Here is a 72,089-nt window from a genome sequence, read left to right as displayed (position 1 = left end):
TTCTGTGGGTCGAAATCATGCAAGATGAAAAGATTTTAAGGAGTGAAAAAAATCCCACTCTTTCCTTTAACATGGGAAATATTCTGTCTTTAAGGACAATTGTAAAGGACAGTTATGATACTAGGAATTAGCATTGTGGAATATATAATATCTGCACATTGCTAGATATCTTTTTCCAAAACAACATGCAAAGCATCTTATTTCTTTTGTGTGCATATTCAGATTTCTGTTTTAATGATAAGAAACAGCTTGGTTTCCATAGTACCTAAAAGTGATGATTTTCCATTTCTTGGTTATACTTTTGAATATTCTATTGATGTGCAATATGGGAAACTATTTAGAAAATTGCAGTGAAATCGTTTTTAGCTGTGCCAATTATGCATGAATATCATAAGAAAGCATGCATAATATTGTAACACTTTAAAAAGGGTAAAATAAAAGCAAAAATAAACAAGTGGGACTACATCAAACTGAAAAAGCTTCTGCACAGCAAAGGAAACCATCAACAAAATCAAAAGGCAACCTGCCGAACAGGAGAAAATATTTGGAAATCATATATCCGATAAGGAGTTCAGAAATAAAATATATAAAGAACTCATACAACTCAATAGGAAAAAACCAATCTGATTTAAAAATGGGCAGAGGAATTGAATAGACATTTTTCCAAAGAAGACATCCAAATGGCCAACAGGTACATGAAAAGGTGTTCAACATCACTAATCATCAGGGAAATGCAAATCAAAACCACAGTGACATATCACCTCACACCTGTTAGAACGGCTATTATCAGAAAGACAAGAAATTAGTGTTGGTGAGGATGTGAAGAATAGGGAACACTTGTCCACAGTGGTAGGAATGTAAAGTGGTGCAGCCACTATGGAAAACAGTATGGAGGGTCCCCTCCAAATTAAAATAGAACTACCATATGATCTAGCAATTGCACTGCTGGATATTTATCTGAAGAAAACAAAAGTGCTAACTTGAAGAGATACCTGCACCCATATGTTCACTGCAGCATTATTACAATAGACAAGATATGGAAATGCCTAAGTATCCATCAATGGATGAATGGATAAAGAAAATGTGATGTGTATATATTCAATGGAATATTATTCAGCCATAAAAAAGGAGATCCTGCTATTTGAGACATGATGGTTCTTGAGGTTTTGAATTACACTAAGTGAAATAAGTCAGACAGAGAAAGACAAACACTGTATGATCTCACTCATATGTGGAATCTAATTTAAAAAAACTAAATTAAAAAAAATCAAACTCATAGATATAGAAAACAGATTAGTGGTTGTCAGAGGCAGGTGGGTAGTGGGATAGATGAAATGGGTGAAGGTAGTCAACAGGTACAAACTTCCAGTTATAGGATAAACAAATGCTGGGGATGTAATGTACAACATAGAGACTATAGCTAACAACATTGTATTGTATATTTGAAAGTTGCTAAGAGAATAGATCTTAAAAGTTCTCATCACACACAAAAAATTTATAACTGTGTACTGATGAATTGTTAGCCAAACTTATTGTGGTAATCATTTCACAATATATACATATATCAAATCATTATGTTGTATGCTAAAACTAATACAATGTTATATGCCAATTATATCTCAATTTAAAAAAGTGAAAATTAAAAAGCACAAAACTAATTTAAATTGTAAAAAAAGCAAGCTATGAAATAATATGTATAGGATGAATCCATTGCATTTATACATATATATAAAATTTCGAAAAGAGTTACATGTGTCTCTAAATATATAAAATAAAAAATGATTCAGAAACATACATGGAAAGGTTACAGGAACTAACATTGGGAAGGTGATGCAATTGTGTTTAAGGGATGGGTTAGTGGGTTAGTGGAGTCAGGGAGGGATAAGTTAGAGGAAAACTTGATCCTATACGTTTCTGTATCATTAGATCTTTTAAAATATGCATTGTTCATTTTGAGCTTAATTAATAATTTTTTCAAAAGATATTAGGTTAACAAATTGACTTACCACTCAGCATGTATAGTGTATTATTTCTGTGGTTTTTTGCTACTCAGAGGGAAGTTATTCAGACTCATTGAATTTTCTTGCTTGTTTCATTGTTGTTTGGTCATTTTGAGGACCTTAGCAGTTCATTGTATATTGTCATTATTCATGCAAGGCTAATCTCTTAACTTTTAGTTTCCCCCTTTATCCTCATTCTCTACTCCCATTCTCTCCCACCCAGGAATTCACACTATTGTACTTGATAAGCTATTTTAAATATGTGTGCATTAGGAGCTGGCCTGGTGGCATAGTGGTTAAGTTCGTGCCCTCTGCTTCAGAGGCCTGGGGTTCACAGTTTCAGACCCTGGGTGCGGACCTAGCACCGCTCATCAAGCCACACGGTGGTGGCATCTCACACAAAATAGAGGAAGGTTGGCACAGATGTTAGCTCAGGGTCAATCTTCCTCACACACACGCACAAAATAATAAATAAATATGTATGCATTTTTGCAAAATATGAAAAGTGGTTGTACCAACTTACATTCTTACCAGCTGTGTGTGAATGTTCCTGAGACAGCACATCACCAAGACTTTATATCTTAACACTTTGAAACTCATTTTGGGGTCTCTAGCAATCAGACAGAGATTGTCTTAAACTATCAGGGTTTGAGCTGATTAAATCAATGGACTCTTTAAGGGGTAGTCCATTCATGATTCTTCTAGTACGTAGCACTTCACTGAACCCAATTTAAACTTTGGAGTATTTTACCAGGACACATTCTCTATGAGGTGCTCTGAACTCCAAGTGTGTTCCCTTCATCCTGAGAGTTTGCCTCTCAGTCTCAATTTTGGAATCAGTAACTGTTTATAAGGGAAAATTCCATGCCCTCCTCTTGGGATCTTGTCCCCACCAATCGTCTCCAGTTGGTAGCTCACCATTGATTTCAGTGGGTAGTTGTATCCATGTGTGTGTGTTTCTCAGCTTCAGCTCACATTGAATTCCTGATCTCCCGTTTCATTCTGTGCATCATGTGAAAATCACAGTTTTCCAACTTGGCAGGGTCCTCAGAGTAAATCTCATTTAGTCCAAATCCCATCCGCTTATGTACATAACTGGATATACCCTGCAGTTGAGAAGCTTAAGTGAAAAGTATTTTGATATATTATGAATTCAGTGCTGTGCTTTAAGAAATATCTGTGGGGCTTAAGCCAAAGTATCTTTAATTGAATATTATTTTATCAGATTTTTGACAAGATTAAAATGATTGAGGTTGTAATTTTTATGCTCATTTACCTAATTCTCTTAGAGACGAGGATGTTATGCAACTTTCCCTAGGTGCCCCTGATAGTAGATGACTGAGGGGGAATCTCACCCAGGGCCAGGCTCTCAAGTCCCGGTGCCCGTATCTTTCCATAGTCCCATGGTGCCCCTCCATAGTTATGGGTATAGGTGGAATCCCGGGGGTGGAGAGAAGAATTGGTTTTCCCTCAAACATGGCAGTGAGCAGGGCCACAAGAGGAATGGTAGCCTTGTTTACATGAAACAGTATTTTCTCATCCTCAGGAAAGAATAGGCCCTTTAGGGTCATGTCTGCTTTCTGACCAAGACCAGTGCTGAGCTCGGATTCAACTACTCTGTGATCAAGGAGCTCCTCTGGACACCTACCTGTGCACCTGAGGCCAGTGGCCTCACAGGAACAAGACATTCAGGACAGGAAGCACGGTGAGATCTGAGGGTGTGTCTGTTCCATGGAGAAATGCTGCAGAGCCCAACCTCCTGAAGAAAACCCACCTCGGTCCAGTCCTTCATTCACAGCGCAGTGGCGGTCGAAGCAGCCCTGGCAGGACTCCAGGCAGAAGCCAACTGTCCCATCTGTCTGGATTATCTGAGAGACCCAGTCACCATCGAATGTGGCCACAACTTCTGTCGATCTTGCATCCAACAGTCCTGGGAAGACCGCTGGGACATGTTCCTTTGCCCCGTCTGCCGTCACCCGTGCCAACAGAGGCACTTCAGGAGCAACGCCCAGCTGGGAAGGATGATCGACGTCGCCAAGCTCCTCCACATCACCAGGAGCAAGAAGAAGAGGCAGGAAGAGAGGCGCTTGTGCGAGAAGCACAACCAGCTCCTGACCCTCTTCTGTGAGGAGGACCTGGAGGTGTTGTGTGCCCTGTGCACTCAGCCCCCTGACCACCAGGGCCACCAGGTGAGGCCCCTGGAGGAGGCCGCCTCTCATCACAGGCAGAGACTCAGCAGTTACATCGAGCCCCTGAAGAAGCAGGTGGCAGATGTTCAGAAATTAATAAGCATTCAAAGCAAAAAGCCCTTGGAACTGAGAGAGAAGGTGCAAAATCAGAGATGGAAATTAGCCTCTGAGTTTGAGCACCTGAACCGCTCTATAGCACGTGAGCAAGAGGCGGTTCTGGCAAGGCTGGCTGAGGAAGAGAGGGACATTCACCGGAAACTCAGTGCAAACATTACCGCATGTTCAGACCACATTTCCACCCTCAGAGGCCTACTGAAGGAGGTGGCAGAGAGGTGCGCGATGTCCGAGGTGAGACTGCTGACCGACATCAGGAGCATCCTCCACAGGTGCGAGCGCCTGGACCCCCCAGCTCCCTACTCGATCCAGTTAAGGAAAGAGGGGTGCAGCCTCCCTCCGCAGTATTCGGCTCTGCGGAAAATTATTCAGAAATTTAAAGAAGAAGTTACTCTGGATCCTGAAACAGCACATCCTAATCTGCTTGTCTCTGAGGACAAAAAGGCTGTGACATTTGTGAGGAAAAAGCAAAGAGTTCCTCGCAATCCAAAGAGATTTACAGTGGATCCAGTCGCCCTGGGTTCGGAAGGGTTCGACTGTGGCCGACATTACTGGGAGGTCCAGGTGGATGACAAGCCTGCGTGGGCCGTGGGGGTTTGTACAGATTCCCTTTCCAGAAAGGGAAAGCGGCCCCCTTCAGGACACAGCAGATGCTGGACAATTCAGCTGCAGAATGGTGACTATGTGGCACAAGGCGCTGTTCCTGTCCCTCTTGTGCTGAAGGAAAAGCCCAGTGGGGTTGGCATTTATCTGGACTGTGAGTTGGGTAACATTTCATTTTACAGTTTGAATGACAGGTCTCACATCCATTCTTTCACGGATACATTTTCTGAAGTGCTAAAGCCTTACTTCTGTATCGGACGTGACTCTAAACCTCTGATGGTCTGTGCAGTGAGAGATTATGAAGGATGAACAGTGACTCTGCTTCATTTTCTTCCTGTAGTTTATGTACAGTAGGTAGAATATTGTACAACTGTCAGTGAATCTAGCACCAAAAATTTTTAAAAATCACTTCTATGACTTGAGCACATGAGTAATGTTTCTGCATGTGTCAGGAGTAAGGCACTCACTGCTCCACACTATATTTTCAAGGATGTTTTTATGGGAAACACCTTCAAAGATAGAGATGGCATCTCCATCCAGACTTTCAGGACTCACGCTTCTCTCTTCTCTTTTTCCCCACACCTGGGAAAAGCTGATGAGAAAGGATGGGTGCTCCAGCCTTTGGTGCAGGTGAGAAGTTCAAACCAAACAAGACCCTAGTCGTGCCAGACCTTCCCAACAGCCCCACCCAGTAACCACCATAAACACTTCAGGCTAGTCTCCTCTCCCTGGGCCCTCAAGTCATTTTGGACCTTCTTGGGTAACCACCCTGCTTTCCCCATAAACCTCATTATATGAGCAATAAACATTTTCATATCCTTCTGGTGTGTGTGGCATCAGCCGTCCTGACACTGAACCAAATTTTGAGTGGTGATCCAGCCTGGCCTTACAACCTGGTCTTAACACTTGACATTCTGAGCAGGCTCATGGAGATGTTGACTACCATCTTCAGGGACTTTCTCCTCTTTCTTTGGCTCTGCTGACCAAGGCAAGTGTACACTTTCAGCATTTATGCTCTTACTTGCAAATCAGCCCACCTTTAATGGGGTCCCCTCCAAGAATAGTCTCTAAGACAAAGGAAGGAAGGGAGGAAGAGAGGAATGGAGGTGAGGAGGCAGGCAGGGAGGGAAGAAGGGAGGAAGGAAGAAAGGGAGTGGGGGAGGAAGGTAGGAAGGAAGGAAACTGGATTCAGGAGGAGGAAGCAAAGAACTAGAAGAGAGATCCACAATTTGACCTAATTGGAAATCCAAAATTTACTAAATTATCTATAGAACAAAAAAGATAAAACGATGAGACTCTTGGGGGCTGGCCCGGTGGCCAAGTGGTTAAGTTTGCGCACTCCGCTTCAGTGGCCCAGGGTCTCGCCGGTTCGGATCCTGGGCATGGACATAGCACCACTCATCAAGCCATGCTGAGGTGGCATCCCACATGCCACAACTAGAAGGACACACAACTAAAAATATATGACTACGTACCGGGGGCTTTGGGGCGAAAAAGGTAAAATAAAATCTTTTTTTTAAAAATGAGGTTCTCCTTTGTGCCTCCATAACCTAGATGCTGACTTAGTGGGATCCCACTAAATTCAAACATGGTACTCCCTATAATGTTAGTGATGTTACTGAAATAAAACAGACATCAAAGATGTATGCCTCATCTTAATCATCAGAACTGTCGCCTTGCCTAAATTCTCCATGGTCATAGCACACATTGTCCTAAAACGTCCAAGAGAAGGCATGATGATCTGACCCAGTGAGTAATTAATTAAAATCAAGTCATTGGCACTTACAAATTGGCTTCACAAAATGAGACCTTATGGATGACCCCACCCCTAGTTAAAATAGATAATATGACTAATCGTTAATTACAACAGGGCATTCAAGAATTGAAACCCATTATGCAAGATCTATTCAGAGTAGAGTTATTATCCCCACTGCTTCTCTGTTTAACCCAAATTTTGCCTGTTCTTTAACTTGAAAAGAATGGATGGCATCTCATAATGAATTACTACAACCTTAAGCTGTGGTCCTGCCCAATGTTGTCATAATTACTAATTCCATCCAATCAGCAATGGGTAAATATCTGTCTATTATAGATTTGGCCAATATGTTCTGTTTAGGGCTTATTTTAACAGCCCCAACAGCTTCCAGACATAATTTTCCTTCACCTCCAAAAGGATCTCATACATTCTACCCAGAAATCCTGGGTGCCTCAATGGCTTTGTCTTGGCACACCATCTTTGATGGCAAGATTTTTATTGCATCCAACTTTCTCTAGGAGTACCATTATGATTTACAATTATGACATCCTCCTCTAGAGATTCATTTGAACACTCAACTTTGGTTAATTTCCTGAAAATTACTTGGGAAACCAAGGTCATCTCTATCTTTGACACTGTCAAGAAATGGTTATTGACACTTTCAAAATCCACAACATTCCCTGACTTCAAAATATATTACAAATCTATAGTAATCAAAACAGCATGGTACTGGTACAAGAACAGACACACACATCAATAGAACAGAATTGAAAGCCCAGAAATAAAACCATGCATCTATGGACAGCTAATCTTTAACAAAGGAGCCAAGAACATACAATGGAGAAAGGAAAGCCTCTTCAATAAATGTTGCTGGGAAAACTGGACAGCCACATGCAAAAGAATGAATGTAGACCATTATCTTTCCCCATGCACAAAAGTAGACTCAAAATGGACCAAAGACTTGAAGGTGAGACCTGAAACCATAAAACTTCTGGAAGAGAATATAAGCAGTACAGCCTTTGACATCAGACTTAAAAGGATCTTCTCAAATACCGTGTCTACTCAGACAAGGGAAACGAAAGAAAAAATAAACAAGTGGGACTTCCTCAGAGTAAAGAGCTTCTGGAAGGCAAAGGAAACCAAGATCAAAATGAAAAAACAACCCACCAACTGGGAGAAACTATTTGCAAATCATATATCCAATGAGGTTAATCTCCATAATATATAAAGAACTCACACAAATTAACTACAAAAAAATAAACAACCCAATCAAAAAGTGGGTAGAAGATATGAACAGACATTTTTCCAAAGAAGATGTATAGGTGGCCAATAGGCACATGAAAAGATGCTCAACATCACTAATCATCAGGGAAAGGCAAATCAAAACTACACTTAGATATCATCTTACACCCATTAGAAAGGCTGTAATCACCAAGACAAAAAACAACAAATGTTGGAGAGGTTTCAGAGAAAAGGGAACCTTCATCCACTGCTGGTGGGAATGCAAACTGGTGCAGCCACTGTGAAAAACAGTATGGAGATTTCTCAAAAAGTTAAAAATGGAAATACCACATGACTCAACTATCCCACTACTGGGTATTTATCCAAATGACTTGACATGAACAAGTCAAAGAGACTTATGCACCCCTATGTTCACTGCAGCATTATTCACCATAGCCAAGGAGTGGAAGCAACCCAAGTGCCCATTGACTGATACTTGGATAAAGAAGATGTGCTATATATATATACAATGGAATACTACTCAGCCATAAAAAAGACAAAATCATCCCACTCACAACCACATGGATGAACCTTGGGGCATCATGTTAAGCGAAATAAGCCAGACAGAGAAAGACAAACACCATATGATTTCACTGATATGTGGAAGATAAACAAACTTATGGACAAAGAGAACAAATTAGTGGTTACCTGGGGACAAGGAGTGGAGGGCACAAGGGGTGAAGGGGCATACTTACATGGTCTATGACAAATAATAATGTACAACTGAAATCTCACTATGTTATAAGCTATTATGACCACAATAAAACACAAAATCCACAATGTGAAAACAAGCCCAACATCTTTTAGGCCTTTTTGGGTTCTGGAGGCACATCTTGTGAAAGAAGGAGAAAGAAAGAAGACAGGAAAGAAGAAGGCAGCCTGTGGAGAGTCCCATGTTTGGGGGACCTGAGGCCTCTCGACAACTAGCACCAGCTTGCCAGGCATGTGAGTGAGCCACCCTGGAAATGAATCCTTCAGTACCAGTCAGCCTTCAGATGCCAGCAGCCCCAGCCAACATCTTGACTGCAACATCACGAGAGACGCAGAGCCAGAACCAACCAGCTAAGTCACTCTCTAATTCCTGACTCACGACATGGTGGCTGGCTTTTTTTTTTAAACATGTTTTATAATTTAAAAAAATCTTTTTAAACTTTTTTTAAGATCTTATTTTTTTCCTTTTTCTCCCAAAGTCCCCCAGTACATAGTTGTGTATCTTTTAATTGTGGGTCCTTCTAGTTGTGGCATGTGGGACGCCGCCTCAGGGTGGCCTGATGAGCAGTGCCATGTCCGCGCCCAGGATTCGAACTGGCGAAACCCTGGGCCACCGAAGTGGAGCGGGCAAACTTAACCACTTGGCCACGGGGCCGGCCCCCTATCATTTTATTAGAAATAATTTCAAATGGATTATGAAGAAAATTTATTCGTTGAGTTTGATCAGTTTTCCAAAAACTCTTAATGAAGATATGTTCACCAATAAACAATAAGGCATCAGCAGAACTATCATATATTGGACAAAGAGGCTTATACAACATGCAACATAAAACAGATATAAAGGAAGACAATCTGAATATTAAAAATCATCTCAATATGAATTCTTTGCAACCAGCACAGAACTAATTAGCGATCAAATCCAAACCACACCAAGGCAAGCTTGGCTGATGGAAGCCAGGAGTCAATCACAGGGGAAACAAATAAGTTCCACAGTGCAAGAGATCTGAACAGTGTTTTGGAGCATTTCCCTGGCTGGTACAAGCAGTACTGGAAAATCTTTTGGGCAAGGGAGAAAAATAAGGACAAATGGAATGCTACATTTTTTAAACAAGCAGCCTGACCCAGAAATGATAAAGGTATTAGAAAAGTAGCAATGGGATAACTTTAAAGCATTCAATAGAAAGCAAGATGGAAGCTGCAATGACAGTTTCGGAAATCACTCACCGTCATTACTCCCCAAAAGGTCTTATTGTTTACACAAGTCAGCCCTATTCAAAGAAGGCACTGCCTAATTTCTTCTTGCTGCCTGTAGCAAAATGGGAGAGGAGATAGATAAGCTAACAAAGCTGGGACTTGCTGGTTTTGAAAATTCCTAGGCAAGTGATTCTAAGATTAAGAAATGACTTTTGGGCAAGGGTCAAAACCAGGGCACTGCCACGAGAATATGTTCTAAAAATGCAGCTGAGGGTCTGGCTCAAAAATCCTTTGTTAAATTGTCAGAAAGATCTAAGAATGTGCCTCAGAGAACTGCTAGTCAGACAATAGGACATAAAAGAAGCCTCAATTGTTGCAACAGAACCCTAACATAGAGAAGAGCTTATTTTGAAGAAATTTGTGGATGTAACTTTTGTTTAATGAGTGAAGCCCCAATAAATTTCATTTATTAGCTCAGCAACACTGGAAAACTGATCTCTTTAAATATTAGCTTGATCTGTAACATGGGCAATAACAACATTTAACTAAGAATGCAATTAAAGTATTTCTTTTTTTTTTTAAAAGTTGGCACCTGAGCTAACATCTGTTGCCAATCTTCTTTTTCTTTCTTTTTCTTTTTTTCCCTTCTTCTCCCCAAAGCTCCCCAGTACATAGTTGCACATCTTAGTTGTGAGTGCCTCTGCTTCTGCTATGTGGGATGCCGCCTCAGTGTATCCTGACGAGTGGTGCCATGTCCTCGCCCAGGATCCGAACAAGCAAAACCCCAGGCTGCTGGTGCAGAGTGCAGGAACTTAACCACTCGGCCATGGGATCAGCCCCTGAAGTGTTTCTTAAATACTCAAATATTTGATAAGAGTATAACAAACATTTTGTTCCATGATCAATAGAGAAACACTTTAAAATATACAAATTACACACAAAGAAAATTAAAGCACTCACAATTTCATTATCCAAAGGCTTTTTTATTGGGTCTCAGCATAAATTATATTATGTATAGTTTTTTAAACTGCTTTTTTAAAAGAAAATGAACACATAAATGGGTTCATTCAATCATTAATTCAATAAGCTTTTATTGAGTACTGACTATGAGCTATCGTACTACAAGCCAGGAATACAAAGATAACGTGACATTCTCTGCCACGAGGTAGCTGACAGTGTAGAGGGGAAAGAATGAGGATATCTGTAATTTTGGCCTGCCTCTATATAAATGGCAGTTCATCCAGGAGAGAGTATAAAAATTACCTTTTAATCAATAGCCCAGATACTGTACTTTAAGCAAGTGCAATGAAAAGCAAGTCTCTCTTTCTAAAGAGAGGGACTCATTCTAAAAAGTGCTTCTGAAACACTTTCCAAGTGTTACCTGGATCTGAAAATTCTTATAATTTTATTTAACCAGGCCTTGGGTTCAGCATAGATTTTTAGCTTAATTTATTTTTCTATAAATATTAGCTCTCATGTTACACATCCACTTCAAATGGATTAACCAACCAGCTGATATTTTTCGATCTACAGGTACTTAAGTTCAATCATCATCTATTTTTAAATTAGCATCCATAAAAGATTAGTATATTTCTAAATCCTTGTCTTTGAACTTATCATCATTTAATTGCTTCAAAGAATAAAACTGTGAAAGTTTTAAGCTAGCAAGCTTATTTTTAAATAATGTAATTTTGTGATACTTTCCAAGACAATTTCTTTCATTTTGGTAAGAGTTATCTAATTTCCTTGCCGCTCAAGGGAGAACTTATTTAACTCTTGAAATATATTTAAAATAAGAGTCACATAATTTTACAATATTTAAATTTTGAGTTTGAATTTTTCATTGATTTCAGAGAAATTTAACAATGGTAGCAAATACCACACAAACTCTTTTAACATAATTTAATTTTGAGATCTTTCATTTCAGAAGTTCCTTTTAATTACATTAATAGCTCTGAGGGCAACAATAGTTTATTTGTGTCTCTTTGACAGAAGATTCTTGTCCACTGTGTTCTTGATAAACAACGCAATGAATTGCTGAAGCACTGCTCCTACTTTTTAAAAGTTGGCTAAAAATCACTTTGTCTAACAACCATAAGTGGTGCTCTATCAGATGCACAAGCAAATGGCACTGGAAAAGAGAATGCATTTTCTTTCTTTTTTTTTAAAGATTTTAATTTTTTCCTTTTTCTCCCCAAAGCCCCTCGTACATAGTTGTATATTCTTCGTTGTGGGTCCTACTAGTTGTGGCATGTGGGACGCTGCCTCAGCATGGTTTGATGAGCAGTGCCATGTCTGCACCCAGGATTCGAACCAACAACACTGGGCCGCCTGCAGCGGAGCGCGCGAATTTAACCACTCGGCCACGGGGCCAGCCCCTGAGAATGCATTTTCTATTAAATCATTGTTTTAAATATTGATGATGACTTTATATTCATGGCTAATAATTCTAAAAACTAATTTGTTTCTTCATTCTTTACAAACTTTACATATGTCAGCATGAAGCTTCACTTTCTTTCAGTATTCTTTCACCAAGTTGTAACAAAAATTTCTCTTGACAACTTGTTTTTGTCATCTTTCACCATATCCATGATTTTTCAATGCAAATATCATTGCTTACTTTTCTTTGATAAGGAGGGAGATCTGGGATCGACCATCAGCATGTAGGTGTTAGGTGAAGACATGGGCCATGATAACGTTACAGAGGGATTCTCGACATATTCAAATCTGAATGGCTGTTAAAAACCACAGGTCCAGGTTCCATAAGCCTCGAATTCTTTTACACCCCTCGCCCCTCCAAAGAAGCCTGCCTCCACACCCTCCTATCCATCACCCTATCCCAAAGCGCAGTTCAGAATCACAACAGAGAAAGGAGAGCTTATTTCCAGGACTGTGCTCAGCTGCAGGGGGAACTTGAGGAGTGAGAAAATAAGCTGAGTACCATTGGTGGAAATCGAGACAGCCAGAACAGAACCCTGGAAAACACCCACATCCAAGAGGCAGACAGAGAAAGAAGAATCTGCAAAACAGACTGAGGACTAGCAAAAGAGGGACAAGAACACTTCAGAGGACTTGAAACCGAATCCTGACGAAATGACTAAGGATAGTTTCAGCTGAATGAGAGAGAAAAGTGTGAAGAAAATGAAATAAGGGTTATTCTTCCATGGAATCGGTGTGGAGAAGATGCAACCAAAAGAACAATTCTGTCCCCAGTTCTCCTAGATGATTCTATCTGGATTATGCCCCCTAAAACAAAGGAGATGAATATACTTACAGGGATTAAATGCAAAATAGAAGAGGGTTCTTGGGTTAGGAGAAAATCCATTTGTTTTGTTTTCCCAATGAGATGAACACTGATAGAGGGGCAAAAAAAACCCCAACAACTCTGCATACTGAATATTTTAAAACTGATTTATTTTTCAGGGTGATGAACAAGAAAGTAAAGACTAATCAGAAAATTCAAAGGACCTTCTCATTTGACAATGTGATGGTTTTTTGATGTGTCAACTTGGCTAAACTGTAGAGATGGAAAGAAGGGCATCAGCAATTTTGTAGCATATATACATCTTCTCCTGTCATTCAAAACCTAATCTAGGTGCTGCTCTGAAGGAATTTGGCAGATGTAATTAAAGTTCCTGATCAGCTGACTTTAAACTAGGGAGATTACCCTTGTTTAACCTAATAAGGTGAGCCCTTAAAGGGGACTGGGCTTTTTCCGGCAAAAGGCCCCCACACTGCAGATGGTTCTCCAATGGCTCCCTCTCCTGGATCTTCTCTTCCTGACTGCCCGTAGATAGCAGCTTCTACCCTTGCCCTTGGGATCCCAGCTCCCACAACCGCATGAGCAGTTTCCTTGTAATAAATCTCTATACACACGCGTGCATGCACATGCACATGCACCTTACTGGTTTGGCTTCTCTGGCTGAACTCTGATATAGACACCATGGGCAGTGTCATCCATTTGAATAACTCTAATTACCTTACTTCTTCTAAAGAGTTCCAAGTCTGCATTTTTAGCTTAGGCCACTCTCCTAGACTTCAAATCAGTAAATTAATTTTGAATCTCAAATGTACCAAGCACCTAATACATTTAAAACTGAACTCACCTTGCCTGCTCTAATGGTGTTTGCTGTTTCGGTGGCTCTACTGGAGAGCAACAAACTGGGGAGTTGACAGTCACCACCAAAACCTTGCTGTGGTCACCATGTATTCTCCCCAATGTTCTTATTATTTAACCATTTGAAAAATATTTGAAAACACAGAAAAATACCAAAGAGAGCAGAAAATCACACTTAATCCCACCACCTAGATACAAGCAGGATACAAAATTCAATTGCCTACTTTCAGACAATTGTGTCTGTTGATGTATTTTTGAGTGCCTGAGGTGTCATTTAGCAAAAATGGTCTCCTTTTTCTTACTGTTAGCCTGCTCTATGCCCCCACTTAATATATAACGTGGTTGCATTAGTTTTCAAGGGCTGCTGTAGGAAATTACCACAAACTGTGTGGCTTAACTCAACAGAAATTTATTCTTTCAGTTTTGGAGGCTAGAAGCCCCAAATCAAGGTGTCAATGGGACCATGCACCCTCTGAAGGCTCTAAGAATCCTTCCTTGCCTCTTCCAGCTTCTAGAGGCTCCTGCAATCCTTGGCGCTCCTTGGCTCATGGCTGCATCCCTGCAATCTCTACTCTTGTCTTCACATGCTGTTCTCCTCCATGTGTCTGTCTGTGTCCTCTCCTTTTCTTAAAAGGACACCAGTCATTGGATTTAGGGCCCATCCCAATACAGTATGATCTCTTCTTAACTAATTATATTGGCAAACATCTTATTTCCAAATAAAGTCACCTTCTGAGGTACTGGGTAGACGTGAATTTTGTGGGGACACTACTACCATGGTATTCTTTAATATCATAAAAATCCTTACCTAAACTGGAAATATGTTTATTGAAAAAATGTATATTGGCTGTGAAATAAAGGACAAAGTGAAAATGTACCAATGACCCAGAAATAACACAATACTATTTTCATACTTTCCTATTGTACGCTCACATTTTTAACATAGCTATTTAGAAGACAAATGTTTAATGGGTGCCTCCTAATTGTCAGGCATTGTTCTCAATGTTGGGGAAATTATGATGAACAAACCTAAGCAGACACACATAAATACAGATGAAAAATAAATGTGTAATATGTCAGATAATGATGAATGATCTATAAAAGAATAGTCAGGGTAGGACATAGTGACAGAACGTGATACATTTACACAGGCTGATCATGAAAGGTCTCATGAATTTTGAGCAGTAATCTCATATTATACTATTTTATTTTCTCCACAGAATTATTTTGATTTTTTCCAATCAATATGTTTGTTGCTACATTTCCCTTAAACAGCTGCATGATAGCCCATTGTATGTATGTACTGTAATTTATTCAAATATCCCCCTGATGATAGTCTTTTAACCTTTTCTGGTGTTTTCTGGTGTTTAGAAAGGAAAACAGAAATTCGATACACATCGTTTTGATTTCTAGTAGTATTCGTAGATATAATTTCTTGTTAGTGTTGTTACTGGTACAACGACAGAATCCAATTTAAATTTGGAAAAATATAGCTTGTTTGCTTCCAAAGTGTTATACCAGATCACCTGCTTACCGACAAGAATGCCATCTGCCATGCTTCCCATTCCTAAGCAAGGAGTATTTTCAAGTTCTACAAATCTGTTTATGAATTTCCAATCTGATTTTTTTTTTAAGATTTTATTTTTCTTTTTTTTCCCCAAAGCCCCCTGGTACATAGTTGTATATTTTTAGTTGTGGATCCTTCTAGTTGTGGCGTTTGGGACGCTGCCTCAGCATGGCCTGATGAACCGAGTCATGTCCGCGCCCAGGATCCGAACTAGCGAAACCCTGGGCTGCCGCAGCAGAGCACACAAACTTAACGACTCGGCCACGGGGCAGGGCCCTCCAAACTGATATTTTATTAGCATGTTTCAACATTATTTACAATACTGTTGGCCAATTTATCTTGCTTTTGTGTCCTTTAACCATCTTGAGTCACGTATTATTGGTTTTCTTATCTCTTTCCCATGTTGCTGAAACTCTTTATAGATTATGAATCATAATCTGTAATGGAAACATTCATTCTACAATGCAAATATTCTTGGCACTTTCATTTACATTCAAATTTTTGGCAGTATTTTATGACTTTGGGGTTTAAGAGCATATATAAAAACCACCTTCCTCAAAGATTAAATATATATTTAAGATCTCCTGAAATACCATTAGTCTATTTTTATGCTTAAACTTTTAAGGTAGAATTTAATATTGTATATGAGAACTACAAAATACCAGAAGTCAGAATTAATCTCCAAGTTATCTCCTACACAGATTAGTTCCTAACAGTGTTTAATACAGTCAGTAGCTTAAAATCAAAAGAGCAATTATGGAAATTACGCATCAATTTTGAAACATCTTACATTTACTGGCTTAAGATATTCTAGTTGTCCAAGGATAAAATGTGCCAAATACTGTAATTAGGTTCATGCTGCATGTTCATAAGTCAGAAGAAGGAACCCATAGGGAGTATTACCATTATTCACTGGTATCACTGGCAGTCTGGGAAGGTGAGGAACCTGCACTGGGTTAGACTGGTTCTACATGGTGGAGCCTGAAATCTCATACTTGCAGCGTCTCACTCAAAACCTCTGTCAACCTCAGTTTGGGTAACTTGGGAAGTGCGAGAAGACAGGGGACTGGAGGGGCCTGCTGAGTGGAGGCAGGGTCCACTGTGGTGGTGGAATGAGACTTAAGGGTGGGGCCAGAAATCTGTGCTGGGCTGGAAGGCTGAAAGAGGGCACTCAGCCCAGGGGGATGGGAGTGGGTGGCAGAAAATGAACCAACCAACCATCCTGGGTTCCTTGAGAATGCAGACTAATGGCCCACAGGAGGACTCTGTGCCTCAAACCCGCGCCAGCTACTCTGCTGTGGCTGCTACTCCAACCGGTGTCAGATATGTGGAATCCAGAACCGACCAGAGGATGGGGTGGCTGGGGTAACTGGCCAAGGCTTTGGGGTGCCTCTGGATATAGTCTCTACAATTCTGACTTCTGTCTTCATCACTTGTAAGCAGAAGAAATTTGTTTTTTCTTCCTCTATTTTATAAACTATCAATAAAATAGTATTGAAAATACCTACTCCCTAAGGATGTAATGAGAATTGTAAAGTGCTTTTGATACGCAAAGATGAAAGAATTATGTTCTTACCAGGCCCCAGCTTACACGGCAAATAATTGAATGCTTTACACATTAAAACTTTACTGAAATGATGTATATATATCTCTTTTTCTTTTTTTCTTATTGCAGGAACCTTGTTTTATAACATTATATAACTTTCAGGTGTACATTGTTATATACTGCATTTTCTGTGTAGATTACATGGTTTACCATCCAAAGACTAATTACAGTCCATCACCACACGTGTCTAATTACCCCTTTTGCCCTCTTCCCTTCCCTCTTCCCTCTTCCCCTCTGGTAACCACCAGTCCAATCTCTGTTGCTATGTGTTTCTTGTCATTTTTATCTTCTACTATGAGTGAGATCATACAATATTTGACTTTCTCCCTCTGACTTATTTCACTTAGCATAATACCCTCAGGCTCCATCCATGTTGTCACAAATGGCTGGATTTAGTCATTTCTTATAGCTAAGTAGTATTCCATCGTGTATATATACCACATCTTCTTTATCGATTCATATTTTGATGGGCACCCTAGCTTGCTTCCAAGTCTTGGCTATTGTCAATATGCTGCAATGAACGTAGTGGTGTATGTATCTTTATGCATTCATGTTTTCAAATTCTTTGTATAAATACCCAGCAGTGGAATAGCTGGATCATATGGTAGATCTATTTTTAATATTTTGAAGATTCTCCATACTATTTTCCATAGTGGCTGCACCAGTTTGCACTCTGATATATATCTTTTTAAGTCCAACAATACTACGAGGTTTACAATAAAAAGAAAAGTGTGCTGGCCCATGCCATCATATCCCAAATTCCTGTTTCATAGAGGCATGATATATTTTTCTAAGTAATAGTGTTTTACCTTACTATTTCTCTATAACTATGTTGTAATGTTTAATGTTAGACCGTTTTTTTTTTTTTAATTAACATTCTATTAAGTAAACTGAGAATTTAGGTCTCTCATACCACTCAGGCACATACTCTTTCTTTCCTTGGAAGTGCCTAAATACATTTATATAATAATTGGATTCATACATTCATATGACTACATAATTGTTCATAGCTGAGCCACCTAGGTACTATGATTATATTTCCTCTGATACACAAATTTTTCTACTGCAATTGAAATTGCCTAATTTCTTTAAAGAGGAGAAATTACAACAGATACCACAGAAATACAAAGGATTATAAGAGAATACTATCAAAAACTATATGCCAACAATTTGGACAATCTAGAGGAAATGGATAAATTCTTAAGACTCTTACAACCTTCTAAAACTGAACCAAGAAGACATATAGAATCTGAATAGACCAATCACGAGAGATTGAAACAGTATTCAAAAACCTCCAAAAAACAAAAGTCAAGGACCAGATGGCTTCTCTGGAGAATTCTACCAAACATTCAAAGATTTAATACCTGTCCTTCTCAAACTATTCCAACAAATTGAGGGAGACATATTCTATGAAGCCAACATCACCCTGATACCAAAGCCAGATAAGGACAACACAAAGAGGGAAAGTTACAGGCCAATATTGCTGATGAACATAGATGCAGAAATTCCCAACAAAATATTGGCAAACTGAACACAGCAATACATTAAAAAGATCATACACCATGATCAAGTAGGATTTATACCAAGGATGCAGGGATGGTTCAATATCTGCAAATCAATCAATGTGATACATCATATTAACAAAATAAAAAATAACTACAGGATCATCTCAATAGATGCAGAGAAACCATCCGACAGGATCCAACATCCATTTATGATAAAAAGCCTCAATAAAACAGGCATAGAAGCAAAGTACCTTTAACAATAAAGGCCATATATGACTAATCCACAGCCAACATCATACTCAACAGGAAAAAACTGAAAGCCATCCCTCTGAGAACAGGAACAAGACAAGGGCACCCACTTTCACCACTCTTATTCAACATAGTACTGGAGGTTTTGGCCAGAGCAATTAGGGAAGAAAAAGAAATAAAAGAGGTCCAAGTAGGCAACAAAGAAGTGAAACTCACTGTTTGCAGACAACACAATTTTATATATAAAGAACCCTAAAGAATCTATTGGAAAACTATTAGAAACAACTACAGCAAAGTTGCAAGGTACAAAATCAACTTACAAAAATTCAGTTGCATTTCTATACTGTAATAATGAACTAAGAAAAAGAGAACTGATGAATACAATCCCATTTACAATCACAACAAAAAGAATAAAATATCTAGGAATAAATTTAACCAAGGAGGTGAAAGATCGATATGATGAAAACTATAAGACATCATTGAAAGAAACTAATGATGACATAAAGAAACAGAAAGATATTCCATGCACATGGATTGGAAGAATAAATATACTTAAAATATCCATACCACTTAAAGCAATTCACAGATTCAATGCAATCCCAATCAGAATCCCAATGACATTCTTCATAGAAATAGAACAAAGACTCTTAAACTTCATATGGGGCAACCAAAGACCCTGAATAGCTAAAGCAATCCTGTGAAAAAAAGAACAAAGCTGGAGACATCACAATCCCTGACTTCAAAATATACTACAAAACTACAGTAATCAAAACAGTATGGTACTGTTACAAAAACAGAGACACAGATCAATGGAACTTAACTGAAAGCTGAGAAATAAAACCACACATCTACAGACAGCTGATCTTCAACAAAGGAACTAAGAACATACAGTGGAGAAAGGAAAGTTTCTTCAATAAATGGTGTTGGGAAAACTGGAGAGCCACATGCAAAAGAGTGAAAGTAGACCATTATCTTTTGCCATACACAAAAATAAACTCAAAATGGATCAAAGACTTGAAGGTAAGACGTGAAACCATAAAACTCCTAGAAGAAAATACAGGCAATACACTCTTTGACATCAGTCTTAAAAGGATCTTTTCAAATACCAAGTCTACTTGGACAAGGGAAACAAAAGAAAAAATAAATAAGTGGGAATTCATCAGACTAAGGAGTTTCTGCAAGGCAAAGGAAACAAGGAATGAAACAAAAAGACAACCCACGCACTGGGAGAAAATATTTGCAAATCATATATCCAACAAGGGGTTAATCTCCATAATATATAAAGAACTCACACAACTGAAGGAAAAAAACAAACAACTCTATCAAAAAGTGGGCAGAGGATATGAACATTTTTCCAAAGATATACAGATGGCCAATAGGCACATGAAGAGATGTTCAATATCACTAATTATTAGGGAAATGCAAATCAAAATTACACTAAGCTATCACCTTACACCCATTAGAATGGCTACAACTACCAAGACAAAGAATAACAAATGTTGGAGAGGATGTGGAGAAAAGGGAACCCTCATACTCTGCTGGTGGGAATGCAAACTGGTGAAACCACTATGGAAAACAGTATGGAAATTTCTCAAAATTTAAAAATGGAAATACCACATGACCCAGTTATCCCAGTACTTGGTATTTACTCAAGGGACCTGACATCAACAATTCAAAGAGACTTATGCACCCCTATGCTCACTGCAGCATTATTCACCATAGCCAAGACGTGGAAGCAACCCAAGTGCCCATCAACTAATGATTGGATAAAGACGTGATATATATACACAATGGAATACTACTCAGCCATAAAAAAGACAAAATCATCCCATTCACAACAACATGGATGGATCTTGAGAGTATTATGTTAAGCGAAATAAGCCAGAGAAAGACAAACACCATATGATTTCACTCATATATGGAAGATAAACACACAAAGAGAACAGTTTCATGGTTACCAGGGGTAGGGGGTTGGAAGGGGCACAGGGGTGAAGGAGTGCACTCATATAATGACTACTAATGTACAACTGAAAAAAAGTGTGGGAAAAAAATGAACTTCCCATGCACCCTATTTAGGAAGCTACTGAAGGACATTCTCCAACAAAACAAGAGACCAACTTCCAAATGGAAAAACATAAGGAAACAGGAAAAACAAGTCAAGAGATGCTAAGCGCATTCCCAAGATGAAATCTGGGCAGCTGGCTTAGTGAACAACCTGCCTGCACTGGAGCACGTCAGAGGGCTCCTTGAGTAATCTGCAAAATCAATGGGGTAGAAAGATAAATGTGTTTCAATTGAGATTCAGACAACTACAGGGACAGTTTGGGGCTGAATTAAGGATAAGGACAGGAAAACAAAGCAAATAAGAAATATAAGACAACTATTAGCTACAAGAAAACAAAGTTGTGGAAAAATAAAAAAGCGATCATTGCATAATATGTGGCTCAGAAGTGAATGGCATTGATACAGCCAAAATAATGCAAACATCAGAAAACATTCCATACAAAAATGCATAATTCTATTAGGAGAGGCCCATAGAGTGAAAGCTGCTCTAAATTCTCATCTTCCAAAGTAGGACATCAAGTGATAATACCAGAAACTGAAAAATCCAGAAGTGTCACTATTAGCTTGTTATTTTGTGACTATAAAAGTAAACACCCAGAGTGAAGGACTTGAAAGTAGTTGCCTCTGAGAAGCTGGCAATAGTGGTTGTAAAGCAACGGTTGGTGATTCTAATAAATCTTGTCAACAACGAACATGAATAATTCAAACATTAAAACTAGATTAAAAATAAATTTGAGTCAAATTCCCCTCCCTAGAGGAATCATGAGTTATTCTTAAAAGTATAAAATGTTTAGCTGCATTCAGTTTAACTGAAACGAGGAAGGGGAGAGCAAGCCTGAATACTTCATAGTATATTGAGGGTGGCAGTTGGAGCATCTAGTCTTTATTCAACTCTATGAGGTAGATTATTTTTCCATTTTAAAGATAAGGAAACTGGTTCCAAAACCTATAAAGTTCAAAATACTGCAAAACTTTTGCTGTTATCTAGTATTTGTGCTTCCTCCAGAGACCACATATCAACTCTTCTGTGTAATTCTGGAAGGTCCCTTCCAGTTCATGGAGTCCACTCACCTGTCAGGGAAGTTATAAGATCTAGTGGCCTCCTGGGATATGAAGTTTAAAGTCAGCACATCTTCTTCACCTGCTCAATGTCCTACCTGAGCTATCTCATAGGAAGCCCAATAGAAGGACTCCCGGACAGCTATGTAGACAACAGTAAGAATTCCCACAGAAATGCCTGAAGCTACCTGCTGGCAGCCTGCTTACTGTCCAATATCCTTCTGAGTAATCTTGATGTCAAGTGTTACCTATGAAAGTCACGTGAGTTAGAATGTCTAGTTGTACATAAGGTGGCCCACTGGTGGCTGTTATATGTTATTAAAGGAGACTTAAATAGATGTAAAGGGCATACTATGTTCATAGATTGGGCAACTCAATAAATGTATCAATTTTCTCCAATTTGATTTATTGCTTGAATATAATTTCAAATAAAGTCTCTATAGTTATGTTTAATTTGCAAGCTGATTCTAAAAGTTATATGGAATAGGCCAAGGTTGTCTTCTCATCTGAAGAATATATGATGAAATTGTCACCAGATATCAAGAATGAGAAAGCATTAATATTTGAGTATGGTATTGGCTCAAGGATAGACCAGTAGAGCAGTAGAACAGATGAGATGTCAGATCCTGGTGGCACTGAAAATCAGTTGGAGAAATGACAGACCTCTGAATAAATGGTGGTGTAACCATTGGTTATTTATACATTGTACATAATCAAATACATAGGCAGGCCCCATTCTATTCCCAAACACAGAATCAACTCCAAGTAAATGATTAAAACGTTTAGAAGCACATCTAGAACATTTTAATGGCCTTGGTGTAGTGTAGGATTTCTTAAAAACCTCAAAAGACTGAAACCAACTATATCAAATTTAAGAACTTCTGCTCAAGACACCATAGTAACAGTAAGATAAACTCGGAGAAGATACCTGCAGTGAATATAACTGTTATAGGACTAAAATCCAGAAAATATAAAGAGCTCTTATAAGCCAATGAGACAGACAGACTAAGCGAAAAACAGGGGGAAACAAATAAGAACAGGTATTTTACAGAAGAGAAACAGAAATGATTATTAAACCTTTGAAAATATACTCTATTAGAAATCACAGAAATAATTAAAACCAGAGGTAACATTTAATATCTTGTGAACTACTAAACATTTAAAAAAATCAAGTCCTGTTGATGCAGAGCAGTAAGAACATTTGTACTCTTTGGGTGGGCATGTAATTTGGCACAGCACTTTGGAAAATAATTTGACATTATCCAATAAACGTGAAGGTCCAGCAACCTACTCTCTAAAGAAACCAGACGTATAGTTTTCATAGCAGCTGTTTGTGAAAGTCTCAAACTGAGTATCCATCAGAAGTAGAATAAAAACAAAGTAGACCTTAAGCAAATCATGATGAAACTCATATTGTTGAATGAAAAAATCTAAGACAGAATAATTCGGTAATGACTTTATGTAAAATTTAAAAACACGTGGAACTAAACAACATATTGTTTAGGGATACAACCATCCATGGCAAAAGGCTAGGAAAACAATGGAATATCAAACTATGAATAGTGGACGGAACTAGATAGGACCAGGAAGTGAAGAGGCTGGGGTGAGGAACACAAAGAATCTTCAAAGGTGATATTAATGCTCTATTAAATTGAGCGTAATTGAAAACACATGGGTGTTTTCTTCTCCATTATGCTCTACGTTTTTACTGAATATTTCATTAAAAGTATAAATATGCATTCATTGTACATTATTTGCAAAAGTTAGATCTGACCTAAATAAACATCCATCAGTGGGGAAATGATTAGATAATATTAAATTGACAGTATTAAATAGAAATTATTTCATGTGAAGACTGAGGGATATCAAAGTTAGGTAATAAAAGTATAGAAATTCAGAGAGGAAATGTGAGCAGTCAAATGAGGGGTAAAACCAATTATATAATATGTTAAGAATCAGTATTGTGCTGGAGGTCCTAGTAAATGCAATCAAGTAAGAAAAAGGACCTAGATTGTAAAAGAAGTAAAAACATTTTTATTTGCCTATTACATGATCATCTCTGCAGAAAAGCCAATGGACTGTACTTAGGGATAAATCTGACAACAGATGCTGAAGACATGTATACTAAAAACATCAAAATATTGGAGAGAAGTTAAAGACCGAAACAAATGAGTTCATGGATTAGATGCCTCTATATTGTCAAGATGTCAGTTCTCACCAAACTGATCTAAAGATTCACCACAATCCCAAGGAAAAGCTCAGCAGTCTTTTTCATTGATCTAAATTCTTCTAAATGTTACATTTCTGTGATCTCCTGAAAGATGTGATTGCCCAAATAGAGTAATTCTAAGGAGGAAAACACAACTGAATCAACAGGGATTCTGAGGTCAGTTCCCAACATGAGGTGAAGGATGGCAGCTAAAGAGAGCTAGAGGGACTGTTGTCCACATGGGAACAGAGGGAAGATTACCTGTTGATTGTGTGTATATACATAAGTACACGATGTGTGCATATGGTGGGTGCACTATCTCATTTTCCATAGTACTAAGTCAAGATTGACAAAGATGCACACACAGAGTAAAAGAACAAAACATGTTACTGAGAAATATTGAGATAAACAGATGAAAGTTGAAAGTGGCTACCTTTACAGAGCAGGTGGTCCTGGAGGGGTTCATCTATGCCTTTCATAAAGGTTTATTCTTTTTTAAGCATATCTTTCCAATCTTAGAATCTGTAAAGCTCTTTCCAATTGGATCTCACAATTTATCTGTAAAGTAGGCATTATAACCACATTTTTTAGGAGCTGCTGAAACTGAGATAAAAACCATTCTGATTGTTTAAAGGGAAAACTAAAAACGGATATTGTTCAGACTAGATTCACTGGCTTAGTTTTGTCCACTAACTGAAAAGAAAAAGAAACAAGAGTCTGACAATAGTTCATCATTCAGAATCTGTTATTGTACAGATTTTAAGAGGTTTTGAATCAGTTCCAGCATAGAAATAAGGCCAACATGCTTCTGTAAAAGAATCATTAAACATATAGAGAAGAGATCTATCATTCAAATTGTAAAAGGAAACTTCACCCAAATCACAATCCAAAAAAATGCCGATCTTACTAGGTATTACTGCTGGCAAAAGATTAATTTTTTTAGGACCCAATGCAATATAATTACTCTCACTACATCGCCCAATACCCCATAATCCGTCCCGTGCTAACATCAGTTGATTCTGATTCCTCCTCCTCCTGGGAAGAGAGTCTTTACAGACACCCAGGATCCATTCAGGCTTGTCTTTCACTTCCACCTCCCAATACTGCCTGCCAGAATCATACCCCTCAGAACCCAGAACAGCTGTGCACAGATAAAATCTCCTTGGGTTATGAGGTAAGTTTTGCAGTGTATTTCTATATTCCACAGTTTTTCTATCTTCTGAGACAATAAGTTTACGATGTGCTGTTTCAGGATCTAGAATGACATCCACTTGAAATCGCTTAATTTTGTTTAGGCCAGAATATTGTGGAGGAAGACAGTAACCGTATTCTTTTAATTGGAATGAAAAAGGTTCAGGGGCCTTTAAGGTTTTATATCTATGGTACATACTTTTAACATCTGTCAGAAGTTCCAGTTCTGACTTCACATATTTGCTCTGTATCTCCTTTAATAGACATTTTAATGTGGAAACATGATCTGAAAATTTTGTTAGGTTTTCATTTAGTTTTGATAAAATATCCATTTCTTCATCTTCTAATTGCAGAAGAACAGTCTCTTGCTCATTTTGAAGAAACAATGTAAGTTGCTCAAATTCAGACTTTATTTCCTCTCTCCTATATTCTACCTTCTTCTTCAGTTCCAATGATTTTCTGGTTTGCATAGTTATCACTTTTTCAACCCGTTCCACTCTCTCCTTCCACGGCTCAATGTAATGCTCCAACCTTTTCCTATGATAGGCGGCAGCCTTCTCTATGGGCCAAACATAGTGATTCCGGTGGTCAGTGGAGAAACTGCATTGTGCACATAAAACCTCTAGATCCTTCTGACAGAAAAAGGCCAAAAGCTGATTGTGCTTTTCACATACAAGATTCTCTTCCTGCCTCTTCCTCTTGCTTCTTCTTATCTGGAGTAACTTAGCAATTTCAGTCAAATTGCCTAGTTGGAGATTGCTTGTGAATTTCCTTTCTGGACAACAAAATCGGCAAAAAGGGCAGGGGAAGGTATCATTTAGATCCTTCCAGAACATATTGATGCAGGAGAGACAGAAGTTATGCCCACAGCTGATGGTCACTGGGTCTTTCAAGTAGTCCAAACAGATGGGACAGCTAGCCCCTGCTTGGAGGTCTGCCAGGGCTGTCACAAACTCCATTGAGCCGTGAACAAAGGCGATGGGTAAGGTAACACGTCCTTTACTGAGACCTGGCTCTCTAGTGCTCAAGAGTCAGCGTGGATATCCTCCCCCAGACCTTGCAAACTGAACAGCTTTGTTTCACTGGCTTGGTATATTGATGGCAGCCTACAAACTTGTTTATCCCTCTGCCCCTTAGCTTCAGGGTCTAGTGACAAAAACACGCCACAGGCTGCAGTCTATTGCATATGAGAACACACGAGCTGGCCTGCTGCTCTTCCCACTCAATGACGTGAAGTCAAGCTTAATGGGTTTATGGTTCAAAAAAGTGGCCTTAGGTCCAAGACAAGGAATCCTTCCTATGGGTGAGAAAAGATATTAAGTTAAAAATATAATTGCACAATCACCAATATATTAAAACATTTACACAAGAATTATCAATGAATGCTAAAATCATTAGGTGGAAATTCTTGGAAAAAATAAGAATTCACACTTGTAGAGATTCACCTCACACATTTCTTATTAATCAAAACAACAAAAATATGGGACAAACTGACTTTATGTACTTCCTGATATGATGCACATAGTAAGCATACATTGCCTATAAAGTATTTTCACCAAAAATATTCCATCTCAATCTAATCAGGAGAAAATGATGAATCTAACTTAGACTGTGGGGAATTCTACAAGAAAACTGGTACGAATTCTTCAAAATGTAAATGTCACAAAAAGCCAAAAAAAATGTCTAGATTAAGACTAAAGAAATATGACAAACAAATGCAACATGTGATCCCAAACTGAATCTGGGATCTTAAAAGAAAAACTAAAAGAACATTTTGGGGGAAAATGTGAGAATTTTAATACGGATTGTGTATCATATAACATTGTATCAGTATTATTTAATTTATTTGTGTTTAATTTGTAAGTAAAAGTATGGCGGTTGGCCTGGTGGCACAGTGATTAAGTTCGCACGTTCTGCTTCAGTGGCCTGGGGTTCACTGGTTAGGATCCCAGGTGTGGAAATGGCACCGCTTGGCAAGCCATGCTGTGGTAGGTGTCCCACATATAAAGTAGAGGAAGATGGGCACAGATGTTAACTCAGGGCCAGTCTTGCTCAGCAAAAAGAGGAGGATTGGCAGCGGATGTTAGCTCAGAGCTAATCTTCCTCAAAAAAAAAAAAAAAGTATGGGGCCAGCCCTGTGGCTAAGTGGTTCAAGTTCTGTATGCTCTGCTTCAGTGTCCCGGGTTTGCAGGTTTGGATCCCAGGCACGGACCTACTCCACTCACCAGCCATGCTGTGGAGGTATCCCACATACAAAATAGAAGGAAGACGCACAGATGTTAACTCACGGCTAACCTTCCTCAAGCGAGAAAAAAAAAAATTAAAATGTCCTTGTTCTTAGGAGAGATACTGAAGCATGGGAGGGAACCATCTTGATGGCTGCAACTTACTTTCAGAAGGTTCAATAATTTAAAAATGTATATATAAACAGAGAAAAAGCAACGATATAGCAAAAGGTTAACAATTGGTGAATCCAGGCATAAGGTATATCTCTGTTTACTGCATATCCTTTCAATTTTTTTGTACATTTGGAATTTTCAAAATAAAAAGTTAGGGGGAAAATTTCCTGGCTTGTGTTCAAGATGCCCACCTACATCCAATTTTAAGCAAATCAAATTCCTCCAAGCTTGTGAGCCACCTAACCATCAACAGTATTCTCTCTCTTTCACTCCCCTTCCTCATAACCAAAGACAGGGAAAATAATATGAGCATGGTTTTGACATTTGAAAGTGGCTTTGCTGTGGTGACCTAGCAAGTTCTTTTACCACCCAGAATTTCTCTTCCTCCTAGCAGAATAGGAAAGATGCAGTACAGGCGTATCTCAGAGGTATGTTCAGTTCCAGACCACCACTATAATGCAAGTTATCACAATAAAGCGATTCACACCAATTTTTTGGTTTCCCAGTGTGTATAAAAGTTATGTTTACATTATACTGTAGTCTATTAAGTGTGCAATAGCATTATGTCTAAAAAAACAACGTACATACTTTAATTAAAAAAATACTTTATTGCTAAAAAATGCTAACCATCACCTGAACCTTCAGCAAGTCATCTGTTTACTGGTAGAGGGTCTTGTAAAAAATGCAGTATCTGTGAAATGTAATAAAATGAGGTATGCCTGCAGGCATACCTTAGAGATATTGCAGGTTCTGTTCCAGAACACTGCAATAAAGCAAATATTGCAATAAAGTGAGTCACAGAAATTTTTGGCTTTCCAAGTGCATATAAAAGTTATGTTTACACTATACTATCATCTATTAAGTATGCAATAGTATTATGTCTAAAAAAAAGTGCATGCCTTAATTAAAAAATATTTTATTGCTAAAAAATGCTAACCATCATCTGAGCCTTCAGTGAATCAGTCTTTTTGCTGGTGGAAGGTCGTGCCTCAATGATGATGGCTGCTGACCAATCAGGGTGGGGATTGCCAAAGTCTGGGGTGGCTGTGGCAATTTCTTAACATAAGACAACAGTGAGGTTTGCTGCATCGATTGACTCTTCCTTTCACAAACAATTTCTCCATAGCATGCAGCGCTGTTTGACTGCCTTTTATTCACAGAACTACTTTAATAACTGGAGTCAATCCTCTCAAACCTTGCTGCTGCTTTACCAACTAAGTTTATGCAATATTCTAAATACTTTGTTGTCATTTCAACAGTCTTCACAGCATCTTCACCAGGAGTAGACTCCATCTCAAGAAACCACTTTGTTGGCTCATCCATAAGAAACAATTCCTCATCCATTCAAGTTTTATGCAATTAAGCAATTCAGTGACATCTTCAGGCATCACTTCTAATTCCAGTTCTCTTGCTATTTCCATCACATCTGCAGTTACTTCCTCCACTGAAGTCTTGAACCTCTCAAAGTCATCCATAAGGGTTGGAATCAACTTCTTCCAAACTCTTGTTAATGTTATTTTGACCTCTTTCCATGAATCACAAATGTTCTTAATGGCATGTACAATGGTGAAACCCTTCCAGGTTTTCAGTTTATTTTGCTCAGATTCATCAGAGAAATCACTATCTATGGCAGCTATAGCCTTACGATATGTATTTCTTTTTTGTTTTTGTTTTTTGAGGAAGATTATCCCTGAGCTAACATCCACTGCCAATCCTTCTCTTTTTGCTGAGGAAGGCTAGCCCTGAGCTAATATCCATGCCCATCTTCTTCTACTTTATATGTGGGACACCTACCACAGTATGGCTTGCCAAGCAGTGCCAGGTCCACACCTGGGATCCAAACTGGCGAACCCCGGGCCACTGAAGTGGAATGCGCGCACTTAACCGCTGCGCCACCAGGCCAGCCCCTGCATTTCTTAAATAATAAAACTTGAAAGTTGAAATTAGTCCTTGATCCAAGGGCTACAGAATGGATGTTGTGTTAGCGGGCATAAAAACAACATTAATCTCATTGCACATCTCCATCAGGGCTATTACCAAGTGCAATGTCAATAAGCAGTAATATCTTGAAAAGAATCTTTTATTCTGAGCAGTAGCTCTCAACAGTGGGCTTAAAACATTCAGTAAACCATGTTGTAAACAGATGTGCTGTCACCCAGGCTCTGTTGTTTCATTTCTAGAGCACAGGCAGAGTAAATTTAGCATAATTCTTAAGAGCTCTAGGATCTTTGGAATAGTAAGTGAACACTGGCTTCAACTTAAAGTCACTAGCTGCATTAGCCCCTAACAAGAGAGTCAGCCTGTACTTTGAAGCCAAGCATCGACTTCTCCTCTTTAGCTATGAAAGTCCTAGACGGCATCTTCTTCCAATAGAAGGCTGTTTCACCTACACTGAAAATCTGTTTAGTGTAGTCACCTTCATTAATGATCTTAGCTAGATCTTCTAGATAACTTGCTGCAGCTTCTACACCAACACCTGCCACTTTAACTTGTACTTTTATGTTACAGAGATGGCTTCTTTCCTTAAACCTCATGAACCAACCTCTGCTACCTTCAAATTTTTCTTCTGCAGCTTCCTCACTTCTCTCAGCCTTCACAGAACTGAAGGGAGTTAGGGCCTTGCTCTGGATTAAGTTTTGGCTTAAGGGAATGTTGTGGCTGGTTTGATCTTCTATCTAGACCACCAAAACTTTCTCCATATCAGCAATAAGGCTGTTTGGCTTTCTTATCATTTGTATGTTCAAGGGAGTAGCACTTTTAATTTCCTTCAAGAACTTTTCCTTTGCATTCACAACTTGGCTGTTTGGCACAAGACGCCTAGCTTTCAGCCTATCTTGGCTTTTCTTCTTCTCTTTTTTTTTTAAAGATTGGCACCTAAGCTAACAACTGTTGCCAGTCTTCTTTCTTTTTCCCTGCTTTTTCCCCTGAAATCCCCCCAGTATATAGTTGTATATATTTTTTTAGTTGTGGCATGTGGGACGCCACCTCAACATGGCCTAATGAGCAGTGCGGTGTCTGCACCCAGGATCCAAACCAGTGAAACCCTGGGCCGCAGAAGAGGAGCACTCAAACTTAACCACTCAGCCACAGGGCCGGCCCCAAGCCTTCACTTTTTAAGCTGATTAAATCTTTCCTCTCATTTAAACCTGTCAATATCTCACCATAAGTCAGGACAAAATACTCCACCTGTACCATTCAGAGCCCTTCATATCTCATTATCTTCATCTGGCCATGGTCCCCCAAAGCACTTGGCCTTTATTTTTTTTTTCCACCGGAGGTGTCATGCTCTCCTTCCTCTGCACAAACCACTCCCTGCTTAGATTACCCTTTCCTCACTTCTTTCCTGGGACTAAGGTTTGCTCCTTTGAGAGATTCGGCCAAAGAGAAATGTTTTCTAGGATGGCTTATTATGTGTCAGGCACTAAGCTAAGGGTCTTTCATACAGTCACTGATTCAATTAAGCTCTCAACAACCCTGTAAGTTAGAAGCTATTATCTTCAATTGGAGCTGTAAAAAGATGAGTCTGCAATAATTTGAATACACTTATACAACACTACATTACATGGGATAACCACAGGCATGACACGTCACTAAGCTGTACCAGCCCTTCTTCATACTACCACAGCATCCTATGCATCCCTCTGTATCTAACTCAAAGCACCTTCTATTTTTCCTATTTGATATGTTTGGATTTATTCATGTTTGATGACATATTCCAAAAATTTTTGAGGAAAAAAACAGATTTACTGATTCCAGTACTGTAACAGTGAAAACGGATATAACACAAATTGAGAGGTAGCAATACCTGAGAAAACTGGGTTTTCATCCAACTCTGCCACTTAACTAGCTATATGACCTTGACCAAATTAACTTCTCTGAGCTTCAGTTTTCTTTGCACTAAGTGAGAAATAATACTATGTGACATTGTAATCAGTAAATAAGAAAAGAATGTAAGGCACATGTCACAGTGCCTGGTGTTTCACACATGTACAATGGAAAGTTCTGTAGGACTATCTCATAAAAGCTCTTAGAAATCTAGCTGAATCCACGTTTATTTTATACCACATTACACTTTATTACATTATACATTCCATATACGTGCATACTTACTTACATGTAAAAAGCACTAATTTTTAACCCAAAAACTGCTATGTCTTGTACAGTCACTAAATCTCTGATGACTAGTAAAGGCATTAACTTCCATGAAGCTCACTGTAACAGTATCTTGCAGGAAATTTTCCTACACTAATTTTAGAGGTGCAGGAGTGAAGCTTCAGAATTTTCAAATACACCTTTAATTTTATGTTAAAATACATTCAACTTGTAGTAAACTGCAGCAACAGGGGCCGGCCCAGTGGTGCAGCAGTTAAGTGCGCACGTTCCGCTTCAGCGGCCCAGGATTCGCTGGTTTGGATCCTGGGTGCGGACTTGGCACCACTTTGCAAGCCGTGCTGTGGTAGGCATCCCACATATAAAGCAGAGGAAGATGGGCACGGATGTTAGCTTAGGGCCAGTCTTCCTCAGCGAAAAGAAGAGGATTGGTGGCAGATGTTAGGTCAGGGCTAATCTTTCTCAAAAAAGAGAAAGAAAGAAAGAAAGAGGGGAGTGCATGGGACTGGAGGTAACACTGCATCAAGTGGCCAGGGATTAGAAAACTGAGGCTGAATGAAGTTTTAAGAATCTTGCTCAATGTCACACAGCTAGTAAATTGCAGAGGAATTTAAACTAAATCAGAAGAAAAAAAATACCTTCAAGAACGTCTGTACAAAAAAAGGACTCTAGTATGGTTGAAAGAACCTAACAGATACTCACCAGGTATCACTGTGCCTCCCTCCTCCCAAGCACACAACACAAATCAGTTTTCCTTGCATTCCAGAATCAAGCCATTAAGTAAACAGATCATGAAGTGAACGGAACCAGCTTTGTGGTCACTGCCTACCACCCTAGTTCCAGCTACTCAAATCTCTCCTCTGCAATAGCGTATGAGCCCTCTTTCTACTTCAAAGCACAATGGGGCCTCCCATCATTTCCCTAACTCTGTAGCTAAACTGATCTTTTCAAATACAAATAGTCCTTTTATCTTCCAACTTAAAACATTCCATTGGTTCTTTATTAAACAAAGTAGTTTTCAAACCTTAGCTTGCATCATAATTACCTGTAGGTCTTGACAAAAGATGGCTGGGTCACATCCCTCCTTTCTGGTTCAGCTGGTGTGTTGTATTTCTAAGTTCCCAGGTGACTGCTAGCTGGGGGACCATACTTTGTGAACCACTGCTTTAAGGAAAACTAAGCTTAAAAGACCGTCAAGATCCAACTAGCATCTTCGCCCAGTTCCTCATCAAATCATATATCATAGTTGTGATTTGATTTTACAATGATTTTTGCAATTCCTTAGCTAATGTGTCCCACTTTCCCGCTAGACGGTAAACTTCTTGGTGGTTATGCGCCTCTAGTTTATTCTTGTCCTGGGCAGATAGTGGGTGCTCAAACAGTACTTCATGAATAAACAGAAGGTATGGTAGATTCCTAGCTCTCAGTTTCAACCATTGTCATAATGGATGATTCTTAACACACGTGAGACTAACCTGGCTCACGTGTAAAGTTGCAGTGATAATTCCTCACTCTAAGATCTTTGTGAAGATCAAAGGATGCTTAAACCGACCAGCAGGTGTAGGCTCTGTAGGATAGTGGGTTCTCAAATGGTGGCTACCGCTCCACTCCCTTCATTTCCCACCTCCCTCCCCCGCTCCTTTCCCTCACCAAACACAGTAATTCTCCGGGGACAACGAATGTAGCAATTCCCAAATTCTCCTTCAGATAAAAATCTTAATAATTCAATTAACGCAGGCTCCCCATCCCCATACTGAACCCCCAGGTCTGGGACCCGGAAGCTGTGGTTTTCACAGGATCTTCGCCAGAGAGAGACTGAGGGTGAGGCGATCCACTCGAGTTCAAGCTGCGATCCACTCGAGTTCAAGCTGCGACCCGAGGTCTGGCGCACAGCGTTCAGCTCAGGAAGCCCCTGCTCAGCTAACCCGCACGACAGCCGCGCCTGGCCCGCTTCTGCAACCCTCCCAGCTTACCTGGAACAGATGGCTCAGCCCCTCTCAGACCTGAGACTGCAGAACCCTCAGAGCCGGTGCAGTGTGGGACCGAGACTCCAGCAAGCCTGGGGTGGGCGGGTTCCTCGGTAGAGGCGCACACTCAGCCCGCACGGTGATTGGCCGTTCCCCCGGAAGTGGGCAGGTAATGGTCTGCACGTGCCCAGTGACCCCGATGGAGGAGGAAAACCGGAAGAGATCCTGAGCATAGCCCGGGGCGCTTCCCTCAGTGATCAGGCCATTGTTGGCTTCGACTAAGCATTTAATTCTCAGTGGCTCCTTTTCAGATTCTTACCATTTTTATTCCTGTGAGCAACTGGAGGATCAAAGTAAGGGGGCAGGCTGGTTTTAAAAGCGTCACCACCACACCTTCCTCCTCTCAAACACTAGGAAGGGAGAGCTTTGCGGCGGACCTGGTTCCCTTAGTCTGGGGTTGTGGGTGAGGATGTAGAAAAACCTTGAAAGAGGAACAGTCGCCTCTGTGGATCAATTTGCATCTCTATGGGTGAGTGGGTGGGTCTGTCCCACCCGGTAAAATTGTGCCCCACCTCAGCTCAGGCTCCCTGAGGTTTCGCCTGAGGAAGTGACATTTAAGGTGAAATTCGAGGAATGAATTTGAGTTATTGAACAAATTCGAGGGTAAAAGTCTTCAAGCCTTAAGGAAGAGCCAATGAGAAGGCTTTTCGCTCTAAAGAACTTGGTACAGAAGGGACAGAAAGAGGTTGGTTTGGCTGGCATCTCAAGGGGAACTAGGGAGGAGGAAGTAGAAAAGGTGAAAAGTGGCTTTTATGAGGCTGACGAGATGGGTATGAACCGCTGCTGCAAAACCTTCAAGCAAAGTTGAGTATTTTGGTCTTTATCAAGTGCAAAGGAAAGCCGGTGAAGCATTTTAAACCGTTACCATGATATTTAAAAAATTTGAATTTTGACAGGATAAGTAGCTACAATTCGGGAAGCAGATCTTTTAGTGCCTTTAAGAGATCCAAGAACTGGTGCGTGGTAGGCAGTTAAATACAGACGTGAATTAGAGAATCCTCAACAGATGTTGTTAAAGTTGTGGTTCCTCAACTAGAAGGACCCACAACGAAGAATATACAACTATGTACCGGGGGGCTTTGGGGAGAAAAAGGGGAAAAAAAATCTTTAAAACATGATTGCTACCATTTTAAAAAAAAAGTTGTGGTTCCTAAAGCTTTTGAATTGCTGGTGGCAGCAGCTTCCTCTCTTTTTGCTTGTTCTTTTACTGTGGGGTGAGTATATGGTTTTAAGTTAAATACTATAACATACAAAATATGAGTCGTTCCCTATCACAGTTCATGACATGAAAACTTACTTAAGACGGGAACCCCATCATATGACACAGCATCAGGAAAGGCTGGTCATGCTTTGTAGGATAAAGCATAGTTCAACATTGTGGGGCCAGCCCACCTGCTAGATGCTAAGTAACCTAAAGAGTTGATTGTTAGATATTGGATTCTTCCTCTGGACCCATCGCTTTCAAGAATTACTCCTCAACATTTTCTCCTCAACAAGACTAGTTCAGAAGCAATCTGGCTTTCACCCTTCTCCTGTGTAAGAACTGAAACTGTTCTAAGTTTATCAGTGATCTAGTTTCTCAGCCAAGGAATATTTTTCATGCCTGCTACTCTCTGAGATGCTTTGTAATCTTGGTCTCTGGCTGCTCAATCTTGTTTTAGCAAATTGTTCTCCCTTGCCCTGCCCTTCATCCGCATATGTAAAGTCATGAAAGGTCACATGACAAACTTTTAGTGTATTGAAACATATATATGTATGTTTGAAACACATATGTAGTATGTATATATATATGGGCAGACACATATTTCTATGTGCTTCTGCATGTATAGAAGAAGCTCAAGAGTAGTAGTGATATGGAACCTCTTAATCTCAAGTTCCTGTGCCCGACGCACAGCAAGCCAAACTCTGAGACATCAGTGTTTGGAGATGGAGTAAGATTTATTCAAATTGGCCAAAACAGATGGGTGGGAGCCCGGGTTTGCTCAAATCCACCTCCCCAAGAACAGAAAGCAGAGGGGTTTTATGGAGCTAAGGGGCTTCACAAGAGGAGCTTTGGGAAACAAAGGGGTCACTCCCGAGAAGCCCCTGGGCAATCTGACTTCTGGGCTTCAACTGCTGCTGAGGGTCGGCCACCCAGTGATCGGGACCTCCCTGGAGGCATTCTCTTTCTTCTGCAAAACAAGCTCATAAATCCTCTAGACCCCTGAGTCAATCCTCAAGTTAAAGAGGAAAACAGCAAATTGGTTTAACATCTACAGTACCCCTCAGGTATCTGGCTTCATTCAAATCCAAGCTCTGCCTTCTACTTTGTGTGCCCTTTGGCGGGTTATTTATTTATTTATTTACTTGCATATTTTCTCCTCTGGTTCAAAAAAAAGAGGGAGGACAATAGTACAACTTACTTCATACAGCTGTGACTACTAAATGAGCTTTCATGAGTTAAATCACGCAGAACAGTGTCTAGCATGGTAAAGGTAAGCGTAAAAAAATACATTTATAGCACATGTACATTATCTATAAATTTATCTAAAACTTCCTATTTCTGTTTCCCTCTGAGAGCAGAAGTGACATTTAGAGGAAGCAGGTATAAGTGTCCCATTTTGTTTTATATCATTTGTAAAGCATTTTTTTAAAAAAGAAAAAATAACGCTAAAACCTATGTATTTTCTTTGCCATTTGAAAATAATTTTTAAAGGAGAAAAAGCCAGTCTCTTTGCTACTTTTATTTTTAGAATAGTTTGAAATATTCTGCTTAAATATGATAAAAGGAAGAATTTTATTTATGCAGGTACTTTTTTCTTTTTAAAAAATAGTTAAAACAAACAGAATTAATTTTCAAGTTCCTTTGAAAGGAGAAAGAAGGAAAGTTGGGAGGGAATGAATCCAGATTTTGTTGAATTAAATATGAGTTATATATACCGAAAGATACACAGGTCTCTGGCTTAAGTCGGCTGACGTGGTGATGGCTACACTGATCTGCCTCCATGAGGAAGCATAAACCTGAGGACCAGAAAATGTTCCTCATTTTTCAGTTGCAGGTCAGGAAACTACTTGTTATTCCGTTACAAAATGTGTGGCTTTCATAAATAGCTTAAAACTCCTCTTAGATCCTAGTGCTTGAGAGCACATTTTGGAAGGCGCTTGGATTTGTATTCCAACTGTAGCAGTTTACTAGCTGTGTGATTTTAGGTTACTCTCATTTTCTAAGTTACTGTTTCCTCATCTAAAAATGGGCAAAATAGGGGCCGGGCCCATGGCCTTGTGGTTAAATTCAGCGCGCTCAGCTTCAGTGGCCCAGGTTCAGTTCCTGGGTGCAGACCTACACCACTCATCAGCAGTCATGCTGTGGCAGGGACCCACATACAACATAGAGGACGACTGGCACAGGTGTTAGCTGAGGGCAAATCCTCAAGCAAAATGATGAAGATTAGCAATGGGTGTTAGCTCAGGGTGAATCTTTCCTCAGCAAAATAATTAATTAATTAAAATAAATTTAAAAATAGATAAAAATGGGCAAAATAATAATCCCATAGCGTTATTGGGAAACAACTTTGCAGAAGCTCAGCTCCTTTCCTTCCTCCCTCCCTCTCTCCCATCCTTTCCAACAAGTGCACTTTAATTAAACAACCCAGAAACCTAAATAATAATAATAAAAGCAGCTTAGACACTGTAAACAGAACTCTAAAAATCACAATATGGACAATAACAATCATCTACAATCTCATCAGAGGGAAGAGTATCTTCACAGAAAATACCTTGGTTTTTTTGGTCAAATTCCAAGTTTAAAACTTTTTCATTTTTCAAAACTAGTATTAGTAAGATTTTACCAAATGCTGAAGAATTGGAAATGTTTTTCTTTTGGTTTACTTGTAATATGTGAACTTTTCATGATACTTGTGCCTCAGTGTATACAAGTCATATTTAGTTAAGCATAACTATTTTGAGTTATGAAACACAAAAGCTTTGTCTACAACTCACCAGAAGAGAAGTAAACAGTATGGAGAATGACATACTAACACATCCTCCCAGGAAATGTTACATTAAAAATAGAAAAACTGAGGGGCTGGCCCCGTGGCCGAGTGGTTAAGTTTGCGAGCTCCACTTCAGCAGCCCGGGGTTTTGCCAGTTCGGATCCTGGGCACGGACGTGGCACCACTCATCAGGCCATGCTGAGGCGGCATCCCACATGCCACAACTAGAAGGAGCCACAACTAAAAACATACAACTATATATTGGGGGGCTTTGGGGAGAAAAAGGAAAAATAAAATCTTAAAAAAAAAAAAAAGAAAGTAGAAAAACTGAGAATTGGCTACATATCAAAATATTCTTTGCTCTTGCCCATTACCAAGTTAAAATCTTTGAGGAATATTGTTTGGCCATTTAAATAGAGTGCCACAAAACAGTTGATATCAGGTATTACGAGAACTTGCAAAAAGAGAGTGTTGTAATAATCCTAGAAGTGTAGAGTCAGGAGATGCTGTAGGTAGTTCCTGCGGATTCATAGTGTACAGTCAGATGACAAACTTCCAAATGAGGCTGATAGGACTTTTCTGCATAGCAATTGACAGGGGCTAGAGCTTGAAATCATCAACTTCACTACCTCTTACCAAGATGCATTGGAATCCAATTAGATGATTTTATAGTGGGATGAACTTAGATGTAAAAAGAAGTCAGGGCTACGATCCAATGTTTTTTCCATCAATACTCTGGCCATATGGAAGCCAAGAATGGAAAATGGGATGTTGATCTAGAGTTTAGGGAGTAAGGTCACTATGAGAAGTGAGAACAAAGGGAAGAAACAAAGGGCTGGACCTCAGGCTTTAAGACGACAAAACAAGGGATTTAAATTGCTAAGTTTTTCCTTTTCCCTAGGCTCCAATATGGCCCAGCCAATCCTGTCTTTATCTGAAAATTTGATTATTTTGTTCACCATGCATGTTTTGAGGGATTTTTTTTTTTTCAAAAATGATGTTAAAATATTACTCACCTTGATTGCTGAGGTTTTTGGCTCAGCCTTAAACTTTGTTCCCAATTAATCTAGTCCTGGCCCTGTGAAGGAGGGTAAAATGCTGCAGGAATGGGACCAAAGACCTCACTGATTTCAGAGTTTGGAAGGAACTGGGCCAAGAAAGAAAGAATCAACATTTACAGCTGTTCTTTGATCCACTGCTCTCCATCTGCTCCACTTGACTGACTCACCACATGGCCCCAAATTGGGATGGTCCCATTACTTCTGATCCCTTTAACCATCTTGATTAAACTATATAAAATCTATTTTCCTTTGTGTTCTGAAAATATTAGAAATTACAAAGAACATTTAATAGAAAAATAAGAAATCACCAAATCATAGAGAAAGTTAAATTTAAAGTACACATATTTTGACAATCCTCTGGTCTCCCCTGCCACCTCCCCAGCAAATAAAATATGTCTCCATTGTCATGGACTTGTCCTAGTATGCCACTTGTGGCATCTATGCCACTGGTTGCTGAGTTCTTATAGATTTTGATAATCTTGAATTAAGTAAAAGATCCGCAGTGGCAGGACATATATTAAAGCTGCTCAGTCTTAAATGCTGGAATTAAATGGAACAAACAATGGAAATAGGGATATGCATCAGGAACATTTCCACCATGCTGTGCTCAACACTCTGAACATTTCTTAATCAAGTAACGACAAGTAGACACTCAAATCACTGAATATTTTATTGAACAATTATTGAAGTCGATGAGCAGAAATCTGTAACCATTTAATTATCTTCCAATGATATGACTGGTTTTTAACTTCTGTGACTGTGAGAATCTGTATTTGAAAAAGTGGAGGCTTGTATTAAAGGAGATTCATCTGAACTGTATAAAATATTAATTTTCTCTTTTTGTCCAAAATATATAAATGAGTACATGTTTTAAACATAAATATAATTGACAGTAGCTTATATTATTACTGAAATGTACTTGTGTAAAGGAATTATAATTTATCCAGAAAATCATTTAGAATTTCCCCAAAATATCCAATTTAAATAATGAGGTAACACATTTCATAAAACACTTTTTGTTTGTGTGTAAATTTAATTATATTTCTTTATATAAGCACCTTCCATTACAAAAGACACCATTAATAAGCTATAAAAGGGAGACAAATACCATGATGTCAGAATTTCTATTTCAAATTCTTTATATGGTGATCCCAACCTTTTATTTTAGCAAAGTAAGGGTTAATGGTTATGACTTCCCCCATTCTATAATGTTTACAAAATAAAGTTTCCAGTGCTGATATGAATTTGTAAATTTTATATCTGGAATTAACTTATAGTAAAATAATAAAAACATTACGGCACTGAGATAACAGTCTTTCAATAAATACAAATTAAGATCATATTTAACAACTTGGGAACACCTAATTATCAATACAGTTCTGATTTAGATGGGATAGTTTCCTTTTGGTAATCACATCCCTGAGTCTCCTATGATTTTTTCATTTACACGTCTCACCACCACAGCACCAAATCAGCACCAAAACAAAGCCCAGCGGAATGGTGAGCACTCATACGTTAGAAAAGAGATATTGCCCTGCTTGGGAGCTCATTGGCATAAGTGGATTTTAAATGTCAACTTTAAGTGGGCCTTTCTAAGAAACTATCTGTACAAATGAATCAAGGACATAGAACTTCAAAGGAAATCAAACCTTGGCTTCTTATAACTACATCATGAGAAATAGATTCAGAAATGAACATTTCAGCTGTAAAATAAAAGGAACTAAATTAGTATTTCAAATGTTCTTTTACAACTTTAAGTGGGTATTATTCAAAATAAAAAAATACTTTTATAAACATTAAAGTCTATCATATAAAATTGGTAACAATAACTTCTTTCTTAGTCTCTCTACATAAATAATCCATGAACCAATTATTTTCTCCTTATTTTACAAAGCCAGATGGTCAATGCATTTGATTTCAGGTTTAGCATTTTTTCAAAAAAATCACTCAAACATATAAAAAGTTATTTAATAGTTTTGGAGAATTATAAGAATATGAAAAAAATTTTCAGTTCTTGTACTTTTTACAATTAGAGAGTTCTAAGATATTAAAAAGTATTTTTCTTTTTAAACCATGTAAGAATAATAATGTGCAGAAAAAGATGAGAGATTTTTGTTGCAAGTAATTGTGCTTCAGACTAGAATTGCTTTTGAATTTATGATATTTTCCCTCTAAAGAGAAACCAAGAAGAAGAGAATCTCGTGAAACTAATAAACCATCCCAGGTGCTTTCAAACACTTCCTTTCTTACAGGAACTTCTAAGCAATCACACTATTATGTGGATGGATTCACTTCTTTTCTTCTTCCGGTAGACCAGGTGAATTTCACTAGAGAAGATCTATATTTGGAAGGCAAAGGAGAAAGAAACATATCTTAATAAGAAATGCTATCCAGCAGACCAATTTACCCATGCTTCAGTTTTTGAAATAGACAATGAGTTATGAAAATTTGTCAGAGTTTTTCAGTGCTGAAAGCAACTTCATACTTCCTTACCTTTCAAAATAAATACAGCACCTATATTTCTTCAAAAGTCTGAATTTATGCTATTGAAGAGATTTTTTCATTAAATTATTTATCACCTAATAATCTTTATTTGCTCAGTGGTCCGCATTAGCAGTCTCAACTATTTTTCTTAGTATTTTGGATTTTGATTCCTGATATTTATACCGGCTAAGACAGTTACTTAGAGCAGATCAACAGAAAGATATCAGAATCAAAATCTTAACTTGGAGTATTTTATTTAAGAGATAAAATGGTCCCTAGGAATCTTTTAATGCTATGAAACTAATAATTAGTACTCCGCAATAAGTTTTAAATATAAGGTAGGTGAAAATATAACTAATTTTTTAAAGACAAAAATGAGTCTCTTATAACAGGAGAATTCCTGGTGCCAAGGTTTTCCTAGGCATTTGTTTTGGCCCCCTCTGGAAAACATGAAGGCAGCCCCTTGCTTCATTTTTGGAAGCTTCCACCTCCTTCACATTTCATTTTCTTGACAGTCATAGTGGGGTAACTATAACTAATTTAGCAGTAAACGGAGAGAGGTATGTCTTTTCTAGGAATTATCTCTCAACTCAGACTGCCTAAAATTTGAATATAAAAATGAGACAGTTATTTTTCTTTCTCAGATTGGCAAAGATTAAAAGTACTGATAACATCCACAGTTGGCAAGAGTGTGGGAAATAAGCATTCTCATGACTTGCTATTGGAAATGTAAAGTGGTGTAGCTTTTCTAGAGAACAATTTACCACTAGGTATCAATATTTAAAATATGTATAACCTGGGGTACTTAAAGAATGATGGTATAAGGAGCTCTGTGGACCCTCTTCCCAGTGAAACAACCATAGCTGGTGAAAATTATTTGAAAAAAGGAAAGAGTATTTAAAGTCTCTAGAAATTATCCTAAGGGAATAGAGCAAATGGAGAAACATTTATTCAAGTGCTATAGATTGAATGTTTGTGTCCCCCTAAAATTCCTGTGTTTAAACCTAATCCCCATTGTGATGGTATTTGGAAGTCGGGCCTTTGGGAGATGATTAAGTAATGAGGGTGGAGACCTCATGATTAAGATTAGTGCCCTGATAAAGTAAAACCCAGAGGGCTCCCTTGCCCCTTCCACCATGTGAGGACACAAGAAGACAGCCATCTGTGAACCAAGAAATGGATTCACACCAGAAATCAAATCCACTGGCACCTTGTTCTTGGACTTTCCAGCCTCCAGAACTGTGAGAAATAGATTTCTGTTGTTTATAAGTCACCTAATCTATGGCACTTTGTTAACAACCTGAACAGACTAAGACATCAGAAAAATGTACTAATAACAAGAACCAGAAATGGTAAAGAAGAAGGCTAATTATCAACTCTATATAAATATATATAGATTTCCTCTCCTTCTCTCAGCTTTAAAGGATCTAAAGTTATATAAAGTAATAATAACAAAGTTGGATTTATGTATAGAAGTAATATGCATAACTATAATAGAATTAAAATAGGAAGAGAGAATAAAGCTATATAGGTATTCCTATACTCACTGGACTTCCAATAGAAGTAGATTCTGATTAGTTCAGACATATATTGTTTAAGTCCTAGAGCAACCACTAAGAAAATAACAGTGTGAAAAAAATAGTGAAAAAAATCATTAAAATGATTAAAATATTGCACTAGAAAATATTCATTTAATGCAAAAGAAAGCAATAAAGGTGAAATAGAGGAACAAAGAAACAAAAAAGACATGAGACATATAGGTATCAATAATAAGATACAGATCAATAATGACATTAAATGTGAATCTACTAAACAATCCATTCAAAATGTAGATATTGTCAGGCTGAGTGTAAAAAAACCATGATCCAACTATATGTTCTCTATAAGAGTTACACTTTAGATTCAAAGTCAAAAATAGGTTGAAAGTAAAAGAATAGAAAAAGATATCATGCAAACAGCAAGCATAAGAGAGCTGAAGTAGATATATTAATAACAGGAAAAATAAATTCTAAGACAAAAATTGTTATTAGGGACAAAGAAAGACATTTTATAATGATAAAAGGGTTGGTTGAAGAATGTATAAGAATTGTGAAGATACACGAACCTAAAAATAGAGCCCCAAAATATGTGAAGCAAAAACTGACAGAATCAAAAGGAGAAATAGATGATTCAACAATAAGATGAAGTTAGAAATCAATAGCAAATAAATTTGGGAAATTTACAAATGTGCGGAAATTAGCACCACACTCCTAAACAACTAATAGGTCAAAGAAGAAATCACAAGGGAAATAAGAAAATACTCTGGGGGGCCTGCCTCATGGCCAAGTGGTTAAGTTCACACGCTCCGCTTCAGCCGCCCAGGGTTTCACCAGTTCAGATCCTGGGCACGGACATGGCACCGCTCATTGAGCCATGCTGAGGTAGCGTCCCACATAGCACAACTAGAAGGACCCACAACTAAAAATACACAACTATGTACTGGGGGGCTTTGGGGAGAAAAAGGAAAAATAAAATCTTAAAAGAGAAAGAAGAAAATATTCTGAGGTGAACATGAAAAGTTATAGGATGCAAAGTAGTGCTTAGAGAGAAATTTATAACTCTAAACATATATATTAAGAGAGAAGAAAGATCTCATTCAATAAGCTAACATTCCACCTTTAGATACTAGAAACAGAAGAGCAAACAAAACCTAAAGCAAGCCGAAGGAAGAAAACAATAAGGATTAGAGCAGAAGTGAATGAAATAGAGAATGGAAAAACTATAGAGAAAATCAACCAAACTGAAAGTTGGTCCTTTGAAAAGATTAACAAAATTGGTGGAGCTTACCTAGGCTAATCAAGAATAAAAAGAAAAAACTAAAATAACTAAACGGAGGAATGAAAGAGAAAATATCACTACTGATCTTAGAAAAGTAAAAAAAAAAATTATATGGAAATATTCTAAACAACTGTATGTGAAAAAATTAGATAACTTAGATGTAATGAACAAATTCCTGGAAAGACACAAACTACCAAAACTGACTTGAGAAGAAATAGAAAATCTGAATGGGTGTATAACAAATAAAAAAAAATTGAGCTACCAATTTTAAAAACTTCCCACAAAGAAACGCCCTAAGCCAGATAAATTCACTGGTGAATTCCACCAAAGATTTAAATAATCAGTCTCAGTCCTTCACAAACACTTCCCACATATAGAAGAGGAAGAAACACTTCCCAACTCATTCTATAAGATCAGTGTTACCCTGATACCAAAACCAGAAAAGGCTATCACAAGAAAAGAAAACTACAGACTAAAATCTCTTGTAAATGTAGATAGAAAAATCTTTAACAACATACCAGCACACTGAATCCACCCATATATAAAAATGATACTACTTCATACCTAATGGGATTTATCCCAGGAACGCAAGATTTGTTTAACATCCAGAAATCACTTAGTGTAATACATGATTTCAATAGAATAAAGGACAAAAATGCACAATGATTTCAATAGAAACAGAAAAAACAGTTTTGTTTTTGTTTGGTTTTGTCAAAACCCAACACTTCTTTCATGATAAAAGCTTTCAGCAAACTAGGAATAGAGGGAATCTTCTTCAACCTGATAAAGAACATCCACAAAGACCCACAGCTAACATCATACTTCTTGGTGAAAGACAGAATACTTTCCATCTAAGATTAGGAATAAGACAAGGATGTCTCTTCTCACCACTTCTATTCAACACTGTACTGGAGGTTCTAGTTAGGACAATTAGACAAGAAAAAGAAATAAAAAACACCCAGACTAGAAATAAAGAAGTAAAACTATCTCTATTTTAAGATGTCATGAGCTTTTACGTAGCAAATCCTAAGGAACTTACTAAAACTATGAGAAGAAATCAACAATTTCACTAAAGTTACAGGATACAAGATCAATAAACAAAAAGCAATTCTATTTGTAAACATTAGCAATGAACAATTCAAAAAATGAAATTAAGAAAATTCCATTTTTAATAGCATCAAAAGAATAAAATACTTAGGAATAAGTCAAACAAAAGAAGTATAAAACTTTTATTCTAAAAACTAAAACATTGTTGAAAGAAGTTAAAATAAATCTGAGTAAATGGAAATACATCAAATGGATTGGAAAATTGTAAAAAAGGCAGTACTTCATACGTTGATCTACAGATTCAACACAATCTCTAGGCAAATTCCAGCTGGATCTTGACAGAAATTGACAAGCTGATCTTAAAATTCATATGGAAATTCAAGGAAACCAGAATTACCAAAACAATCTTGAAGAACTACAAAGTTGGAGGACTCACATGTCCCAATTTAGAAACTTGCTACAATATTACAATAATCAAGACCATATAGTATTAGCACAAGGGTTGACATATAGATCAATGAAATAGAACTGAGAGTCCAGAAATAAACCCTTACATTTATGGTCAATTGATTTTCAACAACAGTGCCAACATAGTTCAATGGGAAAAAGAACAGTATCTTCAACAAATGGTGCTAGAACAACTGGATATTCAAATGCAAAAGGAGTTGGGGCCCTTCCTCACAACATATATGAAATTTACCTCAAAATGGATCATAGAATAAACCTAAGTGATAAAACTACAAAACTCTTAGAAGAAAACGTAGGTGTAAATATTTTTGACCATGAATTAGTCAATGGTTTCCTAATATGACACCTAAAGCACAAGCAACCAAAGAAAACATAGACAAATTGGACTTTAATACAACTAAAATCTTTTGTGCTCAGGGCTGGCCCCGTGGCTGAGTGATTAAAGTTCCTCTCACTCCTCTTGGGCAGCTGGCAGCCCAGGTTCATGGGTTTGGATCCCAGGTGTAGACCTTGTCAAGCCATGCTGTGGCAGTAACCCACATACAAAATAGAGGAACATTGGCACAGATATTAGCTCAGGGTGAGTCTTTCTCAGAAAAACAAACAAAACAAAACCTTTTGTGCTCAAAGGACACCACCAAGAAAGTGAAAAGACAACCCCTAGAACGGAAGAAAGTATTTGCAAATCACACATCTGATAAGGGTCCTGTATTCAAAATATGTTAAGAACTGCTACAACTCAACAACAAAAAGACAAATAAGCCCACTGAAAAATAGTCAAAGGATTTAATAGATATTTCTCCAAATAAGATAGACAAATGGCCAATAGGTACATAAAAAGATGCTCAACATCCTTAGTCACTAAGTAAATGCAAATCAAAATCATGAGATACCGTTTCACACCCAATGGGAGGGCTATAATAGCAAGCATTGATGAGAATGTGGAGAAACTGGAATCCTTATATACTGCTGATAGGAACGTAAAATGCTGCAACCACCATGGAAAGCAGTTTGGCAGTTCCTCAATGAATTAAACATACACTAACCATATAACCCAGCAATTTCACTCTTAGGTATATACCCAAGAGAACTGAAAAAATATGTTCAAGCAAAAACTTGTTTAGAGCAGAATCATTCCCAATGGCCAAATAGTGAAAACAACAGATGATTGGATAAACAAAATGTGATTTTTCTATACAATGGACTTTTATTCAGCCATTAAAAAAGAATGAAGTACTGATTCATGCTACTACATAGCTGAGCCATGAAAACATTAAGCTGAGTTAAAGAAGCCAATCACAAAAAAAAAAAATTAGGAGAATCTATTTATATGAAATGTCTAGAATAGGTAAGTCTATAGAAACAGAAAGCAGGTTAGTAGCAGTCTTAAGATTAGAGAGTTGGATGGGGCCAGCCCGGTGGCCCAGCAGTTAAGTGCGCACGTTCCGCTCTGGCAGCCAGGGGTTCACCTGTTCGGATCCCGGGTGTGGACATGGCACCGCTTGGCAAGCCATGCTGTGGTAGGCATCCCATATATAAAGTAGAGGAAGATGGGCACAGATGTTAGCTCAGGGCTAGTCTTCCTCAGCAAAAAAAAAAACAAAAGAGGAGGATAGGCAGCAGATGTTAGCTCAGGGCTAATCTTCCTCAAAAAAACCCAAAAAACAGGGGGGTGGGGGAGGGCACTAGGGGTGAAGTGGTGTACCTACAACATGACTAATAATGATGTACAACTGTAATTTCACACACACACAAAAAAACCTACATCTCACACGCACACAAAAAGTCACCTTAATCTTTGTTATGTAAGGAGCTTGAGTTGTTTGGGATAATTCAGGTGTAAGTTCCTCTACATTGCATGCCATATTATATGTTTCACTGTAATATCTGTGGAGCTATTACAATTTTAAATGGCAACAAAAGGGAGAAATGAAGATATTATGTGGTGCAGTTGCTTTAAATAAAACACTTTTGTCCTTTTATGAGAAAAAAAAAAACAACCCAAAAAACAAAAAAACCAGAACTCTGACCCACAAACTGTGCAACAACCAGTCCAGGAAACCAAACCACAACCTCTGCAGCAATTGGCCCCAAGTGGTGATTTTGTCATAATTGCTAGTTTCCCTAATATGTGCTCCTCCTTCCTCCAATTCCAATTCAGGACTAACCAGAGAAAGCCATACACGCTCCCCAAACCAATCACATAGGAAGCCCCACTTCTAGGCAGCCTGCCTCCAACTTTCCCATAGCAACAACCGCCAATCAGAGCATACCTGAAGCCGTCCCCTTTTTTCACTATAAAGCTTTCTCACTCCCCTGCCTATATTTGGTCCTCTGCCAAACAGAAGTGATGGTGGCTGGCTCCCTTGCTATAGCAAGCTCTGAATAAATAGGCTTTGCTTCTGCTCATTTGGATAGTCTTCTTCCCCGCATCCCCCTGCTCCTGCCATCACCCCCAGAGTATTATCAGGCATTGTAAAGAGGTAATTGAAGCCAAAGGAATGGCTGAAGCAGAGCAGGAGAGAGTAGAGAGAACTTCACCTTGCAAGTCTTGGTAGGTAAGATTAAGCCTGCCTAGGAGCCAGAGGATCAGCTGAGAATTTAACAGAAAAGTATAAGCATGGTTCCAGAATTTAAGGGAAGAGATTTTGGCAGACCAACTAGTCAGTTGCTACTAACTGAGAAATTCTGCTGAGAAATCAGGAGGAAGACTAAAAATTGTCAGTTTAGAAATATGAAGATGATTGATGTCAATTTTAAAATAGGTGTAAGACAGATTAGAGTGGATTGAGATGTTGACAAGATGATTCAGAGGGCACAGAGAATGAAGAAAATGTGTTAAGTGGTGGTTTCAGATTCCTGAGAAAGTGGGTAGGGAAGGGATCCACAACACAGATGGAGAAAGGGTCATGCCTTCCATGGCACCAAGAAGGACGAGGAGGATGGAGGTAGGCAAGGTGGGAGGAAGATTAGAAGGGATTCTAATTTGGTCCTGGAGGTGAGTGATGGACCATCTGATGACTTCTCTTTTCTCTGTGATGCAAGAGACAAGCCACCTGCCAAAAATGAAGATAAGGGTCTGAAATTTAAGGTGAGTAGAAAATGTTAGAAACAGTTATTGTGGAATGCAGTGCAGCAAGCTGACCACGGAAATGTAGTAGGTTTGCTGGACAGAGTGAAGGGCTAACTGAGATTGGAGGTAATAAATTTAAAAGTGGTTCCAATCTGACTTCTTGCGTGTTGGCCAGGAACAATAATGTGCCTGGATGAAGACTTCAGGATTCTTCCAGAACAATGAGATGAAGACAGAGAAGCAAGGAAATCTGTAATGTTGACAGCAATTATGGAAATAAAGAATTAGAGAATCTGGGGCCAGCCGGGTGGTGCAGCGGTTATGTGCGCATGTTCCGCATCAGCGGCCTGGGGTTCACCGGTTTGGATCCCGGGTTGGGACGTAGCACAGCTTGACACGCCACGCTGTGGTAGGTGTCTGACATATAAAGTAGAGGAAGATGGGCACGGATGTTAGCTCAGGGCCAGTCTTCCTCAGCAAAAAGAGGAAGATTGGCAGCAGTTAGCTTAGGGCTAATCATCCTAAAACAAAAAAAAAAAAGAAAGAAAAGAATTAGAGAATCTTAGCTAGAGAAAAGGAAGACTAGAGGGGGCCAATGGGCCTGGAGAAGGATGGCCAATACTCTGGAAGGCCTGATGTGGTTGGAATAGTGGCAGGGTTGACCAAGCTCCTGGCACAAATGGGTGTGCATGGCTGAGAGCTAGTGAATGAGGTCTTGGGAAAGCCTCTGTATTATGCCTATTTTTCCTCTCTAATAAAATTTTAACAAAGCAGAAGACATGTGGTTTGCATTGTTGATTTGTTAGTTCCGTCAAGTTGATTCCAAGTCCTAATAACCCTGTGTACAGTGGAGTGGAACTCTGCCTGGTCTTTTTGTGCCATCCTCTCACCTTCTGGCACTGTATCAGACAATGCCCTGCTGCTATTCACAGGGTTTTCAAGGCCAGTTTTTTCAGAAGTGGGCGGCCAGCTCCTTCTTCCTAGTGTCTCAGTCTGGAAGCTCCGCTGAAACCCGCTGCAACTGCCATAGTACGACAACCAACAGACTGGTGGTATGGTGCCCTTGCCAAGAAAGAACACGGGCCTTGGTGGTAAGAGCATCAGATCTTAACCTCTAGACCATCGCATTATTAATTATTTTATTTATAAATATTTATAAATATTCTCAGTGGTAACAGATAAACTATCAAGGATTTAATTATAAATTTGCAATATTCTGAGGGATTATAGATAATCTGACAAGAATTTGAAGGTCTCTAGTGATAATTGCTTATCATTTTATTAAGATCAGGAAGTTTAGAATTCATCTATACATTTGATATTACTGACAGTGTTGAAAGAATTGTGGCGTTCAGTACCATACACCACCATTTTTTTTTTTTAAAGATTTTATTTTTTTCCTTTTGCTCCCCAAAGCCCCCTGGTACATAGTTGTATATTCTTTGTTGTGAGTCCTTCTAGTTGTGGCATGTGGGACGCTGCCTCAGCGTGGTTTGATGAGTAGTGCCATGTCCGCGCCCAGGATTCGAACCAATGAAACACTGGGCCACCTGCAGCGGAGCATACACCACCATTTTTTAAAAGGACATCCAAGAGTGAAATGTATTGAAATAGTTAATAAGTCATTTCATTTTTCTCAAGTCACCCTAAAAACCAATAAATATTTTCTTTCGATTATCTAAGAATAATATATTTTTCTTTTCTTTTTTTTTTGAGGAAGATTAGCCCTGAGCTAACTACTGCCAATCTTCCTCTTTTTGCTGAGGAAGACTGGCCCTGAGTTAACATCCATGCCCATCTTCCTCTACTTTATATGTGGGACGCCTACCACAGCATGGCTTTTGCCAAGCAGTGCCATGTCCGCACCCGGGATCCAAACTGGCGAACCCCGGGCCACCGAGAAGCAGAACATGCGAACTTAACCACTGCGCCACCGGGCCAGCCCCCAGAATAATATATTTTTCAAATACCTTACAGCTATGTAATAATAACCTTAATTAATATCACTAGGTCATTAATTGAACACAAAACCGAGAACTAAAGATAAAAGATTTATGCTACAAAGAAATTTTAGATTCCTGAACCTGATAAACAGCAGCCACTTTAAGTAAATATCTACAGAGAGATTATATACTTCATATGAGGAATCAGTTTCCAAAGTGAGGAAAACTCTGAAATTAGGCTTTAGTGCATCATATACATATTTTGCATAGAGGAATGTAGATTTCATTATAATAACACATAATATATAACATAACTATATTTCTATATATTTATATATTCAATATGTAATATACATAATATCATTAAGGCATTGTAATCTTTATATAAGTTTTACTTCATCAGTAAATTAGGAGCATTAGGAATTTTCTGAGCATGCTCTCTGGACGTTGGACTATGATTAATTGAGAAAACAATAATTTTCTACATTTTCAGCATTTTACAGATATTACAGTCCACGCAGGAATCTCCTATACCCAGGCCATTGACACACTATAAACGTTTACACTCTAAGCTTTCCAAGCCAAATCTTGCCTTCAAGGAATTCACATTCCAATACTGATAAAAAACTGATGAAATAAAGTAGAATGTGCTAAATGGCTTTAAAAACCTACTGATAAAAATACCGTGATTGTTGACAGAGTGGAATATTATTTTAAGTTAATTGGATCAGGGTGGGCCTCATAAAAAAATGGAATTTAAAGAGAATCCTGGGGGGATGGGAAAGGTTTGAACTTGAGATAAGGGAAGCAATTCCTGGAAGAGAAAACACTTCTAGCAAAGAGAGAGCAATCAGAGTTCAATTTGGCAGTTAATATTAGGAAATAAAGCTGAAAATGTGTGTTAGAGTCTGATGATAGTAAGTCCTAAATTCTAAGATAATACATAAAAGTTTGGTTCATTTCTTTTAGAAACATGAATGGAGTGCCTTCTGTATTCTGGGCACTCTTTTTCGCTGAAGATACAAAGATAAGTACAACCCACTGTTGAGAGTTTAGCTAAGCTATTCCATGGGATTGTTGCCTCCGCATCCATTTTGCTTGGCCAACTGTCCTGCAAGGACTTTAAACTGACACTAGCTCCTCATGCAAGTTCCTGTCCTGGATACCAGCTGTAGAGTCACAAACAATTAAGATCCTGATGTGACTTCCCCAACAGCCCTATGACCAGTAGTCTCCCTTGTCTCCCGGGGCCTGTATCCTTATGGGCCCCTTGGAAACAACTCCTCGTGGGGCTTATCAAAACCCCACTCTCTTGGTTTGAATTGATCGATCTGACCCTAGCGCTGGACCCCAAAGCATTCCACCCACAGACCCTAATAAAGGCATGTGCCCCAGTGCCTCTGTCTTCATTCTGCCTTGAACTCCTCATGTGGCCCCTCCAGGCATGCAGTGTACTTCTTCCAGGACCCATGAGTGATAAACTTCTCTATTTCAATTTACCTTGTAGTCAGCTGTGGAACTAAGGCTCACCTTGGCTCACCATTCTGTACTCTGAGCTCCACTTAACAAATGTTAATTTAACAAAGTCAGAACACCCACGCTCTGCCTATGGGGAATTTACAGCATGCTGAGGAAGGAGGGGAGGAGTATAGTCAGTTAACACATTATTGTTATTATTTATTTTTTTGAAAAGATTGGCACCTGAGCTAACATCTGTTGCCAGTCTTTTTTTTTCTTCTTCTCTCCAGAGCCCCCAGTACATAATGGTATATTCTAGTTGTGGGTCCTTCTGGTTGTGGTGCTTAACACATTATTACAATGTAGTGAGTGAAGTACTTTGGCAGAAGTATGCAAACGCTCTGAGAGCAAAAAGTGGGCATCTAATACAACTGGTAGGGGTATCAAAATGAGGAATGGTTTCTCGAAGGATGAACTGACAGGGAAAGAGTATGTGCCACCCATGCCACAAACAAATGTGAACCACGCCTGAGTAACACCACAGACATGCATGAGCCACACCTGAACCATGTGTGAGCCGTGCTTGACCAAAGCCTGTATGTTTCATGTGTGGCTCCCCTGTGGTTCATGTGTGGTTCAAGCATCGAACATGTGTGTTTCACAGGTGGTTCAGATGTGGTTCAAGGGTGTCTCACGTGTGGTTCCTGCATGGTTCACACATGGTTCGGGTGTAATTCAGGCGTGGATCTCACATGACTCGTCTGGGTCACATATGGTTGAGGACACTTTCACACGTGGTTCAGGCATAGCTCAGCCATGGCTCACATGTGATGCAGGCGTGCCACAGGACTGGCTCCCATGTGGCTGACACATGATACAGGCTTTGGTCAAGAAAGGACAATGCAGGCAGAAATGTAGCTGTGGAACAGCAAGAGGTGAAGAATGGACTGACTTTAAAGTAAGAGTAATAGGGGCCTGGGGCCAAGTGGTTAAGTTCGTGCGCGATCCGCTGCAGGCAGCCCAGTGTTTCATCGGTTTGAATCCTGGGTGCGGGCATGGCACCGCTCATCAAGCCACGCTGAGGCAGCATCCCACATGCCACAACTAGAAGGACCCACAACTAAGAATATACAACTATGTACTGGGGGGCTTTGGGGAGAAAAAGGAAAAAAAAAAGTAAGAGTAATAATAACTCTAGCTACTATCTATTTAGCACTTTAGTATGTGCTTGGTATGATTATGATAAGGTACATACCATTACTAGCTCCATTTTATAGGTCGGAAGTAGAGGGAGGGTTCAAGAGGGTACGTGACTTACCAATGATCACCAGTGAGTGAATTATGTGGCCAGAGCTCCATCCATGCAGTCCAGACAGTCTTAATTCTTTCTTATCCCCTCTGGGAGAGGTAAGGGGAGAAGAGGTGACAGGCGATGCTGGAGAGGGACATTTTGTAAGGTGTTGTTTGTTAAATTATGGGTGCTTTCACTGTCCTGAAGGCTACAGGGACAGCTGAGAGCTTTAATCAAGGTGTGGCATGATTGGATTTACAGTTTAGAAAGATTAGATGATAAAACAAAAAATGAACTTTCCACATCCAGAACTGAAGGCAGGAGTAATCAGTTAAGGTGTTAAGCCATGGTGGAGAGATATAAGAGGCACTGAGATGGTGGTAGTAGAGATGAAAAGGAGGGAGCTGATTTAAAAAAATATTTCAAGGTAGAAATGACAGGTGGGGAAATGAACTAGAACTGAATATTAGGGCACTGTGCTCAGAAATTGATATTGAAACAGTAACATGCATACTTCATAGGAGAGTGCATGATGCATAGTAAACGTCTAATATATGATAGCTTTATAATTATTCTCTACATTTTGAAAACACAGGAGAAAGATCTGAGTGGGAGGAATTGAAGAGTTTACTTTTAGGTATTCATTCATCAAATATTTCTGGGGAGCATAGTATAGTCACTGGGCACACAGCTGTGATCAAAGCAAAGTCCCTATTCTCATGGAACTTACATTCTAAGGAAAAGAGGCGAATGCTAAACGAATAACAAAGTACATATATGTCATGTCAGATGGCATTAGGTGTTATGGAGAAAAACAAACCAGGAAAAGGGAAATAGGAGGATCTAGGGTAGAGAGAGGTACTGCTTTCTTTTTTAAAGACTTTATTTTGGTATTGCTTTTTGATATAGAGGATCATCAGGGAAGTTCTTCCTAATGACATCTATGATATTAGAACAAAGAACTGAGTTTCAAGACTAAGCTATGTAGAAGCCATGGTGGAGATCTGTATATGCAACATAGACATGAGGTGGAAGTCTGTAGGATAGCTAAGGTGATTCCAGGTAGACAATTAGACACCCCGTACAGGTCCTGAAAGGAAGAGTGAATTGTTCCAGAGGTAAATAGTCAGAAGGGAGCACGGTGTCACTGAAACCAAGGAAAATCCATTCTACCATTTGACCTACAGTAGGATAACTGAGATCAGGACCAAAATGTAATCACTGGATGAAGAAAAAGAAAGGCATTAGAGACCTTTCCCAGAATGCATTGGGGTGCAGTATGTTGAAAACAGATGGGAGAAAAGGAAACTCCCACCTTTTCAGGAAATTTGGCTATGTAGAGAAGATGGGCTGGTCACTAGAGAGCACTGTGGAGTCAATGGTGCACAATTTTTTCTTTGATAAGGATGAAATAGATCAGTTTTGACGTATTTGACATTCTGGGGAAGAAAGGGAGAAATTGCTGGATCAAGGTTCCTGAGACGTAGAGAGATTAGCCATATCCAAGACAGGAATCTCTCTTCGTGAAAGACTAGGAAGAGGAAACAGAAGTGCTGCAGATACAGATGTTTGTAGTTTGAGGGCAGTTGTGGTTTGTTGTTCTCTGAGGAGTGAACCCTTGCTATGAGTTGGAAAAGGAGGTTAAGAAGTTTAAGGAAACTAGAGGTCATTAAACGTTTGAAATGTAGCTGAATGGGAGTCAGAGGTGCCTAAAAGTAAGAAGAGTTGTTCCTAGAAAACTGTGCTAAAGTTGGAGATGGAGCGCTCCACTAAAGTGCAGATTCCGTGCTGAAGACAGTTGGCTTTCATTTAGCCAAAGAGGCAGAATGGAGTGAGAAGGGCCAAGAAAACAGGAGATGTGCAAAAGCCTGGGAGGCATGGCAGAGGTTTGGTCAGGGGGGTCAGAAGACTTGACTTTGAAGGGGTAAGAATAAGGCAGAAAATACAGAACTAGAAGCACTTGCATTTTGAATGGTAATCAAGGGTGACGAGGAAATTAGCTGGTCTCAGCTTAAAATAAAGTATTAAAAGCTACCTTCACCAAAAATCTTTCCACAGCCATTACCTCTGGGAAGTGAAAATGGGCAACTGGGTAGGGTGGAAGACTCTCACTTTTCACTTTACATTCTTCCATACCGTTAGAAAAAAAATTTTACGCCACGAACATGTATCACGTCTTAATTATTATTAAAAAGCTAGATGAGTATGTATTAATAGGGTATGTAGTTATCTGGAGAACCTATTTATAAATAAAATCATTAACGTAGTGAGATTTTACTATTGGAAGGGGAGATCATTAGAATCTAAAGTCCTACCTCATTTTCCACTTGACTGCTCTCACATTAACCTGTAAGCTTGGATTTCCTGACATGCTTTTCTCTTGCTTTCCTCCACTCTAACTCACCTAATGCTGAAGGTGATGCCAAAATATTTGTGAGAAAAAAAAAAGTCAAGAAAATGAATTTTATACAGTGTAGATTTTCTGTTTAACTCAATTGAGAGGTTAGGAAATCTCACTGAGCATGACTGATGAGGACTCGAGGAGTGAGAAAAATGGACAGAGGAAAGATAAGAGGGCATTCCTAGTAAGTGAGCCAAGTCTAAACCACTCCAAGGGCTTAACCTGGAAAACTTCCAAAGTCAACTGTTTACCTTACCTATCTGCTTACAGTCTTATTTGACCCTAAGTGAATCAAATAGAGACTTGTGATTTTATCTAAAGCATGTAGAAAACAGTGAGGGATAAATGAAAGGGAGCTTCTGCTTTAAAGCTCCACTCCCTAGGTCCGTAGAGCCTTTAACCAGTTGTCAAAGTACCCCTGGTGCAAGACATATAAAAAATGTCCAAGTATTTAGGACAATGAGAATTATGCTATCAAATTTGAAGGTAGCACTTGTTATAACACTGGTTGAGCAAGATCTTAGGAAATTATCTTTTTTTTTTTAAAGATTTTATTTTTCCTTTTTCTCCCCAAAGCCCCCTGGTACATAGTTGCATATTTTTTAGTTGTGGGTCCTTCTAGTTGTGGCATGTGGGACGCCGCCTCAGTGTGGCTTGATGAGTGGTGCCATGTCCGCACCCAGGATCCAAACCAGCGAAACCCTGGGCCACGGAAACAGAGTGGGCAAACTTAACCACTCGGCCACAGGGCCGGCCCAAGGAAATTATGTTAACGTTTATCTTGCATTGGCTTTTATAATATTGCTAGATTCCAGAATGTAACTTTTACACGTTCTTCAAAGAACTGAGGCTGGAATGTAGGACTAGTCTAAACACTGAGAAAATGGATACTGTAACCTGAGCAGTTTTTTAAAGTTGATCAGCCAAATTTTGTAAAGGACTGCTATCATTCAATCGTTTATATGGCGTTTTTTTTTTTTTAGTGAGCAAGATTGCCCCTGAGCTAACATGTGTGCCAGTCTTCCTCTATTTTCTATGTGGGACACCATCACAGTATGGCTTGATGAGTGGCCAGAGGTCTGTGCCTGGAATCTGAACCCATGAACCCTGGGCTGCCAAAGTGCAGACTGGACCTAACCACTATACAACCTGGCCAGCCCCTATTTGGCTTTTATTTAAATTTTCCTTTGGTTTACAATTTGGTTTATGGGTCAAAATTTCCCTTAACTTAGACAATTTGGATTTCACTACTCTATCTTGTTTACTTGGAACCTGGTTTTTATGGCAGGTGGTTTGTGGAAAAAGTCAATATAATTTGTGGCTAACTAAGGGCTTTTATTCATGTTATGCAAGGTATCTTTCTCTCTGTATGTAGGCATTCCCCTGCTAGCGGTGAAATGCCTCCTCTCCTTTGTTATTTGTGGAGGAGTGCTGGGAAAATCTGGAAATTCTTCACTCCTCCTAAGCTCAGATTTTATCATTATTTATATGTGAGGCTGAAATGAATGATCAACACACACCAAAGGACTTTTTAACACATAAAATCCTTTTAAAGCATGGGTTAGTACCTATTAATTGGCTTCTCAAGAACTTCTTATTGTATCTTTCTGGATTCCTCCACCAAATTTATTTTTCATATTTTGATAGCAAAGAGTAATTTGTTACAGATACAGGAGAGGAGAACTTGTTTTTTTCTCTTACCCCTCTTGATAAATGCTTATTATACTGAATTGCTCTTCCTTCATTTAGTGTCTTACTACAAACAGGGCTTTCACCGACTTTGAAAAGCACGCACTAAACAATAGGCATAGCAACCATTCTTTCCTCTGAATGAATAGTGCCATAAATGCTACAATCTATAGGCCGACTGAATAAGCTAATTTAGCAATTGCCTGTATACGTTAACCAGCTGAGGGATATTTCTATGGCATTTTTTTTTAGGGAGATGTATTTTATCTGAATTAAAGAGCTTAAAATAATTACAATAGAATGCCAAGCTATTTTTCAGTATGAAGGAACTTAAACTTGGGCAGTGTTTGAAGTTAACTGATACAAGCAGTATTACTGGTGACAGCAGTGGTGTAAATCATTGGCCTTTCAGTGATAGTAAAAAAAAAAGGGAAGAGCAAAATTCTATTCAGAATTTATCCTTAAAAGATTCAACCATCAAGACCAGTTCTAAGAGTGAGGCTGCAAAGCTGTTGTGCCATTAATATTAAGATAATTTTATATATTGAGAAATATTTTTAGGGAAAATAAACTATGAAGTATTGAGGCTAGGACATCATTCATTTGGCCTTGTTGGGCAAATATGTCCAAATGCTTTCAAGGACACAGTGGTCTTAATGGGAAATGTGCTTGTTCTGAATAACGTGGGGAGCTACTCAGTGTTTTTCAAGATACATGTTTAAAGATACTTTCATAATGATATTCTCCTGCTGATTTTTTTAATTATGATAATTGTCAAACACACAATAGTATTAATCCCCATATAACTATCACTCAGATTCATCACTTATCAAGATTCTCCTACATTTTCCTCATCTATCCCATTAAACTATTAAAGCAATTCTCAAACATCATGTCATTTCACGGTTTTGTTTTGCAAGTAGCATCCCCGAAACTGACATCACAGTACAGCCCTTATCACGTATTACAAAATATGAATAAACTTTCTTTGGTAGATCTAATCTGGAATGCTGGCTAAACATAGGAAAACTATTTTCTATCAAAAATACCTCAGGGGAAGGGCACTCGTGAGTGGAGAGGCATACATCTCCTCTGAAGGCAGTTGTGTCTGTGCAATTTTCTTCTCATTGCCAAATTAGCTGAGGAAAAAAGGGAAATATTAGGAGCATTTTTCAGAAAATTAATTGTTTAATCTGGAGAATGTAAGGGAATATTTTGGATCCAAATTATACGGTGATTATTTGCTACTTGTTCAGATGTGATGGTGACATAAAAAATTAACGTGATGCAAATCCACGAGATGTATTCCTAACAGTTCACGTTATTAGCAGGATCTAATAGTAAAATCCTCCTCCTTCTACATGATTCCTTTTTAAATGCTCCTAGACCTTTAATTTTATGTAGTGAATTAATCACAAATATTTTACAAGAACATTGTCCAAAGTGTTCTGTATTTCAGAAAAGTAGAAATGATTCAAACAGCAATTGCTATAAGCGATAAGAAGGGATCAGCTGCTTTCTGTGTCACTGATTCAAAACTTTTTCCTTATTTATGTGACAGGGCAGACCAGGGGACATCATTTGCGATAAGCTTGGTGATCAAACTTCTGATTAACTAATAAGCAGAGAGTGAATTTTTAACCAGTTATGCACCACTTTCTGTTCTAAATGAAGTATATTACCAAGTGAATAATCAAACATATTTAGATATAATATTATCACCTTTCTACTTCAATTTGGGTGTGCTTTTTCCTGAGTCAGAAAACTTTCTAAATTTTTACTTGCCAGTGCTTTGAAATCTTAAATATTAGGTTTTGAAGTAAAAGCACATTAGAATAAGTCTGCTTACTAAATTTTTGTTAGTTAAGAACAACACAACTGATATCATACTTGAAAAATGTGTCAAGTGAATTAATATTAATTATCTTGACCATATGTATTTTTGACATTATTTTCGCTCTGTAAGCACAACAATACTAAAATTGGCACTTTCTTTGTTTTAAGTGACACATCTAATTATATAACTAGAAGTAACAGCTATTGACCTGTTTTAAGTTTTCATCTGCATTTCTCACATTATGATTTTTATGTTGTTAATTCAGTTAACATTGCCCTACTTCAGTAAGCAACATGTTCTTTTAATAAACTGCTTTAGATTTTGCATTTTATCTAAAAATCTGTAAGTTTGTTTAGCTCTGTAATGAACAGACCAAACATTTCCATTTCTTTTTACTTATGGGGACAACATATCTACAATAGCCTCGGGATCAATTTTCTTTGAACTTAGAAAAATAGTGGTAAAATATTTATCATCATTTAAAAATCCAGCTATTTTTTAAAATATCCAAAAAATAGACCTAACAAGATAGATAGCATACTTCCAAAATCCTACACACTTACTCCGAATACCCCTAAGCACACCTAAGTGATTTTCAACACAAAAACACAATCACACTCAGAGGCCCATGGACACAAAGAGGCGTAAAAACAAGTTACTTGGTACAAATGAATCAAAGTCCTACCTGGTCTCTGACCGTTGATAAGAAGGCTCATCATAAAAATTAAAAATACGTAAAAGAATTGTTGAAATCTCATTTTTCTGCCGCACTAAGGTGGAGCAGTAGCTCTGAAAGGAAACCAAACAATCTTTGAATGGTCTATGCAGTATCTGTGTGGCTCTCCTCACATTCTAATGACAAACCTCAGAGAACTGCCAGCTGCGTTTTCCAGAAAGGTTAATGATCACATCAGACAAGGTTACTGGTGCGCTGTGCTGTGGTCAGAGCCTCCCCCGGCCTCAAACCCCTCCTCCACTCCTCTCCTCCCCCCCCCCCGTTACTCCCCTTTATTTCCATAAGCAAATATTGGTGAAATAAACCATTCAAGCATGCCGTAACTTCAGTGGAAGTCTACTCTGGAAGCTCCGATGAGAGGCTCACTTAAATTCAATCTGGATTTGGAGAAATATGTAAAACAAGGCAAGGCATTGCCTCCTCCCCTCGCAATTTGCATCTGTTTAAACTTTGCATTGCCCATATTGGTCCCACATGCAGAAACCAATGGAAATGACAGGAAGTCTCTCTTTTGTCCTTTTCAGAAGGAATTCTGAAGCTCTAACTTAAGACTCCCAAATGCTTTGTGGCAGAACATGTGCTGAAATGCTTTTTCTTTACCAAACCTACTACCAAATAGTGTCTATTTACCCTAAATCTCTAAATTGCTTAATCTATGTGGGTTTATGTCAATAAACGTTCCTGGGGTTTAGAACGTTCTGAAATAAATCTGAAAAATGTTTATATTTTTATTTTGAAAATTGCAATTTAAAAAGTAATGGAGATCATTTTCATTTGCAATACTTCCAGGAGTTTAAAAAGGGAAGTTCAGGCAAGCCACAAACTCATGAAATCTGTGTTCTGTTAAAAAAAATGTATGTGTGGTGAAATACCAGGCTAACATATTGCACACACAAATTAGAGATGGAGAAAGAACTTCCCAGTTCATCACCCAGTGAACGCAGAAGATGCAAAAACCATCTAGCGTTGTCTTTTGTGCACATACACCAAGATCTCTTTTTAAGTGCTTCCTTGTTTGTTTGTCGTATGTAGCTGCTCTAAATGGAAACTACTATACTTACCATAAAGTTAACCAAAAGGATAGCGTAGATACACTCTGAAATACAAGCAGAGCCAAAATACCAAATCTAAAACATGCACAACGTACTCTGAACTGCCGGGAATTTTGTTGCATTTGGCTTCTCTAAATTCAGGTAGTAAGTGCACGACATTGGGCTTCCTGAGGTTTGAAATTAATGCATAGTTTGTCTTGATGTTTACAAGTCAGTCTGTAAAATTCCCTGCTTGCCTAGTTACGCATGCACTTTATAGCAGACAATAGCATACTGAAATTCCTAAGATCACTTTCTTAAAATCCAAAGACGATTTGCCCATTTAGAGACTGAAAGCATAGTGTTAAAGAGTAATACCTTACTGCGCTGTTTGTATATCGCTCCATAAAATCAACTGAATGCAAGAGTTCGGACTCACGATATAAAAGTGCTTCATGAATGGCAAAGGGTTTGTTCAGATTGTTACTTCCCCTGCATGCTTCTGAGTGTAGCACACTGCAAAACAGCAAGCTGACAAAGTTGAGTGTTAAATCGAGCAAACCAAGAGGAAACCAATATAGACTTTGACACTATAACCTCAGCCCAAGTTTTAAGTTTATTCGAAAGTATATTAGTGAGTTTTCTTTATGGATAAAAAGATAACTACCATGGACTGCATGTATTGATTACCATTTTTATATTTTATTACCAGATGATCAATAATGAACTCCTAGAATACGGCCAATATAAGCAAGTACTGTGGAAGGTATACAGTGGCTCCCCCTTATCCTCCGGGCATGTGTTCCAAGATCCCCAGAGGATGCCTGAAACCTCGGAGAGAACCAAACCCTACATACGCTATGCTTTTTCCTATACATACGTACCTATGATAAAGTTCAACTTATAAATTAGGCACAGTAAGAGATTTTAACAATAACCAATAATAAAATAGAACTATTATAACAACATAGTGTAATAAAGTTACCATAGTTCTCAGCAAATGATCTTTTTCTTTCCTTATTAAGTCTAGAACTTTCACCTTTTCACTTAAAGGAAGCACTTCGTGGCTTCTCTTTGGCATATCCAAATTGCCAGCATCACTTTGAGGCCATTAGCAAGCAAAACAAGATTTAGTGGACACAAGCACTCTAATACCAGGACAGTCAATCTGATAACGGAGATGGCTGCAAAGTGACTAAGGCAGGTAGGGGATACAGTGAGGTTACACTGGACAAAGGGGTGATTCACTTCCTGGGCAGATGGAGTGGGACAGCAAGAGATTTCATCATGCTACTCAGAACAGCTTGCAATTTAAAACTTATGAATTGTTTGTTTCTGGAATTTTCCATTAAATATTTTCAGACCCCAGTTAACTGCAGGTAACTGAAACTGTGAAAGTGAAACCTCAGATAAGGGGGGACTACTGTAGTCAAATGACATCTCCACGGATCAGGAGACAACAAAGTGCTGTATTTGTCACGTAACCACTCAATATCAATTTTCTCTTTTTTTTTTATTTTAAAGATTTTATTTTTTTCCTTTTTTTCTCCCTAAAGCCCCCTGGTACATAGTTGTATATTCTTCGTTGTGGGTCCTTCTAGTTGTGGCATGTGGGACGCTGCCTCAGCGTGGTCTGATGAGTAGTGCCATGTCCGCGCCCAGGATTCGAACCAACGAAACACTGGGCCGCCTGCAGCGGAGCGCGAGAACTTAACCACTCCGCCACGGGGCCAGCCCCCAATTTTCTCATTTTTAAAAATTGAGATAAAATACCTGGCTTTCCATCTGAGTTATAAAGGTTTATCAAGATAATATATTACACTTATGAAACTTAAGACATTACTTATTTATATGTTTTTAAATTATTCTTTTCAAAAACAACTTAAGAAAGATGATTATATTTAAGCAGATGCTTTTTGGAGTACAGTAATAGAGTGTCACAAAGTTGATAGGTGGGCCTTTTCCGCCGGCTCCCCCCTGCCCCCGCCCTTCCCTAGGGAGGCTCCAGCAGCACCTTGCTCGCTCAGAGCTCCAGGCTCCTGTTAAGTGACACAGGCATCATCGTCGTCTCGCTCCAGCCATCACTGAGATCATCTACCCGGACCTCATCAGCCATGATGAGATGTTCTCTGACATCTACAAGATCCAGGAGATCCAGGACGGGCTGTGCCTGGAGGTGGAGGGGAAGATGATCAGTAGGACACAGGGTAACATTGATGACTCGCTCCTTGGTGGAAATGCCACCACCGAAGGCCCCGAGGGCGAAGGTCTGGAAAGCACAGTAATCACTGGTGTTGATATTGTCTGAGCCATCAATTGCAGGAATCCAGCTTCACAAAAGAAGCCTACAAGAAATATATCAGGGGCCCAGCCTGCTGGCGCAGCGGTTAAGCGTGCACGTTCTGCTTCCGCGGCCTGGGGTTCGCCGGCTCTGATCCCGGGTACAGACGTGGCACAGCTTGGCAAGCCATGCTGTGCTAGGGGTCCCACATATAAAGCAAAGGAAGATGGGCACAGATGTTAGCTCAGGGCCAGTCTTCCTCAGCAAAAAGAGGAGGATTGGCAGCAGATGTTAGCTCAGGGCTAATCTTCCTCAAAAAAAAAAAAAAAAGTATGTCAAAGATTACATGAAATCAATCAAAGCCAAACTTCAAGAACAGAGACCAGAAAGAGTAAAACCTTTTATGACCGGGGCTGCAGAACAAATTAAGCGCATCCTTGCTAATTTCAAAAACAACCAATTCTTTATTGGTGAAAACATGAATCCAGATGGCATGGTTGTTCTGCTGGACTACTGTGAGGATAGGTGACCCCATAGATGATTTTCTTTAAGGATGGTTTAGAAGTGGAAAAATGTTAACAAATTTGGCTTTTAATTTGGATCTACACCTGTCATAACTGGCTGCTGCTTTTCATCCACACAACACCAGGACTTAGACAAATGGGACTGCTGTCATCTTGAGCTCTTCACCTATTTTGACCTTGATTTATTTGGAGTGGAAGCGTTATTTTTAAGGAAAAAACATGTCATGTAGGTTGTCTAAAAATAAAATGCATTTAAACTAAAAAAAAAAAGTTGATAGGCAAACGGAAATGCTAGACGTTGAAGGACAGTGACAAATAATGCAGCGTTTCTAAGGAATGTGGGCCAGCAATGGTGGTAAATCATTCATGTTAGTATTGAACAGTCAGGCATGGAGAAATCTTGGTAGGAAAATAGTGAGTCAAAATGATGGCTCTGCAAGTGACTCTGCAAACAGTGCTTTTAGCTTGCAACTAGATGAAAACGATGAGTTGTCTTTGTTTATATGAACAGAAACCCCACTTCTGCCCTACCTACGGCACGGGCCAGCCTCCTTTGAGTGAGTCAAGCACTGTCCCTTTGGGCTAGGTACCATGCTAAGTACATTACTTCGCTCAATCTTCCGCAAAACCCTCCTTGTTTATCAGCTGAGAGAAGCACAGCTAAAGAGAGTGTAGCCTCGAAGGCTACACAACTGGGAAGGGGAGTAGATGGAATTCAAATTCCATGAACTAAGCTCCCAACCATTTTGCTGTCCTCCCCTCGAAGCTCCAAATCTTAGTTCTTATAATAATAGCCTATCGAAGCTTTTATAAAAATAAGGATAAGTTAGGAATAGACTTCTTGTACTGGCTTGTGTAGTGTCCCCCGAAAACTCACGTCAACCCGGAAACTCAGAATGTGACCTTGTTTAGAAACAGGGTCTTTGCAGATGTAATTAAAGATCGAGGTCATACTGAAGTAGAGTGAGCTCGAACTCCAATTTGATGGATGTCCTCATAAGAAAAAAGAGAAGAGACACAGAGACATACAGGACACATAGGGAAAGTGCCGTGTTGCAACAGAGGCAGAGATTGGATTTATGCTCCTACAAGTCAAGAAATGGCAAAGATTGCCAGCAACCACCAGAAGTTAGGAGAGAGGCATAGAACATATTCTTCCTCTGAGCCCGCATGCAGGAATCAAACGTGCTAACACTTTGGTTTCAGACTTCCAGCCTCCTGAACAGGGAAAGAATCAATTCCTGTTGTTTTAAGCAGTCTGGTTTGTGGTCCTTTGTTACAGCAGCTGTAGGAAACCAATACACTTCTATGTATTCATATATTCCATATGGAGATATGGTCTCTATATAATTTTATAAAGATATACTTATTTTTAAAGTGGTACACTGTATATGCCAGGTATTTAATAATAAAAGTTATTTCATTTAGACATCATAATCTTATGATGTAAATTTCATCTCCATTTTACAGAGGAGAGAACAAACTCAGAGAATTAAGGCATTTGCCCAAAATTAAACTAAATCGTTAATAGCAAAGCCAAGTTGTGGCCTGTGTCTATTTTGGACCTCTTACGCCTTTGATTTTGATCCTATGCCATCATTTGTCCCAAGAGATCCTGTCCCATCCTTGGCTTCTGTCCTACTCATATCTTTTTTTTTTTTTTTGAGGAAGATTAGCCCTGAGCTAACTGCTGCCAATCCTCCTGTTTATGCTGAGGAAGACAGGCCCTGAGCTAACATCCATGCCCATCTTCCTCTACTTTATACGTAGGATGCCTACCACAGCATGGCTTTTGCCAAGTGGTGCCATGTCCGCACCCGGGATCCGAACTGTTGAACACTGGGCCTCCCAGAAGTAGAACGTGTGACCTTAATCTCTGTTTCACCCGGCCGGCCCCAAGTGCCACTCATATATTTATCTTTCCTTCTCTCTCTCTCTCCCTGTGAATGTACTCTCTCTGATGTAAAAATTCTCACCCTTTGCCCATTTTCATTCAGCCTCCGTTCAGCCAGAAGTCTGAAATAGGGTCCACCTTGATTGTTCTACTCGCTCACCGCCTTCTTAGGGTACATCTCCTTGATTTTGGACTGCAGCTTTTACCATGTTACTGATAATGGTGCGTCTCACATACAATCAGTAAACTTCCAAATAGGGCCTTTTCTGTGAAATCTTCAATCCATCCAGTTAGGCTACTCTTTGCTCACATTTTCCTCTTTTCTTGTCTTTGCTCATACCGTCTGTTTCTTTTCTTCGGAACGATCTCCTCTGTTTATCCCAATTTTACTTCATTGAAGTCTTTCTAGTTGTTAGGGTCTAATTCAATTATTTAAGGTCAGGTCAACAAATATTTGTTGAGTGCTTAAATTACTACTATGTTCCAGGCTCTGATTCTAGGTGCTAGGGATGAAATGAGGAATCAGACATAGTCCCTATTCTTGAATTAATGTTGACTCATTAAATTTTATCTAATTTAAATAAATTTTATGTAATTTAATTAGTTTGTAGAATAAATTCATTAGGTATCCTCCATAGGCATTTCCTGATTCCTGCCAACTGAAAATGATTTTAATTCTGTTCTGGGGATCTGGAAAATTTCCTGTTATCATAGCCTTTCCCCCACTGCAGCACTTCATGCCTCCCTTGGGGGCCATAGTTCATTCATTCTGGTCTGACAGATTCTTGAGGACATACGGACTCCTGGAGAAAGAAAAACGCCTTGAATGGAGAGGCTTGTTCTTTCACCTTTTGATGTATTCTCCAGAGCCTAGAAATATTGAATTCATGTTCAACTGAATTGAATATGGAAATCATAAAATATTAAAAAGTGAACATTGAGAGCTTAAATCTTAAAGAAAGGCAATATGTGAAAAATATTTACCTAGAAAAGTTGAAAAAGAAAAAAAATGACACAAGTTTAGGAATTAATTAGAGCACATACTAGGTGGGCAGTTTGTGGAGCTGGATCTAGATAAGGATAGAAACTGTTGCCTTTAAAGGCTGAAAAGCTATGTTCTGTAATCTGTGATATAACTGCCTCTATAGCATGTAAACTCCATGAGGGTAGGAAATATGATCTGTTTTCTTCATTGCTATTAGACTCATTGTCTCACTGTTGAATAAATAAATTAGTAAAATCCCACTCGAAGTATCCTAATATGGTAAAGTAGATCTTAATGTTATCAGGATCTGCTCTTGAGCCTTGGTTAACCACCTGTCTCTCTTTGTAGTGGGATTAGCTCCTGCCCACAGATGGAAACATTTAAAACTAATCCTGGTGGAGACAGACCGTGCCTTTACTTAGAGTCTATCTTCCCAAGAGTGTTTCCTATTTGATACCTGATCCTTGGGTGGTGTGGAGTACCTCTTCCCAATACCTTGCTTTGACTTCAGTTGTCTGCCTGAGGACTTATTTCCTCTGACTTTCCTTTCTTCCATTTCTTTGCTTCTTGACTCTCTCTGGATCTTATGCCAATACGTTAATTGACCTCTGGTTATGGTATACATTTTCTTTTGATCCTTTGTTCCATTTAGACCACTTCTGGCTCGAGAGCAATCCCGTGTATTTTAGTTTTTATTACCCACATTAGCTCTCGTAGGCCTCCCTTAATTATCTACTGTCATTCTTGGGTCCCAAGTTAACACTCAAGAGGAAACTAAAAACCAAAGTTATAGAAAATAGGATCACAGTAAATAAAAAATCATTGGTTTTGAAAACATGTGTGACCAAAATTGGCATTTTCCTTGCTTTGAGGAAATGGTGAATTAGACATGTTGGAGATATCAAATGTATAAAATTAGAATACCGAGTGTGGTAAATATTTATTCAGTATAATGCTCACTTCAAAATTTTCCCAGGATCTTCTTGGGCACATGTGCTGGTTGAAAAAACATTACTGATCATAAATGCTGCATCAAGCTAATACCTGAGCCAAAATATATATTTTCACAAGAAACCATAACTCTAAAAAAGGCACACACTTTTGAGAGTATGGATATTTTCTAAGCCCTCATATGCCTGGCAAACCTGAAAAAAAGTAACTTGGTCATGGGGGTAGTAAACTCAATTATATCACGTGCAAAAATAATAGGGGTGGCAACATACGTGGAACATTCAGACGCCCCCTGTATTATGGCAATTCTTATTCAAGCTACTGCGTTAAAGTGATTGACTAAACGGCATCAGGAAGACTTTTGTTATTGTAATATATTAAAAGGGATATTGGTAATCTTTATATATTCTTCTATCGAAGAACTCATTGGGTAAAAATCATTCAATTGACATAGAAGAGATCTCACTTAATATTTCTCTCTTTAAAAAAAAAAAAGAAGCGAGACATTTTGAGTTTATCTTCTCTTCCTCTACTTTTAACCTTGTTTATATGCTTATTTTTTTTCAAAAACAGTCTCAGGAATTTTCATAATAAATCCAAGTGACTTCTAAGCAACAATTATTGTTTATTGGATGAATTATATATGATATAAAACTGCTAATAAACCTCGTGTTGGAATTCTTTAAGGGCATATTTAAGACTTCGAGATTCATGAAATGTTGCGTCTTTTTTGAACCGCAGAGGTTGAATGATTTAGAGTTTAACGTTAAACTTATTAGAACAGAATTTTGGTTTGTGATTATTTTGTTCATTACCAAAAGTGAAGGCAGTTTGGTGGAATGGAAATGGCATGACATTAGGAGTCAGGCAACTTGAATTTTTAGTCCTGACTCTTGCCACTAAGTCATATAGCTTTAGTCAAGTTATTGTATCAGATCTTTCATTTAAAATGTGAGGTATTTAGTCTTTAAATGTATAGATTCTTAAGTTCTCTGAAAGCCAAAATTTTGGCTCTACTTTAATTTTCTTTGGCTGAAAATTTAAGAGGGTTCATTAACTCATTTAATAAACACAAAATGAGCACTTAGTATATGCGAGGACTTTGTTGCATTTTATGAGAAAAAAAAGTATAAGCCCAAAGCATCCAGGTCTCAAGTAGAACATTAGGGTGGTAACATACTAATTGATGAGTGCAGTTGACAAAGCACAGAAAACTTTCAATTTCGAAGCGTTTTATCCTTTCAACCCTGACCCTTATCTCACTCCCTAGTAATATCCTGCAAAATATCACTTCTCTTTCCCAGAGAATCCAGTCCAGTTAATGTTATCCCAGGATGCTCTGCCCAGTTGCCTACCACTGCCACTCTTTGCCTGATTTTCTTCCTGATGACTAGTCAAGAACAATTTCCAACTTTCTCCCTTCTACAGGGAGTGCCCACACGGGCTATTTGATAAGAATGTTGGATACAGTTCTCTGTCACGTCTTTTGACCTGGCTGGAAGGGGTATTTTATTATTATTTATTATTATATTGCTACCTGTGCATTCCCCCAAATTGGCACCTGAACTAGAAATGTTTTTGATCAATTGTTCAATTACTATGACCTTTTAAAATTTACTGAGGCCATATCACACAGAACAATATTTAAAGTAGTTTGTGTGCTTTTGAATTCCAATAAAGGTCCTAGAAATACACATATCTAGGAGGAATGTTAGAAATAAAATCCAGGGGCCAGTCTGGTGGCTTAGTGGTTAAGTTCATGCACTCTGCTTCAGCCGCCTGATCGCAGGCTGGGATCCTGGGCGTGGATCTAGCACCACTCATCAAGCCTCGCTGTGGCGGCATCCCACATACAGTGGAGGAAGATCGGCACAGATGTTAGCTCAGTGACAGTCTTCCTCAAGCAAAAAGAGGAACCGGCGAAGCCCAGGCCACCAAAGTGGAATGTGTGCACTTAACTGCTGCGCCACGAGGCTGGCCCCTGAATTGACTAATTTAATCCTCATAACAACCCTCTTATGCCTGCTTTACAAATTAGGCAATTTAGGTAGTATAGAGAAATAGTTTCCCAGGTTACATAGCTAGGAAACAACAGATCCGGCACGTGAACCCAGCGAGACCCCAGAGTTCCTATTCTGAGTGGCTAGCCGCGTCTCCACGGCTGCAGGAATAAAACAGTGCTTACCGTATGGCAAGCTCTCCGAAGTCTCCCTTTAATACTTACAAGGAAAATGATTTGTATTTTTAATGAAGCTTTATTTGAATTTTAAGTTTTATTCATGCTCTTGTCTTCAAATGAACAAATCGTGTTGGATTTCTGACTCTGCTGGACTCCTGGTCGAATGTCATTTTTCAGAAATACAATGGTTATAGAGTTATAGAATACGTAGGTGTGTACATATGTACTTAAAGAAACTTGCTTATTTAGGTTAGGCTGCTACTTTCTTGTGAATAGCTTTAAAACACCCAATTACTCTATAACACAAGCCCAAAAGTCTCCATAAAAGATTGGTATACTAACTTGTCAAGAAGTAAGCTAGATGAATAATTGTGGGTGTGTCCTTTCTGCACACTTTCTCACGAAAATCAGAATTCCACATTGAAGTTAACTTCTTTTTAAAATCCTACAGCACATATGGATCCAATTACTTAATTGTCTGCAGAGTTGCAATGACAGTTAACTTCTACCAATTTCAGCCAGTCTGCCAGATATCTGCATGCAAACTGAAGGATGGCTCGTCTGTCTGACCCCTTGTCCTTTTTGGAAGAATCGAATCAGTAGCAGATGCAGTTGGGTGAGTGATGCACGGACTGTATTTGAAGGAAAACATGTTTATGGTAATCTAATCATTTGAGAAGGAAAAGAATAAAGTGCAAAGTAAAAGGAGAAAATAGGCAGATGAGAGAAAGAAGTGGAGGGAGCAAGACAAAGGGAAAGCTAAAAAAAGAGAGCTTGAGTGTTAAGGAATTTCAATGGAATCTTTCTTTGTTTACTTTTAGGAAAATCTGTCTTGCAAATTTAATTACCACACAACATGATTGCTCCTGGTAAAATGTAACATTAAAGCCATGGCAAGTTAAGTGAATTTAAAGAAGTTCCAGAGCTGGAATTACAATCTCACGGAAGCAACTTTAAATTTTGAAACTACTTTGCTAGTTGTCTAATCACACCTCAGCCTGAGAGGCCAAGAGAGTAGTTAACATATCAATGTTTCCTCGTGATTGTAGCAGAGGACAACGGAATGCTATTTTCCTTAAAATCTCACCTTAAAAATAAAATTGACAAAGGTGATCGACCTCTTCACTTTAAGTTTTCTTCTGAATCTCTGCTCTGTTGTTCTGATTCCTTTTCAGTCTCTTTCTTTTTTTTCACATCTAATGCAGGAGGATTTAACCAGCTATTTTGCTATTTGGGGTGGAAGGAAAGTCTCAAGGCAGAATTACTGAGGTGATGGCTTTCTCCTCTAGCCTTTTGGAGACCATATTGCTTTACTTATAATGATTTTTCAATTCTACCTACAGGTTAGGAATGAAGCACAGATAATTGCCAGGTGTAGCCCAGATCAACTATCCCTCAAATTGTCACAAAGGTCAGTGTTAGCAAGATTCACCTTGCTTTCATATGCCCACTACTGTTGATTAATGAAAGGTAGTATGGTTTTTATTCCCTCAACAATGGTTTTTCCTTCTCCCACCTGGGAGTGAGAGTTGACCAAATACAAGCCAGCCCCTCTTAAACAGAGAGCAAGACCTAATATTTTCAACATAAATATAGCATTATTAAACACCGCTATTCAAGTAGCATACATTTTACATAGGAAATACTGATGGATAAATAAGAATGTTGGGGCTGGCCTGGTGGTGTAGCAGTTAAGTTCGTGTGCTCTGCTTTGGCGGCCTGGGGTTCGTAGGTTCAGATCCTGAGTGCAGACCTACACACTGCTCATCAAGCCATGCTGTGGTGGCATCCCTTATAAAAAGTAGAGGAAGATTGGCATGGATGTTGGCTCAGGGACCATCTTCCTCAGGCAAAAAGAGGAAGATTAGCAACAGATGTTAGCTCAGGGCCAATCTTCCTCACCAAAAAAAAGAAAGAAAAGAATGACAACATATCACGATTTAACTTCAACTAACGACTTAACAAGCAAGTGTGTTTTCTGAGATGCATAGTTATAAGACAGTGACTTACCACAGGT

At 38.8% G+C, this 72,089-nt stretch overlaps 3 protein-coding genes and 1 pseudogene across 3 annotated transcripts in view; 2 read left to right on the top strand and 2 right to left on the bottom strand.

Annotated features, from left to right (window-relative positions):
* The window catches only part of LOC106837757 (tripartite motif-containing protein 75-like), a 12,160-nt gene extending 6,945 nt beyond the window's left edge, over positions 1-5,215 (top strand). Inside the window, exon 3 of the mRNA XM_070506528.1 lies at positions 3,799-5,215. Coding sequence (XP_070362629.1) covers positions 3,799-5,215 — 1,417 coding nt within the window. The remainder of the gene's footprint in view (positions 1-3,798) is intronic.
* A 17,384-nt stretch (positions 5,216-22,599) lies between these two features.
* LOC106837764 (tripartite motif-containing protein 60-like) lies at positions 22,600-34,021 on the bottom strand. The gene is made up of 2 exons (XM_014851476.3): positions 33,898-34,021; positions 22,600-26,712 (listed from the first exon to the last, which is right to left on the bottom strand). Exon 2 carries the CDS (start codon positions 26,372-26,374, stop codon positions 24,956-24,958), a length of 1,419 nt encoding a protein of 472 aa, XP_014706962.1. The 5' UTR covers positions 26,375-26,712; positions 33,898-34,021; the 3' UTR covers positions 22,600-24,955.
* A 5,634-nt stretch (positions 34,022-39,655) lies between these two features.
* Positions 39,656-60,305, bottom strand: APELA (apelin receptor early endogenous ligand). The gene is made up of 3 exons (XM_014851477.3): positions 60,177-60,305; positions 58,704-58,793; positions 39,656-41,321 (listed from the first exon to the last, which is right to left on the bottom strand). The coding sequence occupies exons 1-2, from the start codon at positions 60,247-60,249 to the stop codon at positions 58,705-58,707; spliced, it is 162 nt and encodes a 53-aa protein (XP_014706963.1). The 5' UTR covers positions 60,250-60,305; the 3' UTR covers positions 39,656-41,321; position 58,704.
* A 3,048-nt stretch (positions 60,306-63,353) lies between these two features.
* LOC106837740 (translationally-controlled tumor protein-like) lies at positions 63,354-64,315 on the top strand (annotated as a pseudogene).
* The last annotated feature ends 7,774 nt before the right edge of the window (positions 64,316-72,089 follow it).

The sequence above is a fragment of the Equus asinus genome, chromosome 3, assembly GCF_041296235.1.
Source record: "Equus asinus isolate D_3611 breed Donkey chromosome 3, EquAss-T2T_v2, whole genome shotgun sequence".
NCBI classification, from domain to species: domain Eukaryota; kingdom Metazoa; phylum Chordata; class Mammalia; order Perissodactyla; family Equidae; genus Equus; species Equus asinus.
Note: the sequence above shows the minus strand (reverse complement) of the source record. Positions and strands in the feature narration are given on the sequence as shown.

Excerpts from the sequence above, each read along its gene's own strand:
- LOC106837764 (XM_014851476.3), bottom strand. The coding sequence starts at position 26,374 with ATGGAGTTTGTGACAGCCCTGGCAGACCTCCAAGCAGGGGCTAGCTGT.
- APELA (XM_014851477.3), bottom strand. The coding sequence starts at position 60,249 with ATGAGATTTCAACAATTCTTTTACGTATTTTTAATTTTTATGATGAGC. Across the intron at positions 58,794-60,176 it reads TATCAACGGTCAGAGACCAG|CTAATTTGGCAATGAGAAGA; the intron begins GTAGGACTTTGA and ends TTTTTTCCTCAG.